This window comes from Hordeum vulgare, chromosome 7H (genome assembly GCF_904849725.1).
Source record: "Hordeum vulgare subsp. vulgare chromosome 7H, MorexV3_pseudomolecules_assembly, whole genome shotgun sequence".
Lineage (NCBI taxonomy): Eukaryota > Viridiplantae > Streptophyta > Magnoliopsida > Poales > Poaceae > Hordeum > Hordeum vulgare.
In genome coordinates this window covers 588,016,481-588,088,569 of record NC_058524.1, presented here as the reverse complement: position 1 = coordinate 588,088,569, position 72,089 = coordinate 588,016,481, and the positions used below count along the sequence as shown (strand labels likewise).

Below are 72,089 nucleotides of genomic sequence, written 5' to 3'. Positions count from 1 at the left end.
GGCCAAGGGGGGCAAACCCTAGGCGTGGGGGCTGCCTTGGGCGCCAAGCCCACCCTAGGGCGCCGCCCCTTCTCCACTTGGTCGTCGGCCCTCACCATCTAGGGGTGCGCACCCTCCTCCCTCTCCTCCTATATAAACCCAAGGTTTTGGGGATGTTGGATACACAAGTTTCACCTCTCCACGGCGCAGCCCTACCTCTCCTCCTCGTCCTCCTCCCTAGCCCTTGGTGAAGCCCTTCCGGAGTACCACGCAGCTCCACCGTCATCACGCTGTCGTGCTGCCAGAGCTCTCCCTCAACCTCTCCTCTCTCCTTGCTGGATCAAGGCGTAGGAGACGTCGTTGGGCTGCACGTGTGTTGAACGTGGAGGCACCGTTGTTCGGTGCTTAGATCAGATTCTTCCGCGATCTGAATCGCTACGAGTACGACTCCATCAACCGTTCTAGCAACGCTTCCGCTTAACGATCTTGAAAGGTATGAAGAAGCTCTACTCCTTTGCTCGTTGTTGGTTTCTTCTAGATAGATCCTTGTGTGACGTAGGAATTTTTTTGAAATTACTACTTTCCCCAACAGTGGCATCCAAGCCAGGCTCTATTTGTATATTTTATGCACGAGTAGAACATAAAAGTTGTGGGCGACGATTTTGTCAATTGCTTGTCGTTACTAGTCTTATATTTTTTCGGCGGTATTGTGGGATGAAGCGGCACGGATCGACTTTACACGTACCCTTACGTGAGACTGGTTCCACCGCTTGACATGCACTTGGTGCATAAGGTGGCTAGTGGGTGTCTGTCTCTCCCACTTTAGTCAAATCGGATTCGATGAAAAGAGTCCTTATGAAGGTTAAATAGCATTAGCATATCAATGTTGTGGCTGTCAAGTAAGTAAGAAGCATTCTTGCTAGAAACCCAAATCAGCCACGTAAAACTTGCAACAACAATTAGAGGACGTTTAACTTGTTTTTGCAGGGTATGCTATGTGATGTGATATGGCCAAAAGGATGTGATGTTACATATGTGATGTATGAGATTGATCATGTTCTTGTAATAGGATTCACGACTTGCATGTCGATGAGTATGACAACCGGCAGGAGACATAGAAGTTGGCTTAATTTATTCTATGAGATGCAACGCCATGTGGTTACTTTACTTTATTGCTAATGGTTAACTATAGTAGTAGAAGTAATAGTTGGCGAGACGACTTTGCTAAGACACAATGATGGAGATCATGATCATGGTGTCATGCCGGTGACAATGATGATCATGCGATGCCCCGAAGATGGAGATCAAAGGAGCAAGATGATAATGGCCAGGTGATAACCCACAAGTATAGGGGATTAATTGTAGCCTTTCTCGATAAGTAAGAGTGTCGAACCCAATGAGGAGCTAAAGGTGGGACAAATATTCCCTCAAGTTCTATCGACCACCGATACAACTCTAGCACACTTTACGTTCGCTTTACCTAGAACAAGTATGAAACTAGAAGTACTTTGTAGGTGCAAAAGGATAGGTTTGCAAGATAATAAAGAACACATAAATAAAAACTAGGGGCTGTTTAGAAAAAGAAACAATTACGTTAGTTTAACGAGTGTGGAAAAGTGGTTGTAGGAGTTGCAGAATTGTCCCTAAGCAATTGACTACATTACTAGACCGATAGCAAGTTTTATGTGGGAGAGGCCACTGCTAGCATGTCATCCCTTACTTGGAATTCTATGCACTTATGATTGGAACTATTAGCAAGCATCCGCAACTACTAACGTTCATTAAGGTAAAACCCAACCATAGCAATAAGATATATTGGTCCCCCGTCAATCCCGTATGCATCAATCTTTATACTAGGCTGAAGCTTCTGTCACCCTTGTCGTCCAATACATAGTCTTATCAACATACTACTAACCCAATGGTGTGATCCACGCGCGCGCTCATACGATGGGAACCAAAGTACAGCAACATAACCTAAGCAAATTAAACCAATCATAGCAATTAATCAATCACCGATAGGACAACGAAAATCTACTCAGACATCATAGGATGGCAACACATCATTGGATAATAATATGAAGCATAAAGCACCATGTTCAAGTAGAGGGTACAGCGGTTGCGGGAGAGTGGACCGCTGAATATAGATGGGGGAAGGTGATGGAGGTGTTGGTGAAGATGACGGAGGTGTTGGTGTAGATCGTCGTCACACGATGATGTCCCGGGCGGCGTTCCGGCCCCGCCGGGAGAGGGGGAGGGAGCCCCCCTTCATCTTCTTATTCTTCCTTGACCTCCTCCCTAGATGGGAGAAGGGTTTCCCCTCTGGTCCATGGTCTCCATGGAGGCGGAGGGGCGAGAGACCCTCCGAGATTGGACCTCTCTCTCTGTGTCCTTCTGTTTCTGCGTGATAACCCACAAGTGTAGGGGATCACAATAGTTTTCGAGGGTAGAGTATTCGACCCAAATTTGTTGATTTGCTCACAAGGGGAAGCTCAAGAATATTCTCAAGTATTAGCAGCTGAGTTTATCAAATTCAACCACACCTGAAAGATTAGTGTCTGCAAGCAAAGTATCAGTAGAAAAGTGGTATGATAGCAACGGTGCCAGAAAAGATCTGTTGACAAGGCAGCCTATTCCTAACTATTGTATCAATGGCACCAGTAGGTTGCACGTAGGCGAGTAACTATTCTTCCCCGACAACAGTGTCGGAAAAGATCTTGCAACAAGTAACGGCGGAGTAGCAAGGAACAGCAATAGAAATGGTAGCATCAAAGTGGCCCAATCCCTTTTGTAGCAAGGGACAAGCCTAGACAAAGTAACGTAGCAAGGACCAGTAGTCAAAGACTCGTAGGCAGTGGATCGGTGATGGATGAGTATGACGGATGTGATTCATCATGTAACAGCTATAACACGGAGAGATATGTAACTAGCTCCCGTTCGTCAATCTAATGTAGGCTTGTATTCCGTATGTAGTCATACGTGCTTAGGGAAAAGAACTTGCATGACATCTATTGTCCATCCCTCCCGTGGCAGTGGGGTCCTAATGCAAACTACGGGATATTAAGGTTCTCCTTTTAATAAAGAACCGGACCAACGCATTAACACGCGGTGAATACATGAACTCCTCATATTATGGTCATCTCCGGGAGTGGTTCCGGCTATTGTCACTCCGGGGTTGCCGGGTCATAACACATAGTAGGTGACTACAACTTGCAAGATAGGATCTAAAAGACACATATATTGGCGACAACATAATAGGTTCAGATCTGAAATCATGGCACTCGGGCCCTAGTGACAAGCATTAAGCATAGCCAAGTAGTAGCAACATCAATCTACAACATAGTGGATACTAGGGATCAATCCCCGTCAAGAACTAACTCGATTACATGATAGATCTCATCCAACTCATCACCGTCCAGCAAGCCTACGATGAGATTACTCACGAACGATTAAGAGCATCATGGAATTATCGATGGAGAAAGGTTGATGATGACGATGGCGACGATTTCCCCTCTCCGGAGCCCAAAACGGACATTCCGAGAACTTTTATTTCTGCACAAAAACAACACCATGGCAATTCTGCTGAAAACAGCGTCAGTCCAGGTTAGTTCCATTCAAATCATGCAAATTAGAGTCCAAAACAAGGGCAAAAGAGTTCGGAAAAGTAGATATGACGAAGACGTATCAACTCCCCCAAGCTTAAAGCCTTGCTTGTCCTCAAGCAATTCAGTTGACAAACTGAAAGAGATAAAAGAAAAACTTTGAAGAACTCTGTTTGATCTTGTTGTTGCAACTATGTCTAAATCATATCCAGAGTTTCAGCAAGATCACAAGCAAACCACATAAGCAAATGACATCTAGGTCTCACGGTAAATTCATATCAATGGCATAATCAACTAGCGAGCAAATAATAATAAGCCTCAAATGTCAACACTTCAATCAAAACAACATGAAGCAGTACGAATAGATGGTATCTCGCTAGCTCTTTCTGAGACCGTAAAACATAAATGCAGAGCACCTTCAAAGACCAAGGGCTGACTAAACATTGTAATTCATGGCAATGAAGATCCAGTCATAGTCATACTCAACACAGTTAAAAGCAAAGCATAAAAATGACAGAGGTGCTCTCTAATTTGTGCTTTTGTAAGAGGAGGATGACTCAACAGGAACATAAATAGACAGGCCCTTCGTACAGGGAAGCATTGATTTGCAGAGGTGCCAGAGCTCAAGCTTTGAAAACAGAGATAATAATTTTGGGTGGCATGATTTCATTGTCAACGCAATGACTAAGAGTTCTCAACATCTTCCACGCTACACATGCTATAGGCGGTTCCCAAACAGAAAAGTAAAGTTTTGACTCCCCCACCACCAATCAATCACACTCCACGGCTAGCCGAATCCTCGGGTACCGTCCATACCAACATCAATCATGGGGAAGTTTTGTTTGCAATTATCTTTTCGATTTGAGCATGGAACTGGGAATTCCAATTACCGGCCCCTTTCTCGTGAATGATAGTGAATAAACACATATCGAGGATAACACGCCTAGCATGGAAGATACCAATAGCCCCCCGTCACCACATGAGCGGTTCGGGCATGCAAAACATATTATTTCTGGAAGGTTTAGAGAGTGGCACATGCAAATTTACTTGGAACGGCAGGTAGATACCGCACATAGGTAGGTATGGTGGACTCATATGGAACAACTTTGGGTTTATGGAAGTGGATGCACAAGCAGTATTCCCGCTTAGTACAAGTGAAGGCTAGCAAAAGACTCGGAAGCGACCAACTAGAGAGTGACAACAGTCATCAAAATGCATTGAGATTAACTAACATTGAGTGCAAGCATGAGTAGGACATAAATCACCATGAACATGAACATCATAGAGGCTATGTTGATTTCGTTTCAACTACATGCATGAGCATGCGCCAAGTCAAGCCACTTGAATCATTCAAAAGAGGATACCATCATATCATACTACATCATAGTCATCTCAACATTCATGTTGGCAACCAAGACAAACCATTATAAGCTCCTAGCTAAGTAAGCATGGCATAAGCAACTATGATCTCTAAGTTGTCATTGCAAACATGTTTCTCTCACAACAAAGCTGAACTAGGAATAGTGAGCTAGTCATATTTACAAAAACAAAATAGATCGAGTTCATACCAGCTTTTCCAGGCTTAGTCACTTCATCATATATCGTCATTATTGCCTTTCACTTGCACGACCGGACAATGTGAACAATAATAAGAGTGCTCGTGCATTGGACTGAAGCTGGAATCTGTAGGCAAACACAAAGGAGAAGACAAAGTAATCTGGCTCTTTGAAAGCTAAACTGGTATGCATGCAAGAGCCACTAAACATTGTAACCAATATCTTCTACCTTGATCCAAAGAAAAAGAAAACTATCTACACGGGAAAGCTCCCAACAAACAAAAGAAGAAAAAGAAAATCTTTTTGGTTTTTGTCAAACTAGACAGACACACGAAAAGAAAACGAGAAAAAGAAAATAAACTAGCATGGATGATACAGTGGCAAAGTGTGAACACCGGCTAACAAAGTGAAAACATAAGAAAGAATGTAAAGTCGGTGAGAACACGTACTCCCCCAAGATTAGGCTTTTGGCCTAAGTTGGTCTACTCCCAAGGATGGTCCTGGCGAAACCCAAAATCATAATGGGGGTTGTACGGGAGCGCTGCAGCCACTGCCTGAATAGCTGCCTCACGGAGACGAGCAGCCTTTGCCTCCCTCTCATACTCCTCTGCCTCTCCTCTGGTTATGTAATATCTCCGTTTTACCTGAAAGTCAAAGAAGGCAGGAGCAGGAAGGGTAATATGGAAAACACGCTGCCGGTTAAATATCAAACGGTATAGGAGGGATTCATCATCCCTCTCAAGGAACTGGTAATGTGTCAAAGCGACGCGGTCAAGGAAAGTTGTATGGAGTGGGGGATCTCCTTCGCGGATGGGTACTCCAAGAAAATTTTCTATGTGAGTGGCATAGATCCCACCAAAAAATCCCCCTCAATAGCATTCTTATCCAGCCTCCTTGCTAAAATAGCTCCCATGTTGAAGCTTTTGTCACCCGTCACTGCACTCTTAAGGATACTAAGGTCGGGTGCGCAGAGGTGACAATGTTCAATCTTTCCATTAATGCATCTGCCTATGAAGAGGGCAAAGTAATGCAAGGCAGTAAAATGAATGCCCCCCATGGTAGCTTGCGTAATGTCTCTAGTTTCTCCAACCGTAATACCAGAGCAAAAATCTCTAACCGAAGATTTAGGAGGATCACTGAGGCTACCCCAAGTAGGTATTTTGCAAATTCTATTGAAATCCTCTAAATCCATGGTATACGATTTATCATAGAGATCAAACAGTACCGATGGCTCACGGCCAGTTGAAAATTTGAATCTACAAACAAAAGAGGCAGTGAGAGCAACATACTGTTCACATTTATCGGAGATGAATTCTTCGAGTCCGACGTTGCGAACAAGTGCATCAAACTCATCTTTGAAGCCTGCCCCACTCATAAATTCATCAGAAGTCCATTCACATGGTTGTACCTGCGCGTCCCTTAGTTGGTAAGGATCAAGCTCCCGAATCGCAAGACGGGGACCTCTCTTGCTTGAGGAACCACCATGAAAGTTTCTCCTGAACATCTTACTTTTCAAGGAGTAATTTCCCCAAAACAGTTCAGAGAACGGTGATTTGAGCAAACAGATCGAAAATCCCAGCAAGAGGAGCAAGAACACGGGTTTGAGCTGCGAAACAAATTTTTCTGGAGGTAGGAGAAGCGGATGAGAGCAAGAATGAGTGGAGGGGGTGCCTGTGGGCCCCACAAGCCTGGGTGGCGTGGCCAGGGGGGTGCCCGCGCCCCTAGGGCTTGTGGCCCACTTGTGTGGCCCCAGGGAAGACTCTTTGTCCCAGTATTTTTCAAAAAATCCAGAAAAAAGCATACTTGATTTTCACAGCGTTCGGAGAAATTTTATTTTCGGGGTACTTTTCTACTAGATGCTAAAACAGAAAACACGGAAAACTAAACTAAATCTACCATTTTTCTTCTAAGCAACCTAAAGTGAAAGCTTGGAACAGAGGTTTGTGACTCCTCGATTCATCCATCTCATGGTCATCGAAAGAAATCCGTCAATGGGGTTGATAAAGTCTCCTCGACAAACCTTTTCGAATCGCAAAAGAGAACGGTGAATTTTTGAATAGTCACTAGGTCACCTCAATGGGGATGTGTATCTCCCCAACAAGCAAATCATACTTCATCTTGACACGAGGAATAGGGCATTCAAAGCTCCCAATAAGAATCAATGAAGTTTTTTCAATAACATTGATGCAATGTACTCGATATTGTTTCTTCGCAAAGTGCACTCTATGCTCATTACCGTTGACATGGAAAGTGACATTGCCTTTGTTGCAATCTATAACATCCACTGCGGTGTTTAAAAAGGGTCTTCCGAGGATGACATCCATGGCATCATCCTCGGGAATATCCAAGATAACAAAGTCTGTTGAGATAGTGGTGTTAGCAACCATAACAGGCACATCCTCGCAAATGCCGATAGGGAAAGCAGTTGATTTGTCGGCCATTTGCAGAGAGATTTCAGTGGGTGTCAACTTATCCAGTTCAAGTCTACGATAAAGAGAGAGAAGCATAACACTAACACCGGCTCCAAGGTCGCACAACGCAGTTCTAACGTAGTTACCTTTAATGGAGCAAGGTATAGTGGCCACACCGGGATCACCTAGTTTCTTAGGAGTTCCACCCTTGAAGGTATAGTTATCAAGCATGGTGGAAATCTCAACCTCAGGTATCCTCCTCTTATTAGTCACAATATCTTTCATGTACTTAGCATACGGAGACATCTTGAGCATATCCGTCAAACGCATTTGTAGAAATACAGGTCTAATCATTTCAACGAAGCGCTCAAAATCCTCATCATCCTTTTTCTTGGATGGTTTGGGTGGAAAGGGCATGGATTTCTGAACTCATGGTTCCCTTTCTTTACCATGCTTCCTAGAAGTGAAGTCATTCTTATCGTATCTCTTAGTCTTAGGCTGTGGGTTATCAAGATCAACGGGTTCAAGCTCCACATCCTTATCATTGCTAGGTTGAGCATCTTCATGAACATCACTATTGATATTATCATTAGGCTCATGTTCATCACAAGATTGTGTTTCAGCATCAGAGACAAAGGCATTGTTTGGACTCTCAAGTGTAGCAGCAACAGGGTTGCTAGCGTGCACATCCCTATCATCTTTCTTCTTCTTTCTAGGATGACTAGGTGCATCAGTGCTAACTCCTTGAGAATCTTGTTCAATTCTCTTCGGAAGTCCCTCAGGATACAAAGGTTCCTGGGTCATTCTACCGCCTCTAGTGACGACTCTAACGGAATTGTCATTCAACTCATTGAGCAAGTCATTTTGAGCTTTAAGTACTTGTTCTACATGAGTAGTAACCATAGAGGCATGTTTACTCAGAAGCTTAAGATCACTGACATTTCTGTCCAGACAAGCACTTAAATGACTAAGCATACGAGCATTCTTTTCCAATTATCTGCTAACATAATCATTGAAACTCTATTGTTTGGCAACAAAGTTATCAAATTCATTCGTGCACAGGCTAGCAGGTTTATCAAAAGGAATATCACTCTCATCAAACCTACACAGAGAATTTACTTCTACTACGTGTATCGGGTTATCGAGACCATGGAACTCTTCGATAGGTTGTAGATTTTTGACATCTTCAGATTTAATGTATTTCTCTCGCATAGATTTCTTGGCTTCTTGCATATCTTTAGGACTGAGGAATAGAATACCTCTTTTCTTCGGAGTTGGCTTACGAGGTGTTTCGGGAATAGTCCAAGCATTCTCATTGCACAAGATGTTATTCAATAGAATCTCAGCTTGTTCTACAGTTCGTTCCCTAAAAACACTACCAGCACAACTATCTAGGTGGTCTTTGGAAGCATCGGTAAGTCCATTATAGAAGATATCAAGTATTTCATTCTTCTCAAGAGGGTGATCAGGTAAAGCATTCAGTAGCTGGATGAGCCTCCCCCAAGCTTGTGGGAGACTCTCTTCTTCAGCTTGAGCAAAGTTGTATATTTCCTGCAAGGCAGCTTGCTTCTTATGGGCAGGGAAATATTTTTCACAGAAGTAGTAGACCATATCCTGGGGGCTAGGCACACAACCAGGAGCAAGAGAAATAAACCAGGTCTTAGCATCATCCTTTAGCGAGAAGGGAAACAACTTGAGCATGTAGTAGTGGCGGATCTTTTCCTCACTAGTCAATAGGGTGGCTATATCATGCAGTTTAGTCAGATGGGCTACAACCGTTTCAGACTCGTAACCATGAAACGGATCAGATTTGACTAGAGTGATTAACTCAGGGTTGACAGAGAATTCATAATCCTTATCGGTCACAAAGATAGGCGAAGTGGAAAACTTCGGGTCATATTTCATCCCAGCGTCCAGAGATTTTTCTTTCCACTTGCGTAGTAGTTTCTCAACATCATAGCTATCCTTACACGCAAGAAAATCCTCAACTATCTCTCCCTCCATAACATAGCGCGTATCAGGCATAACAGGCATAGTAACAGGTTCTACTTCAATAGTATCAGTAGTTTCAGAAGTATCATCACATCTAGAAGCAACTCTAGCAATATGTGCATCAAGGAATGCACCAAGTGGCAAAGAAGCATCAAGCATAGCATCATCAGGCATAGTATCAAGCATAGCATCATGAGGCATAGTATCAAGCATAGCATCATCAGGCATAGTATCAAGCATAGCATCATCATAAGCATCATGGGCAGCAGAAGTAGGATCATCAAGCACAGGCGACATATCAAGATTTCTAGCAGGAGGTGGTGTCGCAAACTTACTCAAAACTCAAGGTGAATCAAGTGCAGAGCTAGATAGCAGTTCCTTACCTCTCCTCGTAGTGGAAGGCATGATTTTAGTTCTTGGATCTTTCGGATTCCTCATAGTGATCAGCAGACGAAAATCCCAAGTGACTCAGAGAATATAGCTGTGCTTCCCCGGCAACGGCGCTAGAAAAAGCACGTTGACACGAGAATATTCTTGACTTGGGATCCCTGGCAACGGTGCCAGAAAAAGGTCTTGATAACCCACAATTGTAGGGGATCGCAACAGTTTTCGAGGGTAGAGTATTCGACCCAAATTTGTTGATTTGCTCACAAAGGGAAGCTAAAGAATATTCTCAAGTATTAGCAGCTGAGTTTATCAAATTCAACCAGACGTGCAAGATTAGTGTGTGCAAGCAAAGTATCAGTAGCAAAGTGGTATGATAGCAACGGTGCCAGAAATGATCTGTTGACAAGGAAGACTATTCCTAACTGTTGTATCAATGGCGCCACTAGGTTGCACGTAGGCGAGTAACTATTCTTCCCCGACAACAGTGTCGGAAAATATCTTACAACAAGTAACGACGGTGTAGCAAGGAACAACAATAGCAACGGTAGCAGCAAAGTGGCCCAATCCCTTTTGTAGAAAGGGACAAGCCTAGACAAAGTAACGTAGCAAGGACCAGTAGTAAAAGACTCGCAGGCAGTGGATCGGTGATGGATGAGTATGACGGATGTGATTCATCATGTAATAGCTATAACATGGAGAGAGATGTAACTAGCTCCCGTTCGTCAATCTAATGTAGGCATGTATTCTGTATGTAGTCATACGTGCTTAGGGAAAAGAACTTTCATGACATCTATTGTCCATCCCTCCCGTGGCAGCGGGGTCCTAATGGAAACTATGGGATATTAAGGTTCTCCTTTTAATAAAGAACCGGACCAACGCATTAACACGCGGTGAATACATGAACTCCTCATACTATGGTCATCTCCAGGATTGGTTTCGGCTATTGTCACTCCGGGGTTGTCGGGTCATAACACATAGTAGGTGACTACAACTTGCAAGATAGGATCTAAAACACACATATATTGGCGACAACATAATAGGTTCAGATCTGAAATCATGTTACTCAAGCCCTAGTAACAAGCATTAAGCATAGCCAAGTAGTAGCAACATCAATCTAGAACATAGTGGATACCAGGGATCAATCCCCGTCAAGAACTAACTCGGTTACATGATAGATCTCATCCAACTCATCACCGACCAGCAAGCCTACGATGAGATTACTCACGAATGATGAAGAGCATCATGGAATTGTCGATGGAGAAAGGTTGATGATGACGATGGCGACGATTTCCCCTCTCCGGAGCCCAAAACGGACTCCAGATCTGCCCTCCAGATGAAGAACATGATGTGGCGGCGCCTCCGTATCGCAAAACGCGATGACACATTCTCTCTGATTTTTTTCTGGGCGAGACGGAAGATATAGAGCTGAGTTTGGGGGTGGTGGAGCCACGTGGGCCCCACAAGCCCTCATGGCACGGCCAGGGAGATTGCCGTGGCCTGTGGCCTTGTGGCCCACTGGTCCACCTCCTTCGGTGTATCTTTGCGCAGGTATTTTTCTTTTATTCCAAAAATAATTTCCGTAAATTTTCAGGACATTCCGAGAACTTTTATTTCTGCACAAAAACAACACCATGGCAATTCTACTGAAAACGGCGTCAGTCCGGGTTAGTTCCATTAAAATCAAGCAAATTAGAGTCCAAAACAAGGGCAAAAGAGTTCGGAAAAGTAGATACGACGGAGACGTATCACTGCGCTCCCAGATTCTGGCCTTTCACCGTTTCCTAAATTCCCGGAGATCCGTAATTTCGATTGAGGTGTCCTTTTAACACGATTTTCTTCCGGATATTAGCTTTCTTGCAGTGAAAGAAGGGCCCCAACCGCCTTAGGGGTTGGTCACGAGCCTGCGAGGCGCGCTTGGGGGGTAGGGCATGCCTCCTCGGCTCGTGACCCCCTCGGGCATCGTTTCGCGTTGATTCTTCTTCCCAAAAATCATAAATATTCCAAAACAAATCCCCGTAGGTTTTTATTGCATTTGGAATTCATTTGGTATGGATATTCTGTGAAACAAAAAGAATGCAACAAACAGGAACTGGCACTGGGCACTGGATCAATATGTTAGTCCCAAAAATAGTATAAAAAGTTGCCAAAAGTATATGAATGTTGTAGAATATTGGCATGAAACAATCAAAAATTATAGATACGACGGAGATGTATCAGCATCCCCGAGCTTAATTCATGCTCGTCCTCGAGTAGGTAAATGATAAAAAATATAATTTTTGATGTGGAATGCTACCTAGCATAATTTGATCATATAATCTAATCATGGCATGAATGCTAAAACACGAGTGATTCAAAGCAATAGTCTATCATTTGACATAAAGACAATAATATTTCAAGCATACTAACAAAGCAATCATGTCTTCTCAAAATATAATGGCCAAAGAAAGTTATCCCTACAAAATCATATAGTCTGGCTATGCTCCATCTTCCCCACAAACGTATTTAAATCATGCACAACCCCGGTTTTAGCCAAGCAATTGTTTCATACTTAAGTGTTCTCAAACTTTTTCAACTTTCACGCAATACATGAGCGTGAGCTATGGACATAGCATTATAGGTCTAATATAACATGGTGGTTGTGGAGAAGACAAAAAGGAGGAGATAGTCTCCCATCAACTAGGCGTATCAACGGGCTATGGAGATACCCATCAATAGATATCAATGTGAGTCAGTAGGGATTTCCATGCAACAGATGCACCAGAGCTATAAGTGTATGAAAGTTCAAAAAGAAACTAGTGGGTGTGCATCCAACTCGCTTGCTCATGAAGACCTAGGAAAATTTGAGGAAGCCCATCATTCGAATATACAAGCCAAGTTCTACAATGAAAATTTCCCACTAGTATATGATGTTGGGGAACGTCGCATGGGAAACAAAAAATTTCCTACGCGCACGAAGACCTATCATGGTGATATCCATCTACGAGAGGGGATTTCCGATCTACGTACCCTTGTAGATCGCACAGCAGAAGCATTAGAGAACGCGGTTGATGTAGTGGAACGTCCTCACATCCCTCGATCCGCCCCGCGAACCGTCCCACGAACCGTCCCGCGATCCGTCCCACGATCTAGTGACGAACGGACGGCACCTCCGCATTCAGCACACGTACAGCTCGACGATGATCTCGGCCTTCTTGATCCAGCAAGAGAGACGGAGAGGTAGATGAGTTCTCCGGCAGCGTGACGGCGCTCTGGAGGTTGGTGATGATCTAATCTCGGCAGGGCTCCGCCCGAGCTCCGCAGAGACGCGATCTAGAGGTAAAACCGTGGAGGTATGTGGTCGGGCTGCCTTGAAAAAGTTGTCTCAAATCAGCCCTAATTGCTCCATATATATAGGAGGAGGGAGGGGAGGCTTGCCTTGAGGCTCAAGGAGCCCCAAGGGCTGCGCCACCAAGGGGAGGAGGAGTCCTCCTCCAATCCTAGTCCAACTAGGATTGGAAGGTGGAGTCCTTCTCTCTTTTCCCACCTTTCCCTTTTTTTTCCTTTCTCTTCTTTTGGTTTTTTCTTTCTCTTGCGCGAGACAGCCTTGGTCTGACCTCACCTACTTGGTGCGCCACCCCCAAGGTCCTTGGGCCCTCCCGGGTGGGTGGTCCCCCCTCCCGGTGAAGATCCGGAACCCATTCGTCATTCCCGGTACATTACCGGTAATGCCCGAAAACCTTCCGGTAACCAAATGAAGTCATCCTATATAGCAATCTTCGTTTCCAGACCATTCCGGAAACCCTCGTGACGTCCGTGATCTCATCCAGGACTCCGAACAACATTCGGTAACCAACCATATAACTCAAATACGCATAAAGCAACGTCGAACCTTAAGTGTGCAGACCCTGCGGGTTCGAGAACTATGTAGACATGACCCGAGTGACTCCTCGGTCAATATCCAATAGCGGGACCTGGATGCCCATATTGGATCCTACATATTCTACGAAGATCTTATCGTTTGAACCTCAGTGCCAAGGATTCATATAATCCCGTATGTCATTCCCTTTGTCCTTCGGTATGTTACTTGCCCGAGATTCGATCGTCAGTATCCGCATACCTATTTCAATCTCGTTTACCGGCAAGTCTCTTTACTCGTTCCGTAATACAAGATCCCGCAACTTACACTAAGTCGCATTGCTTGCAAGGCTTGTGTGTGATGTTGTACTACCGAGTGGGCCCCGAGATACCTCTCCGTCACACGTAGTGACAAATCCCAGTCTCGATCCATACTAACTCAACGAACACCCTCGGAGATACCTGTAGAGCATCTTTATAGTCACCCAGTTACGTTGCGATGTTTGATACACGCAAAGCATTCCTCCGGTGTCAGTGAGTTATATGATCTCATGGTCATAGGAACAAATACTTGACATGCACAAAACAGTAGCAACAAAATGACACGATCAACATGCTACGTCTATTAGTTTGGGTCTAGTCCATCACATGATTCTCCTAATGATGTGATCCCGTTATCAAGTGACAACACTTGCCTATGGTCAGGAAACCTTGACCATATTTGATCAACGAGCTAGTCAACTAGAGGCTTACCAGGGACAGTGTTTTGTCTATGTATCCACACATGCACTGTGTTTCCAATCAATACAATTATAGCATGGATAATAAACGATTATCATGAACAAAGAAATATAATAATAACTAATTTATTATTGCCTCTAGGGCATATTTCCAACATATGAAAGTGACGGCATAGGAAACTCTCTATCATGAAAATCGTGGTGCTACTTTGAAGCACAAGTGTGGTAAAGGATAGTAGCACTGTCCCTTCTCTCTTTTCTCTCATTTTTTATAAATTTTTTATTATTATTTTTCTCTTTTTTTGGTGGTCTTCTTTGGCCTCTTTTTTTTATTTGGGCTTCATTGGCCTCTTTTATTACTTCCTCACATGGGACAATGCTCTAATAATGACGATCATCACACTTTTATTTACTTACAACTCGATATTTAGAACAAAATATGACTCTATATGAATGCCTCCGGCGGTGTATCGGGATGTGCAATGATATAGCGTAGCAATGACATAAAAAAACAGACAAGCCATGAAAACATCAGGCTAGCTATCTTACGATCAAGCAAAGCAATATGACAATGATGGTGCGTGTCATAATAAACGGAACGATGGAAGTTGCATGGCAATATATATCGGAATGGCTATGGAAATGCCATAATAGGTAGGTATGGTGGCTGTTTTGAGGAAGGGTATATGGTGGGTGTAATGCACCAACGAAAGTTGCGTGGTACTAGAGAGGCTAGCAATGGTGGAAGGGTGAGAGTGCGTATAATCCATGGACTCAACATTAGTCATAAAGAACTCACATACTTATTGCAAAAGTCTATTAGTCATCGAAACAAGGTACTACACGCATGCTCCTAGGGGAAGGGTTGGTAGGAGTTAACCATCGCGCGATCCCGACCTCCACACAAAGGATGACAATCAATAAATAAATCATGCTCCGACTTCGTCACATAACGGTTCACCATACGTGCATGCTACGGGAATCACAAACCTTAACACAAGTATTTCTATGAATACACAATTACTCACTAGCATGAATCTAATATCACATCTTCATGTCGTAAAACTATTGCAAGGAATCAAACATATCATATTCAGTGATCTACAAGTTTTATGTAGGATTTTATGACTAACCATGTGAATGACCAACTCCTATTAACTCTTTAAATAGGTATAAGTGAAGCATGAGAGTTTAATTCTTTCTACAAAAGATATGCCCCGCTCTAACAAATATAAGTGAAGCAAAAGAGCATTCTACAAATGGCGGTTTTCTATGTGTAGGGAAACAGGCAATCCAAACTTCAAATGATATAAGTGAAGCACATGAAGCATTCTATAAAGCCATACTCAAAAGATATAAGTGAAGTGCAAAGAGCATTCTATAAATCAACCAAGGACTATCTCATACCAGCATGGTGCATAAAATAAAAAGTAAAAATAAATACAAAAGACGCACCAAGCATTTGCACATATCATGTGACGAATAAAAATATAGCTCCGAGTAAAATTACTGATAGATTGTAGACGAAAGAGGGGATGCCTTCCGGGGCATCCCCAAGCTTAGGCGCTTGAGTCTTCCTTGAATATTACCTTGGGATGCCTCGGGCACCCCCAGGATTAGCCTCTTGCCTCTCCATATTCCTTCATCTATCGTGGTCTCACCCAAAACTTGAAAGCTTCAATCACACAAAACTCAACAAAACCTTCGTGAGATCCGTTAGTATAATAAAGTAAATCACCACTTTAAGTACTGTTGTGAGCTCATTCCAAATTCATATTAGCATTATATCTACTGTAATCCAACTTCACCATGGTTCATACCCCCCGATACTACCCATAGAATCATCAAAATAAGAGAACAATGCATAGAAAACAGAATCTGTCAAAAACAGAACAGTCTGTAGTAATCTGAACATATACCATACTTCTGGTACTCCAAAAATTCTAAAACAATTATGATAATTAATGCAATTTGTATATCAATCAGCAGCAAAAAGAATCAACTCAGTGGTGCTCTCTGTATAGAAATAAGAAATGATTTCGTGAGTGCAAAGTTTCTGTCTTTTTTAGCATGATCAAACAACTATCACCCAAACTAATCATAAAGGCTTTACTTGGCACATTATTTTTATAATACAATGGAATTGTACAAGGGATAATCATTTTTGCGAGAAACTTCCACGAAAAAATTCTACATTGTTTCCATGAGCATGAACACAAGTGTTCAAGGTCGACCCTCACTTCCGCAATGCATCACCTTTCAGTCGCTTCTCTTTTTGATAAATTTTTAAGTTCCCCTCTATATTTTTTTGTTTTTAAACTATATAAAAGCACTCAACAGAAATAAATGACTCACTAAAACTTCCGGGTTGTCTCCCAGGCAGGGCTTTCTTTAAAGCCATTAAGCTAGGCATAAAGTGCTCAAGTAATAGATCCACCCGGATCCCAAGGTATATCAAAGCCAATTTTAATTAACAATGATTTGTAATTTAGTAGTGAGCACAAGGTAACATATATCATGCAATGACAAAGTCTAACTCTCTTCCTATGCATTGGCATGTCATAAAAGAACAATTCATGCACATCAAGTAAAGGCCAATACATAGCATAAGCAGTTTCTTGCAATTTTATCGTATTGGAAACATAGAGAGGTGGAGATGTAGTTCCTCTCTCATAAGAATTGCAAGTAGGAGCATCAAGCACATGCATATTATATTCATCAAAATCATCATGTGTAATAGTAGAAGACAACCCATCTACGTAATCCCTAATAAGAGCAAACTTCTCCGATATAGTATAGTTGGGAGAGTTCAAAAAGATAATAGGACTATCATAAGTGGGTGCGATAGCAACAATTTCATGTTTAACATAAGGAACTATAGCAAGTTCATGTTCATAAGCATCATTCATATTGGCATCATGTCCACAAGCATAGCAAGCATCAAGTTCATCATAAACGAATCCAAGGGATCATAGCAATCAACATAGCATTCATCCTTCGGTAAGAATGAAGGGAAATTAAACAATGTATGAGTTGAAGAGTTACTGTCATTAGAAGGTGGGCAAGGGTAGCTAGTCCGCTCTTCCTCCTTTTGTTCTTCGCTCTCCTCGTCATCTTTTTCATCTAATGAGCTCACAGTTTCAACATTTTCTTCTTCCATAGTTTCCTGTAAAATATTAATCTCTTCTTGGGCAGCGTAGAATTTCTCCATAAATCGATAAATATGGGCATTATATTCATAATTAGTATAACAATAACGAAGCATAACCAAATTTTCAGATCGGTAAACATCATCATTATCCTCACACTTTTTAAACAAAGCTTCAATTTCATAAGCACCCATAAAAGCAACAAACTCTTCTATTTGTTCCACATCATAGTAATCACATATACCATTAGCATAAGAAGCCAAGGTTTCACTAGCATTAAATTTACAAGAAAAGGGAAGGTGTTGAGCCTTCATCCTAGAACAACAAGTAATATCATATCTCAAGCATAGTTCCCAAGCATACCATTTCAACATAGGAATTTGATCCCATAATAGTTTCCCTTTTTGAGTCAAGCGATAATCCCTAAAGTATTCACGTTGATCCAACGTGTATCCCATTGTATAATTGAATGGGGTTTTCTCAGGATTATTAAAGAAGTGCATAATATTTTCCACATACCGAGCATCGAGGGTTTTAGGAGGTTCCCCATCTCCTTGAGTAGCAAGTACACCTATTTTTTTGGTATTTCGTGCTCCATATCCATAACTAAAGATAAAGAACAACTTAGAACAGCAAATAAATCTACTTAGTGATACAGCAAACAAGCACACACGAGAATATTCACCCCACGCTATTGCTCCCCGGAAACGGCGCCAGAAAAAGGTCTTGATAACCCACAAGTATAGGGGATCAATTGTAGCCTTTCTCGATAAGAGTGTCGAACCCAACGAGGACCATCGATACAACTCTACGCACACTTTACGTTCGCTTTACCTAGAACAAGTATGAAACTAGAAGTACTTTGTAGGTGTGAAAGGATAGGTTTGCAAGATAATAAAGAACACGTAAATAAAAACTAGGGGCTGTTTAGATAAAGAAACAATTGCGTTAGTTTAACGAGTGTGGAAAAGTGGTGGTAGGAGTTGTGGAACTGTCCCTAAGCAATTGACTACATTACTAGACCGATAGCAAGTTTTATGTGGAGAGGCCACTGCTAGCATGTCATCCCTTACTTGGAATTCTATGCACTTATGATTGGAACTATTAGCAAGCATCCGCAACTACTAACGTTCATTAAGGTAAAACCCAACCATAGCAATAAGATATATTGGTCCCCCTTCAATCCCGTATGCATCAATTTCTATGCTAGGTTGAAGCTTATGTCACCCTTGCCCTCCAATACATAGTCCTATCAACATACTACTAACCCTATGGTGTGATCCACGCGCGCGCTCATATGATGGGCACCAAAGGACAGCAACATAACTACAAGCAATTTAAACCAATCATAGCAATTCATCAATCACCGATAGGACAACGAAACTCTACTCACACATCATAGGATGGCAACATATCATTGGATAATAATATGAAGTATAAAGCACCATGTTCAAGTAGAGGGTACAGCGGGTTGCGGGAGAGTGGACCGCTGAATATAGATGTGGGAAGGTGATGGAGGTGTTGGTGAAAATGACGGAGGTGTTGGTGTAGATCGTCGTCACACGATGATGTCCCGAGCGGCGTTCCGACGCTGCCGGGAGAGAGGGGGAGAGAGCCCCTCTGACAGCCCGATGCCGAATTTCCAGAAGATTCCCCCTTCTTTCCGTTTTCGTGTGTGTCTATTTTCTTTTGTCGCATCATCATCGCATCATGCACATCATCAACATTGCATCGGCATCCCGTTGCCGCCAGTTTTCAAAACTTGCATCCGTTGTTAGTTGCTGGTTCACGTCGTTGTCCGTTCTGAGCCCGACCGCACACGCACGCGCCCGCGGCATCGTCGAAACCCTGTTTTAAAAGTGTGTTGAAAACTTTCTCTGATTGGGTGGGAATTTGACGTGCGGTGTTATTTTAATATAGGTAGGCCGCTTGTCAAGTTTCGTCGCAACCGGAGTCCGTCTGGTACCCGAACGGTCGACCGTAGCGGCACTGTATTCGGTATATCGTCGGACATGTGTCGGTGTTTTAAATACGTTGTCGGGCTGCCCGTTTTCCCTCTCGTCTCCGGTAAACTACACTACACGGCCCACTAGTTCCACCTAGCCCCTTCCTCCGTTCGTGGTCATCGGATCGCGATCGGGCGGACGAGGTCCACCCCACCGAGACCAACCCCCTGGGCCGCGACCTCCCCGACAGGCCAGGCTGCCTCGCCGGCCCACCTCCAGCAGGCCCAAGGCCGAAGGTAAGATTCCCTGCCCCCCTATGTTGTGCCCGTGGCGTGATTTACTAAATTGCGCCCCCAATTCGGCCTGTTTGTTATATTTTAGATACCTGGAAATTTAATTATTTTCAGGAGGTATGCTAGATATTAAAACGTCCGTAGTTTTCAACTCGTGTGTCGGATCGCGACGTGTTGTATATGGTTTTGGTGTAGAATTTCGCGTAGAATCTGATTTTACAACTTGCAGAATTGTTTGACGTGGTTTACCGTGACAAATGCATAGATGTACGTGATGTCCCAATAGGATATAGTCCATATTATTTTCTCGTGCGTACCCGGATTTCTCGAATGCCGTAGTATAAATGCTCATGTTTTAGGAACCATTATTCCATGTATTTTAGAGCGGTCATTGGTATTTTTACATGTAGGGTTTGCCGGTAGTTTATTTTCTCGTGTATAGGATATTTTCTCGCTTTTTCGTGTGGCATTATTTTGTTGTGCAACCCCACATATTTTATATGTTTTCGGGGCAGAAAAATCTGTGCAATTAGTTTTAGCTTTTGAGTAAATTAGTTCGCGCGATATTTTTGCCATGCTGCCCTCTTGTTTATTTCGTAGGATTTAATCCGTGTCGCGTTTGATTAAGTTGTCAACCAGGGAGTTGTTCTTGGATGTTTAGACTAGCCCCTCGTATTTTTGCTTGCAATAGAAATGCATGTTTAGGTGTGGTTTGATTGCCCTCAAGTTGCTAGAAATAGTGCTGATTTGGAGGTGCTGAAATAATTCTAAGTCTGGAATCTGTTATATTTTGTTGTTGTCTTGTCTTGCTTGTATCTTGTGATCTGTAGCTCTTTTGAGGTTGTTCCAATGGAGTTAGTTGTAGCCATTGTGTTTCTCTAGCATGTTGTAAATTTTCATGCCATTTGGAGTCCTTTAGCTATAGGTTTTGCTGCTGTCAATATTGCTTCAGATCAAAAACTACACTTTCATGAGGTGTAATTTTCACTAAGTCTGAAATAGTGTGTGAGATGCCATTTTGTGTCTTCTTTCCCTAGTGTTCCATGATGCCATGCTAGTTGTTTGTAGTAGTGCTTCTTGCCCTCTTTCGTGTCATGCCTAGCTTGAGTTTATCGGAGTAGTGTAGCCCGTAGTTGTGGGGTGTAGAAAATGCTATGTGGCTGATTTTGGCAGATTGTAGTGATTTCTTGTTTAGCTCGTAGTTTTTGATCCGTAGCTCCGATTTGATCGTGTCCTACATGAAACTTGCTTAGAATCTCGTGTAGTTTCATTTTCTCTTGCTGGTTGTATGTTTTGAAGTGCTCGTGACCGCCGTTGCACACATATTGCATTCATGCCATCATACCTTGCGGTGCTTGTAACTTTTGATCCGTAACTCCGTTGGAGATGTTCTGTATGTGTAAATTGCTTGTCTTGCGTAGAATCACGTGTATCTATTTGTTTTTCTGTTTAACAACTAATTAAATGTGTTAGTTCAGATCTGGACAGAATTGTAAATTAACTTGTGAGGTCGTTTCGGAGGTGCTATATGTCATTTCCGACCTCATTTAAAATGTCTAGATAGGTAGTTTAATTTGCGCTTCACCTCTTGCCATGTTTAACCACATTTAATATTGCCGTGTATCTAATCGGGATAGAACTACATATTGGACTTCACTTAATGTGTAGTATTTGGTTGTTGTGAATTGTCATGCCGTGACTTGCATGTATTCAGCTGCTCATGCATCATATGTGTTGTGCAACGTGTGGTGAATTCCGTGTGTTGATTTGTGTTTCCGGTTTTCCCCGTCTCGATAGAGTTCCGCAAGCGTGTCAGATGTGAGGACCCGTTCGACTACGTCGGTTCGTCTGCTTCACGTAGGCATTCTTCTTCCAACCGGGATCTCAGGCAAGATGATCATTTCCCCAGATACCATTACTATCATTGCCATGCTAGTTTTATCGCTTCTATCGATTATGTCTCGTTGACTACCACATGTTAAATATCAGCCTCTCAACAATGCCATGAAACCTTCAACCTGTTCAACCTAGCAAACCACTGATTGGCTATGTTACCGCTTGCTTAACCCTGTGTTAGCGTTGCTACTTGCAGGTGCAGATGCTTCCATGTGAAAGCATGGTTTCCTTGTTATATCACCCTATTAGATGCTATTTAATTTAATGCACCTATATACTTGGTAAAAGGTGGAAGACTCGGCCTTCCTAGCCTGGTGTTTTGTTCCACCTTTGCCCCCTTAGTTTCGGCAACCGGTGTGATGTTCCATAATTGAGCGCTCCTAACACGATCGGGGTTGTTATGGGGACCCCCTTGATAATTCGTTTTAGATTAAAGCTGGTCTGGCAAGGCCCAACATTGGTACTACATTTGCCCAACATAATAACTTGATAATACTGAAATGCATAGGGAGTTAGCGCTACCCGAGGAGTAATTATACGTAATACAGGGGGGGCCAGTGCTGTTGGTGCTGGTCCAAAACTAGAGCCGTCTGCGGGGCCAACCCAGGGCAACTCGGGAGATTTCTATCAGGCCACCGTACGATGTGCTTATCCGTCGTGTCCTGAGAATGAGATACGCGGCTCCTATCGGGATCGTCGACACGTCGGGCGGCCTTGCTGGATTAGTTTTACCTTTGACGAGATATCTTGTGCATCGGGATTCCGGTGATGCTTTGGGTAATCTCAGAGGTGAGGTTTTCCACTAGGGAATCCGACGAGATCGCGAGCTTCGTGATTGAGGATTTCTATGCGGCTTGTGGTAATTTGTGATGGACTAGTTGGAGCACCCCTGCAGGGTTAAATCTTTTCAGAAAGCCGTGCCCGCGGTTATGTGGCAACGTGGAAACTTTGTTTAACACTCGTTCTATATAACTTGAAGTTAACTTAATTAAAATATGCCAACTGTGTGTGTAACCGTGACTGTCTCTTTCGTGAGTTCTTTCTCCGATCGAGGACACGGTGCGGTTATGTCAGACGTAGGTAGGTGTTCAGGATCATTCATTTGATCAACAGTAGTTCACGTCCGTTATGCGTAGATCTTCCCCCTCTTACTTCTTGTACTCGTAAGTTTAGCCACCAAATATATGCTTAGCCGTGGCTGCAACCTCACCACTTAACCATACCTTACCCATTAAGCTTTGCTAGTCTTGATACCTTTGGAAATGAGATTGCTGAGTCCCCTGTGGCTCACAGATTACTACAACACCAGTTGCAGGTACAATTAAAGGTTACTTAATGCGAGCACGTTGATTGTTCATTTGGAGTTGCTTCTTCTTCTTCTTCTTCATCGATCTAGGATGGGTTCCAGGCCGGCAGCCTGGGATAGCAAGGATGGATGTCGTTCTTATTTTTCTCGTTTGTTTTTTGTCCGTAGTCGGACCCTGCTCTTACTCTTGATGATCATGTAATGTACTGATGTGACTCTGATGTAGCTTGTGGCAGTGTAAGCCAATTCTGTATATCTCTCTCTTCTTTTCAGTACATGTACTTGTAACGATATCCATTCTTGCGACATGACGAGATGCGCTTCTATCCCTGACGAGGCCTTCGTGCCAAATTGAGGATAGGGTCGCATCTTGGGCGTGACAAGTTGGTATCAGAGCAGTACCGACCTAGGAGCCCCCTTGATTGATCGAACATGGCCGAGTCGAGTCTAGTAAAAAACTATTTGAGTCTAGTTATATATCGGAGAGTAGGATTATTATTTTCTCCTCTTCTATGCTCTGGTGAGGAATCTTGACGTAATAATTTACTCTACTCCTCTTCCCACTCAAAAAAAAATTAGGATCACGCGGATATTCTTGGGATCTATATGATGCCGATGTGACGGAGTTCTGTCTTGGTGCCTCCAATCTGCTTTAAGTTTCAGGGGAGTTGAGCTCCAGGGGATTCTTGAGCACATCGTTATCATTCAGATTTCTTAATATCTCAGAACGAAGGATGTTCGTAATTGCTTCAATACTAGTAGTGGCGAGATAACCCCAATGTCCCCAGTACTGGTGCAGATTGTTCGGGAGTACTGCCATACTTTGTATCGTTGTGATCACGAGGGTATGTAGTAGATGAAGGTCCGAGATTCTGGTCGTGTGTTGAGGATGTGATACAGGTGACGGGTTAGTATAGGAGTTGTGTGATATTACTCCTTGTATCCGTGTACCAGATTGCATGACCAGATATTTCGTGAATTCTTAGGTGGGAATTCAAGTAGCTACTTATAGGACGATCTTCCAACAAATTTGTGTTGCTTCTATGTCAAGTGGTGATTTCAGATCTTTCCTAAGAGGTGTTCTCATATTTTTATGTGAGAATGCAAATTCTTTTGCTCTATCAATTATCATGTCAATTCCTTTTCAACCGGAGTCATCGTATCAATTCTTTTCCAACCGGTGTGTTTCTCTCCAAGTGGATTCAATCCTCTCCAATTTTTTGCAAGATTATTCTCTCATCTTATTCCGGAGTCCATCTCATCTAGCTCAAGTTGTCTTTGTTTTTCCCCGCCCTCCCGCCCTTTTCTTGAGTGTTTGGATTTCATCCAAGTGCTTTTCCTTTCATCAATGCCTCCACTCTCTTGTCTTTCATTTTGTTTCCGGTGATTCATTGTGAAGATTCTCAGAAGGTTCATGTCATATTTGTTCATTCTTGTCATCCTTACTGGTGAATTTAATTCAGTTGTCCGTGTTCATCATATCCTTTTCGTGCTTGTAATTCTTTCCTATGTTGGAGATTCATTTCAGCCTATCTTGTTTATTCAGTTATCTCTATTCCATTCGGAGCGTTGAAGATTTCTCAGAAGTTTCGTGTTTTCAATTCGTTAATTATTTTGGGGTGCTAACCTCATCTAGTTTTCTTATTCCGACGCAATATCTCTCGTTCTAGCAATTGTTTCAACGGTGGTTTCTTTGAGTGGGCCCATAACCCAAAGGTTCTTCCCAGGATCTTTCCTGGCGCTTTTAATCTTTTCCCAGAGATCTTTAATTCTTTCAACTACGACGTAAGTATGAATTTCATCAGTCATATCCCTTCTTCAAGTTCTATTTGAATTAATTCTCATATTTGGCTCAACCTTCCATTCTTCTTTATTCCGGAGTGTCTCATTATCCTTGGTGCTGTTTCTCGTCATCATTCTCAGCTTGCAAATTCGACGGAGTGTTTCTCTCGAATCTTGGTCCATTCTCTTGCATATTCTTCATTTCAGCTTGGTGGCACTATCTTATTTGTTCCAATCATGAGTAATCCCTTTCGTGCTATCCGGTGCTTCTCTGAGTTGTTTTTATTTCTCGTTCCTTTGAAGGCCATCATTTGAGAAGATTCTTCGTTCTCAGCTTTCAGCTTTCATCCTCAATTCTTCTCAATTGTTGTCTCTTCGTTCGTCTCTCAATTATACCGGTGCCTTGTTCTAGTTTTTCCCTCAACTGGCTCATGATCTCTTCATTCTCATGTATCTCCATTCATTCATGGTTGCCTCATTATTTCAATTATCATCGGTGTCTCCTTCAAGAATTCTTCTAGTTTGTGCTCATATCTTTCCTCAATCTTTTCAGAAGAATAAGTTGTATGCTAGATTCGTTGCTTGTCATCAATTTAATTTGATGAAGGATGAGAATAACATAATTCTTATTCTTGTTCTTCCTTCTTCCAACAGATTTCAATTCTTCTTCCGGAGTGGCTCTTGATATCAATTCCTTTTCTCTAGTGTTCTTATCTTTATTTTCCGGAGTTCCAAGTTTTCTCAAGTATCTTTTCGTGTTGCTTCATCTAAATCTTGGCAAGGTCATAATCTTATTCTTTTCTTCCTTGATATCTTTGCATCATTCATTCGTTTACGGTGGTCCTTCATGGTGGTTCATCAAGGTTTCAATCCATTCTCAAGTGTTCTTCAAGATTCTTGTTGGAGAACCTCAAGTATTCTTTCTCTTGCATCTCCAGTGCATTTGTTCTTCCTTCATCCTTTGAGGTGGTATTATAGCATTCTTGTTAGTGTAGGAGCCTCGAAGAGATTTCCTTTCAAGAATGAGATAATTAAACCCACCGATTCTATGATCATGAGATATTTGCAACCCATGATTTCTTCATTGAGCTATTTTGGATTGGATTTCACCTAAAGCTTTTCCTATGGATTGTTACTATTATGGTGCTTGTCATTAATCCAAGTTCTCAACGTATCCTCTTGGTGTAAGAAATTGTTCATATCTTGTTTCTCCCAATCAATCCTTGTTTCTGTTAGTGGATGGTTGTCACTTCATTAGTTTGAAAAGGTTTCCATAAGCCCACTACTATCTTGTTCTTTTCGTTGTTGTTTTTCCAACAACTTCATTCAATTCTTCTTGCAAGGATGCTTGCCAAGTTCATTTGAGGTAGTAGTTGTCATTCTCTCTTCATTCTCTTCTTTCGTATGAGCTAGTTCCTATTCTATTGTTCCGGAGGCATTGTGATGTTGCTCTCTTGGGTCTATTATGTTCTACCAAGATCATGGTGTTCCCTTGTTCTATTTACTTGTTTGTTATGAATATTGTCTAATTCTTCCATCTTATCGGAAAAAAATTGTCCAATTTTCCTACCGAAGTGCTGCCGAAGTTTTCCGTGAATTCTTGCTTCTTTCTCATATCATTTCTCATCTCTTTGCAACCTTCAAGGATCGTTGGTTTCACTTGCTTGTCAAAGAAGTGACTAAATTTTTACCTCTTGTTCTTTCTCATCCTCTCCCCCTTTCATTCTTGGATCTCGGGGCGAGATCCTCTTGTAGTGTAGGAGAGTTGTGATAGCCCGATGCCAACGTTCCAGAAGATTCCCCCTTCTTTCCGTTTTCGTCGTGTGTCTATTTTATTTTGTCGCATCATCATCGCATCATGCGCATCATCAGCATTGCATCGGCATCCCGTTGCCGCCAGTTTTCAAAACTTGCATCCGTTGTTAGTTGCTGGTTCACGTCGTTGTCCGTTCTGAGCCCGACCGCACACGCACACGCCCGCGGCATCGTCAAACCCCTGTTTTAAAAGTGTGTTGAAAACTTTCTCTGATTGGGTGGGAATTTGACGTGCGGTGTTATTTTAATATAGGTAGGCCGCCTGTCAAGTTTCGTCGAAACCGGAGTCCGTCTGGTACCCGAACGTTCGACCGTAGTGGCACCGTATTCGGTATATCGTCGGACGTGTGTCGGTTTTTTAAATATGTTGCCGGGCCTCCCGTTTTCCCTCTCGTCTCCGGTAAACTACACTACACGTCCCACTAGTTCCACCTAGCCCCTTCCTTCGTTCGTGCTCATCAGATCGCGATCGGACGGACGAGGTCCACCCCACCAGAGACCAACCCCCTGGGCCGCGACCTCCCCGACAGGCCAGGCTGCCTCGCCGGCCCACCTCCAGCCGGCCCAAGCGCCCGTGGCGTGATTTACTAAATTGCGCCCCCAATTCGGCCCGTTTGTTATATTTTAGATTCCTGAAAATTTAATTATTTTCACGAGGTATGCTAGATATTAAAACGTCCGTAGGTTTCAACTCGTGTGTCGGATCGCGACGTGTTGTATATGGTTTTGGTGTAGAATTTCACGTAGAATCCGATTTTACAACTTGCATAATTGTTTGACGTGGTTTGCCATGCCAAATGCATAGATGTACGTGATGTCCCAATAGGATATAGTCCATATTATTTTCTCGTGCGTACCCGGATTGCTCGAATGCCGTAGTATAAATGTTCATGTTTTAGGAACCATTATTCCATGTATTTTAGAGCGGTCATTGGTATTTTTACGTGTAGGGTTTGCCGGTAGTTTATTTTCTCGTGTATAGGATATTTTCTCGCTTTTTCGTGTGGCATTATTTTGTTGTGCAACCCCACATATTTTATATGTTTTCGGGACAGAAAAATCCATGGGATTCTGTGCAAGTAGTTTTAGCTTTTGAGTAAATTAGTTCGCGCGATATTTTTGTCATGTTGCCCTCTTGATTATTTCGTAGGATTTAATCCGTGCCGCGTTTGATTAAGTTGTCAACCAGGGAGTTGTTCTTGGATGTTTAGACTAGCCCCTCGTATTTTTGCTTGCAATAGAAATGCATGTTTACGTATGGTTTGATTGCCCTCAAGTTGCTAGAAATAGTGCTGATTTGGAGGTGCTGAAATATTTCTAAGTCTGGAATCTGTTATATTTTGTTGTTGTCTTGTCTTGCTTGTATCTTGTGATCTGTAGCTCTTTTGAGGTTGTTCCAATGGAGTTAGTTGTAGCCATTGTGTTTCTCTAGCATGCTGTAAATTTTCATGCCATTTGGAGTCCTTTAGTTATAGGTTTTGCTCCTGTCAATATTGCTTCAGATCAAAAACTGCACTTCCATGAGGTGTAATTTTCACTAAGTCTGAAATAGTGTGTGAGATACCATTTTGTGTCTTCTTTCCCTAGTGTTCCATGATGCCATGCTAGTTGTTGTTAGTTGTTTGTAGTAGTGCTTCTTGCCCTATTTCGTGTCATGCCTTGCTTGAGTTTATCGGAGTAGTGTAGCCCGTAGTTTTGGGTGTAGAAAATGCTATGTGGCTGATTTTGGCAGATTCTAGTGATTTCTTGTTTTGCTCGTAGTTTTTGATCCGTAGCTCCGATTTGATCGTGTCCTACATGAAACTTGCTTAGAATCTCGTGTAGTTCCATTTTGTCTTGCTGGTTGTATGTTTTGAAGTGCTCATGACCGCTGTTGCACACATATTGCATTCATGCCATCATACCTTGCGATGCTTGTAACTTTTGATCCGTAACTCCGTTGGATATGTTCTCTATGTGTAAATTGCTTGTCTTGACGCGTAGAATCACGTGAACCTATTTGTTTTGCTGTTTAACAACTAATTAAATGCGTTAGTTCAGATCTGGACAGAATTGTAAATTAACTTGTGAGGTCGTTTCGTAGGTGCTATATGTCATTTCCGACCTCATTTAAAATGTCTAGATAGGTAATTTAATTTGCGCTTCACCTCTTGCCATGTTTAACCACATTGAATATTGTCGTGTATCTAATCGGGATAGAACTAAATAACTCGTATGTGGAGTTTCGTCAATATGCAACTCGTTGCATATTGAAGTTCACTTAATGTGTAGTATTTGGTTGTTGTGAATTGTCATGCCGTGACTTGCATGTATTCAGCTGCTCATGCATAATATATGTTGTGCAACGTGTGGTGAATTCCGTGTGTTGATTTGTGTTTCCGGTTTTCCCCGTCTCGATAGATTTCCGCAAGCGTGTCGGATGTGAGGACCCGTTCGACTACGTCGGTTCGTCTGCTTCACGGAGGCATTCTTCTTCCAAGCGGGATCTCAGGCAAGATGATCATTTTCTCAGATACCATTGCTATCATTGCCATGCTAGTTTTATCGCTTCTATCGATTATGTCTCGTTGACTACCACACGTTAAATATCAGCCTCTCAACAAGGCCATGAAACCTTCAACCTATTCAACCTCGAAAACCACTGATTAGCTATGTTACCGCTTGCTTAACCCTGTGTTAGCGTTGCTAGTTGCAGGTGCAGATGCTTCCATGTGAAAGCATGGGTTCCTTGTTATATCACCCTATTAAATGCTATTTCATTTAATGCACCTATACTTGGTAAAAGGTGGAAGGCTCGGCCTTTCTAGCCTGGTGTTTTGTTGCACCTTTGCCCCCTTAGTTTCGGCTACCGATGTTATGTTCCATAATTGAGCGCTCCTAACACGATCGGGGTTGTTATGGGGACCCCCTTGATAATTCGTTTTAGATTAAAGCTGGTCTGGCAAGGCCCAACAATGGTACTACATTTGCCCAACATAATAACTTGATAATACTGAAATGCATAGGGAGTTAGCGCTACCCGAGGAGTAATTCTACATAATACAGGGGGACAGTGTTGTTGGTGTTGGTCCAAAACTAGAGCCATTTGCGGGGCCAACCCGGGGCAACTCGGGAGATTTCTATCAGGCCACCGTACGCTGTGCTTATCCATCGTGTCCTGAGAACGTGATACGCGGCTCCTATCGGGATCGTCGACACGCCGGGCGGCCTTGCTGGATTAGTTTTACCTTTGACGAGATATCTTGTTCATCGGGATTCCGGTGATGCTTTGGGTAATCTAAGAGTTGAGGTTTTCCGCTAGGGAATCCGACAAGATCGCGAGCTTCCTAATTGAGGATTTCTGTGCGGCTTGTGGTAATTTGTGATGGACTAGTTGGAGCACCCCTGCAGGGTTAAATCTTTTCAGGAAGCCGTGCCCGCGGTTATGTGGCAATGTAGAAACTTTGTTTAACACTGATTCTAGATAACTTGAAGTTAACTTAATTGAAATATGCCAACTGTGTGCGTAACCGTGACTGTCTCTTTCGTGAGTTCTTTCTCCGATCGAGGATACGGTGGGCTTATGTCAGACGTAGGTACGTGTTTAGGATCATTCATTTGATCAACTTTAGTTCACGTCCGGTATGCGTACATCTTCCCCCTCTTACTTCTTGTACTCGTAAGTTTAGCCACCAAATATATGCTTAGCCGCTGCTGCAACCTCACCACTTAACCATACCTTACCCATTAAGCTTTGCTAGTCTTGATACCTTTGGAAATGAGATTGCTGAGTCCCCTGTGGCTCACAGATTACCACAACACCAGTTGCAGGTACAGGTAAAGGTTACTTAACGCGAGCGCGTTGATTGTTCTTTTGGAGTTGCTTCTTCTTCTTCTTCTTCATCGATCTAGGATGGGTTCCAGGCCGGCAGCCTGGGATAGCAAGGATGGACGTCGTTCTTATTTTTCTCGTTTGTTTTTTGTCCGTAGTCGGACCCTGCTCTTACTCTTGATGATCATGTAATGTACTGATGTGACTCTCATGTAGCTTGTGGCAGTGTAAGACAATTCTATATATATCTCTCTTCTTTTCAGTACATGTATTTGTAACGATATCCATTCTTGCGACACGACGAGATGCGCTTCTATGCCTAACGAGGCCTTCGTGCCAAATTGAGGATAGGGTCGCATCTTGGGCGTGACAGCCCCCCTTCTTCTTCTTCTTCCTTGACCTCCTCCCTAGATGGGAGAAGGGTTTCCCCTCTGGTCCATGGTCTCCATGGAGGTGGAGGGGCGAGAGCCCCTCCGAGATTGGATCTCTCTCTCTGTGTCCTTCTGTTTCTGCGCTCCCAGATTCTGGCCTTTCACCGTTTCTTAAATTCCCGGAGATCCGTAACTCCGATTGAGGTGTCCTTTTAACACGATTTTCTTTTGGATATTCTTTCTTGCGGCAAAAGAAGGGCCCCAACCGCCTTAAGGGTTGGTCACGAGCCTGCCAGGCGCGCCTGGGGGGTAGGGCATGCCTCCTGGGCTCATGACCCCCTCGGGCATCGTTTCGTGTTGATTCTTCTTCCCAAAAATCATAAATATTCCAAAAAAATCACTGTAGGTTTTTATTGCGTTTGGACTTCGTTTCGTATGGATATTCTGCGAAACAAAAAATATGCAACAAACAGGAACTGGCACTGGGCACTGGATCAATATGTTAGTCCCAAAAATAGTATAAAAGTTGCCAAAAGTATACGAAACTTGTAGAATGTTGGCATGAAACAATCAAAAATTATAGATACAACGGAGACGTATCACCATATCATGTCATTATATGATTGCATGTGATGTTTATCATGTTTTTTCATCTTATTGCTTAGAACGACGGTAGCAAAAATAAGATGACCCCTCATCAAATTTCGAGATACGTATTCCCTAAGTGTGCACCATTGCGAAGGATCATTGTCTCGAAGCACCACGTGATGATCAGGTGTGATAGATTCTAATGTTTGAATACAACGCCTGTAACCCAGATTTACACACGCAATACAATTAGGTTGACTCGACGCGCCTAGCATGTACAGACATGGCCTCGGAATATGGGAGACCGAAAGGTCGAACATGAGTCGTATGGATGATACGATAAGCATGGAGATGCTCACCATCGATGACTAGTTCATTTCACGTGATGATCGGACACGGGCTAGTCGACGTGGATCATGTAACACTTGGATGACTAGAGGGATGTCGATCTAAGTGGGAGTTCATTAAATAATTTGATTAGATGAACTTAATTATCATGAACATAGTCTAAAATTGTCTTTACCAATATTGTCGATCCAATGGCCAACGCAAATGTCAACCTCAATTTCAATGCGTTCCTAGAGAAAACCAAGCTGAAAGATGATGGAAGCAACTATGCGGATTGGGTCTGTAACTTAAAGTTCATCCTCATTGCCTCCAAGAAGACATATGTCCTTGATGCGCCGCTAGGTGAACCTCCCGTTCCCGCGGCAGCTCAGGACGTTCTTAACGCCTGGCAGTCGGGCAGTGTTGACTACTCCCTGGTTCAGTGCGGCATGCTTTACAGTTTAGAACCGGGGCTTCAAAGGAGTTTTGAGCTAACTGGAGCATATGAGATGTTCCAAGAGCCGAAGCTAGTTTTCCAAGCTCATGTCCGGATCGAGAGATATGAGGTCTCCGAAAGTTCTTTAGCTATAAGATGGAGGAGAATAGTTATGTGAGTGAGAACATACTCAGAATGTCTGGGTTGTAAGGCCGTCTGACTCGGCTGGGAGTTGAACTTCCGGATACACGGTCATTGACAGAATCCTCCAGTCGCTTCCACCAAGCTATAAGAGCTTTGTGATGAACTACAACATGCAATGGATGGAAAAGAACATTTCCGAGTTGTATTCGATGCTTAAATCAGCGGAGGTAGAAATCAAGAAAGAACATCAAGTGTTGATGGTGAATAAGACCACCAGTTTCAAGAAACGCAAGGGTAAAAAGAACTTCAAGAAGGACGGCAAAGCAGTTGCCGTGCCCGGTAAACCAGTTGTCGGGAAGATGAAAAAGAATGGACCCAAGCCTGAGACTGAGTGTTATTTTTGCAAGGGAACGGGTCACTAGAAGAGAAACTGCCCCAAGTACTTAGCGGATAAGAAGGCCGGCAACATCAAAGGTATATATGATATACATGTTATTGATGTGTACCTTACGAGCGCTCGTAGTAGCTCCTGGGTATTTAATACCGGTGTTGTTGCTCACATTTGCAACTCAAAACGGGAACTGTGGAATAATAGGAGGCTCGCTAAGGACGAGGTGACGATGCGCGTCGGGAATGGTTCCAAGGTCGATGTGATCGCCGTCGGCACGCTACCTCTACATCTACCTTCGGGATTAGTTTTAAACCTTAATAATTGTTATTTAGTACCAGGTTTGAGCACGAACATTGTGTCGGGATCTTTCTTGATGCGAGATGGCTACTCATTTAAATCTAAGAATAATGGTTGTTCTATTTATATGAGTGATATGTTTTATGGTCATGCCCCGCTGGTCAATGGTTTATTCTTAATGAATCTGGAACGTGATGTTACACATATTCATAGTGTGAGTACCAAAAGATGTAAGGTTGATAATGATAGTGCCATATACTTGTGGCATTGCCGCATTGGTCATATCGGTATCAATCGCATGAAAAAAACTCCATACAAATGGACTTCTGGAGTCTCTAGATTTTGAATCATTTGACACATGCGAACTGTGCCTCATGGGCAAGATGACCAAGACTCCATTCTCCGGAGCAATGGAGCGAGCAACCAACTAATTGCAAATAATACATACTGATGTATGCGGTCCAATGAGCGTTGAGGCTCGCGGTGGCTATCGTTATGTTCTCACCCTCACTTGTGATTTAAGCAGATATGGGTATGTCTACTTAATGGAACACAAGTCTGAAACCTTTGAAAGGTTCAAGGAATTTTAGAGTGAGGTTGAGAATCAACGTGACAAGAAAATAAAGTTCTTACGATCTAATCGTGTAGGAGAATATTTGAGTCATGTGTTTGGCGCGCACCTAAGGAAACGTGGAATTATTTCACAACTCACACCGCCTGGCACACCGCAGCGTAACGGTGTGTCTGAACGCCGTAATCGCACTCTATTGGATATGGTGCAATCTATGATATCTTTTACTGATTTACCGCTATCATTTTGGGGATGTGCATTGGAAAGTGACACATTCATTTTAAATAGGGCACCATCTAAGTCCATTGAGACGACAACGTATGAATTATGGTTTGTCAAGAAACCTAAGCTGTCGTTTCCGAAAGTTTGGGGTTGCGATGCTTATGTGAAGAAACTTCAACCTGACAAGCTCGAACCCAAAACGGAAAAATGCATCTTCATAGGATACCCTAAGGGAACTATTGGGTACACCTTTATCTTAGATCTGAAGGCAAAATCTTTGTTGCCAAGAACGGATCCTTTCTGGAGAAAGAAGTTCTCTTGAAAGAAGTAAGTGGGAGGAAAATAGAACTTGATGAGGTAATTGTACCTCCTCTCGAATCGGAGAGTAGCGCAGCACAAGAAAATGTTTCTGAGGTGCCTGCACCTGCTAGAGAAGAAGTTAATGATGATGATCATGATACTCCAGATCAAGTTGCTACTGAACCTCGAAGGTCCACAAGTACAAGTTTCGCACCAGAGTGGTACGGCCACCCTATCATGGAAATCATGTTGTTGGACAACAGTGAACCTTAGAACTATGAAGAAGCGATGGCGGGCCCGGATTCCAACAAATGGCTTGAAGCCATGAAATCCGAGATAGGATCCATGTATGAGAACAAAGTATGGACTTTGGTGGACTTGCTCGATGATCGGCGATCCATAGAAAATAAATGGATCTTTAAGAAGAATAGTGATGCGGATGGTAATGTGACCATCTATAAGGCTCGCCTTGTCGCTAAGGGTTACCGATAAGTTCAAGGATTGACTACGATGAGACCTTCTCACCCGTAGTCGGTCCGAAACATGTTAGTAGTTGCCACATTTTATGATTATGAAATCTGGCAAATGGACGTCAAAGCGGCATTCCTGAACGGCTTTCTTAAGGCAGAATTGTATATGATACAGCCGGAAGGTTTTGTCGATCCTAATAATGCTAACAAGGTATGCAATCTCTAGCGCTCCATCTATGGGCTAGGGCAAGCATCTCGGAGTTGGAACATTCGCTTTGATGAGGTGATCAAAGCGTTTGGGTTTGTGCAGACTTATGGAGAAGCCTGTATTTATAAGAAAGTGAGTGGGAGTTCTGTACCATTTCTCATATTATATGTGGATGACATATTGTTGATGGGAAATGATATAAAACTTTTGGAGAGCATAAAGGCCTATTTGAATAAGAGTTCTTCAATGAAGGACCTTGGAGAAGTTGCTTACATATTAGGCATCAAGATCTATAGAGATAGATCGAGACGCCTCATTGGTCTTTCGCAAAGCACATACCTTGACAAGATATTTAAGAAGTTCAATATGGATAAGGCTAAGAAGGGGTTCTTGCCTGTATTACAAGGTGTGAGGTTGAGTACGACTCAACGCCCAACCATGGCAGAAGATAGAGAAAAGATGAGTACCGTCCCCTATGCTTCAGCCATAGGCTCTATTATGTATGCCATGTTGTATACCAGACCTGATGTGAACCTTGCCATAAGTTTAGTAGGAGGTACCAAAGTGATCCAGGAGTGGATCACTAGACATCGGTCAAGAATATCCTTAAGTACCTGAAAAGGACTAAAGATATGTTTCTCGTTTATGAAACTGCCGAAGAGCTCACCGTAAGGGGTTACGTCGATGCTAGCTTCGACACAGAATTCGGATGACTCCAAGTCACAAACCGGATATGTGTATATTTTTAACGGTGGGGCAGTCAGCTGGTGCAGTTGCAAGCAAAGCGTCGTGGCGGCATCTACATGTGAAGCGGATTACATAGCTGCTTCGGAAGCAGCACAAGAAGGAGTATGGATGAAGGAGTTCATCACCGACCTTCGAGTGATTCCCAGTGCGTCGGGCCTGATGACTCTCTTTTGTGACAACACTGGTGCTATTGCCATCGCCAAGGAGCCCAGGTTTCACAAGACCAAGCACATCAAGCGCCGGTTCAACTCCATTCGTGGATACATCCAGGATGAAGATATGGATATTCGTAAAGTACATACGGATCTGAATGTCGCAGATCTGTTGACTAAACCTCTTCCACGAGCAAAACATGATCAGCACCAAAACTCTATGGGTGTTCGATTCATCACAATGTAACTAGATTATTAACTCTAGTGCAAGTGGGAGATTGTTGGAAATATGCCCTAGAGGCAATAATAAAGTGGTTATTATTATATTTCCTTTTTCATGATAATTATCTATTATCCATGTTATAATTTTATTAACCGGAAACCGTAATACATGTGTGAATATATAGATCACAGTGTCTCCCAAGTGAGCCTCTAGTTGGCTAGCTCGTTGATCAATAGATGATCATGGTTTCCAGATCATGGACATTGGATGTCATTGATAACGAGATCACATCATTCGGAGAATGATGTGATGAACATGACCCAATCCTAAGCATAGCACTAGATCGTATTGCTCCTCTCGTGCGGCTCCAGTGCTTCCGCCCTTGGCTCTGGGCGCTCCTTGCTTCTGTTCTCTCGATCTCGTGGTGGTATTCGCAGCGGGGCAGCGTTGATGTGTCCAAGACCGTGTTGGCATGTGCCTGCGGGTGGAAAGATGGTTCATTGGCTTTGGTTCGAGTGGGTGATGGTGCTTGGGGTGCAGGAGAAATCCATGACGATTCCTACGGCTTCAACACGGTGCCGCTTGGGGGCGCCGCCATTCCTTCCTGAAGGGCGTCGGTGCTACCCATCCCTCGATCCCCTCCGTGTACCGGGGGAAGCCCTAGGACATGTCCGGGCAGCAGCGTCGTTGGCGTCCCTTTCCTTCTTGCAGGTGCTTTTTGGCATGCGGCGGTCCGGTGCCATAACGTGTGGTGGGACGCAGATGAAGAGCGCAGCGGTGACGGATCATCCGTACTTGACGAGTTGCCGTTGTTGGCATTTATTTCTTCTTTTTTTGGCTTGATGTGGTGTCCGTCCCAATAGTTGTGATCCCTGTTTATTGCTTTATAATATAAAGCAAGAGAATACCCTATTTTTTAATCTCTTCTCAGCACTCTGACGATCCAATGTTACCTCCCCTTGTTGTCTTTTCTCCCCTCAAGCAACGCACTACCTTTCTTCTTTGTGCCCGTCACAACTACCCCGACACCTCCCTGGTCGATGTCCTCAGCCCCACCTCCACACCTCCCCCAACAGTGTCTTCACTGGACCTCTTTTGTGCCACATGGTGGTTGAGATGTATGGGTCAGGATAGGTCAGTGTGGGTTGGTCCGATGTGAGGGACGCACCCAAACACGTGTGAGCCTAATCATATCCGCATTAAATTTAGGCTGAATATGAGAGATGTTGGTCAGTCTATGCATTTGAGATCTGGACGAGTCTATGTGGGCCATGTGCATGGATGGGTTTAGGGAGGCTATATTACATATGTATGTCCCTTGGCTGAGCTATACGTAACCTAACATTACGTGCTTATCCAGAGGGTCAGACGTTAGGTACACTCCAAAACCATACATGCGTCAGGTCCTGACTTCTGACTTTCTGAGTAATTCCCACCATTTTTACAGCAGTATTTTCACTCTTTCAGACATCAAGACATGGCCGTGCTGAGCGAAGAAGCAGATGATGATCTGATCTCTGTGTCGCCCTGTTGGAGCAGAGGAAGAAGTTGCGAGAGCCCAGGTCCAGCACCTTGGTCTCCGGGTCAAGAGCTGACCCAATGCCCAACACAGTATCTCATCGTCAGTGATCAATGCAGCTCGAAGTTGGACCGGAGAACCAATCCATCGATCGGTAGAATAGATGACAGACGGCTTGTTTCCTATACGTACCATCGAGGACGTACTTGGAGAGGTGCAGCTCGAACCGCGCGGCCGCGTCGGTGGCGCCGTCATCGGTGCAGAGCGGCGGCCTGCGGCCCTCGGCGGCATATGTGGCAAAGGCGACACGCGCGAGGTCGGCCACGGTGGCGTCGGCGCCCAGCAACACATGCACTGGCCACAGGCTCCGCTCCACCGTGACGTTCACCAGCAGCCGCGCCAGCCGCGGCGCCGACCTCTCCGACAGTGCCGCCACCGGGTGGCCCAGCAGCGCCTCTACCGCGGTTGGCACATGCATGGAGCTCCTCATGGCCGGTCGGGACGGAGAGAGAAATCAATCAAGAATTCAAGATCGATATCGACGGCGCGTTCGTACTACGTGGCTTCTAAAGGCGCGAGAGACGAACTGTTGTCCCACTGAGAAACTGACTGATCGATATATATATAGGCTTTGTGTGCGTGTTCGGTGCCGAGTGGTGATAGTGAGCAAATTCGAGATGGTGCAGGGTGGAAGACGACGACTGAATTGGTGTTGGGTAGTGATGGGTGGAGGGGGCGAAGAGGCACGTACGAACGATACGAGGTCACGGGGCCAGGAGGTGGCCACTGACGGCATGGGCGACGGTGCCGATGGAGCTCAACCGGGGGAGGCGCTAGCTGACTGCTATGCCGTGACTGTGCGTTGTTATGTGCTACGATGGGGGGTACGTGCTGGATGGCAGGGGGCACTGCGGCCGGGGCAACGAAATATGTCCACGTCTTCCCGAAGACTGAACTGAATCTAGTGTCAAAGTGAAACGGCCCATGATCGATCGCCCAACTGACAAAATGGGCAGGGCAGGCTACCGTGTCTCGGACTTTCATTGAACTAAATTCTGAGCGGGTTGTTTTCTTTCCCTTCGGCACGTCCTTTTGGTCATGCAAAAACAATGAGCCACGAACATTAAAACTGCTCACACGTTCAGGCGTAGCTATTTCGTGCACACGCCCAACAATAACTACTCATCATCACTCTGCACATGTGGCACGAAGCAATTCTTTCCTAATATTTTTCGGTGGCAACTTTAGTTACCCCACGATGACAACTCTACTTATAAAGCATGACAACTTTATTGTTTTCGTTAACTATTGTTGTCATGTCTAATTAATGGTATTTATGACATATGATCAAACCATAGTTGTCTTGTCTGGTCAATCATAGTTGACATTTATGATTAACTAGTTGACACATGTAGTCAAATCATAGTTATCATGTATGGTCAACCGTAGTTGTCGTACGTGATTAACTAGTCGTCACGTGTGCTCCAACCATAGTTGTCATGCATGGGCAACCATAGTTGTCATGCATGCAAGCAAACGATCTTAACAAGATCGACAATGGAAGAAGAACTAACAGGATTAGCCACATCTGGTGTCGAAGCAGAATTTTTTCGAGATCTTTTGATGGACTTACCTGTGGTTGAGAAGCCGGTTCCGGCTATCCTTATGAACTGCGATAATCAGACAGTTATTGTCAAAGTGAAGAGTTCAAAGGATAATATGAAGTCCAACAAACATTTAAGAATGAGATTAAAGTCTGACAGACGTTTGAGAAACTCCAGAGTGATAGCGTTGGGTTACATCCAAACGGCTAAGAATCTAGCAGATCCCTTTACTAAAGGGTTATCACGTGTTGTGATAGATAGTGCATCGAGGAAGATGGGTATGAGACCCACATGAGCTGCCATGACAGTAACCCAACCTATATGATCGGAGATCCCGTGAAGTAGGACATGGGAAAACAAGCCAGTGGTGAACTGAGGAGAGTAACTTTACTAACCCACCCCATTGGAGATGCAGTGCTCTCGGATGATGTATGGTAGGATGACTACTGTCTTAATGTGTTCTAAAGCTTATGTGTAAGCAAGATGTTGTCCCACAGAGCGATCTTTGGAGGAACACACCTATATGAGCCTGACTGCTGGTCACAATCTACGAGATTGGGATGATCTCTAGTAAACTCATGAATAGGCCAGGAGTGTGACTTATATGCTCCACCCGAGGGGTCAGCCTTCGGTAGCCTAGTACTAGTAAGACTTGTGGTGAAGCTTCTTTACGCTAAACTGAAAATTCAAGGCATAGTCCATGGTTTAGTTGTAAAGGGGTGTAGCTACTTGTTCTAGGTGAAGCTCAATCTTAATAGGTCTTCACTGAAATGCTGGTATATTAAAACAGTGATTGGAACAAGGGAACACGATGTGCCCTTGAGATCTGGTGGGGGATTGTTAAAATTAGTAGTGGGCCTTAGGCCCATAAGAGAATTTCAGAAATCTCCAAGGGCCCATGTAGGTGGTGGCATGACAAAGTGGTGGTGGGAAGTTTAGTCCCACCCCGTTAGTGGAGGAGAAGTTGGACCCCTTTATAAGGGTCTCTCTTCTACATGCTATTGGAGAGTGAGAACAGAAGAGGCCCTCGCTGTTGGAATTATGCCCTAGAGGAAATAATAAATATAGTTATTATTATAATTCCTGTATCAAGATAATCGTTTATTATCCATGCTATAATTGTATTGAATGAAGACTTATATACATGTGTGGATACATAGGCAAAACACTGTCCCTAGAAAGCCTCTAGTTGGCTGGCCAGTTGATCAACGATAGTCAGTGTCTTCTGATTATGAACAAGGTGTTGTTGCTTGATAACTCGATCACGTCATTAGGAGAATCATGTGATGGACTAGACCCAAACTAATAGACGTAGCATGTTGATCGTGTCATTTTATTGCTACTATTTTCTGCGTGTCAAGTATTTGTTCCTGTGACCATGAGATCATATAACTCACTAACACCAGAGGAATACTTTGTGTGCATCAAACGTCTCAACGTAACTGGGTGACTATAAAGATGCTCTACAGGTATCTCCGAAGGTGTTCGTTGAATTAGTATGGATCGAGACCGGGATTTGTCACTCCGTGTGACGGAGAGGTATCTCGGGGCCCACTCGGTAATACAACATCACACACAAGCCTTGCAAGCAATGTGACTTAGTGTAAGTTGCGGGATCTTGTATTACGGAACGAGTAAAGAGACTTGCCGGTAAACGAGATTGAAATAGGTATGCGGATACTGACGATCGAATCTCGGCCAAGTAACATACCGAAGGACAAAGGGAATGACATACGGGATTATATGAATCCTTGGCACTGAGGTTCAAACGATAAGATCTTCGTAGAATATGTAGGATCCAATATGGGCATCCAGGTCCCGCTATTGGATATTGACCGAGGAGTCTCTCGGGTCATGTCTGCATAGTTCTCGAACCCGCAGGGTCTGCACACTTAAGGTTCGACGTTGTTTTATGCGTATTTGAGTTATATGGTTGGTTACCGAATGTTGTTCGGAGTCCCGGATGAGATCACGGACGTCACGAGGGTTTCCGGAATGGTCCGGAAACGAAGATTGATATATAGGATGACCTCATTTGATTACCGGAAGGTTTTCGGAGTTACCGGGAATGTACCGGGAATGACGAATGGGTTCCGGGAGTTCACCGGGGGGGCAACCCACCCCGGGGAAGCCCATAGGAATTGAGGGTGTCGCACCAGCCCTTAGTGGGCTGGTGGGACAGCCCAAAAGAGCCCTATGCGCATTGGAAGAAAAATCAAAGAGAAAAGAAAAAAAAGGAGGAGGTGGAAAAGGGAAGAAGGACTCCACCTTCCAAACCAAGTAGGACTCGGTTTGGGGGGGGAGACCTTCCCCCTTGGCTCGGCCGAAGCCCTTAGGGGTCCTTGGACCCCAAGGCAAGGCTCCCCCTCTTCCCCCTATATATACGGAGGTTTTAGGACTGATTTGAGACAACTTTGCCACGGCAGCCCGACCACATATCTCCACGGTTTTACCTCTAGATCGTGTTTTTGCAGAGCTCGGGCGGAGCCCTGTTGAGACGAGATCATCACCAACCTCCGGAGCGCCGTCACGCTGACGGAGAACTCTTCTACCTCTCCGTCTCTCTTGCTAGATCAAGAAGGCCGAGATCATCGTCGAGCTGTACGTGTGCTGAACGCGGAGGTGCCGTCCGTTCGGCACTAGATCGTGGGACTGATCGCGGGATAGTTCGCGGGGCGGATCGAGGGACGTGAGGACGTTCCACTACATCAACCGCGTTCACTAATGCTTCTGCTGTACGGTCTACAAGGGTACGTAGATCACACATCCCCTCTCGTAGATGGACATCACCATGATAGGTCTTCGTGCGCGTAGGAAAATTTTTGTTTCCCATGCGACGTTCCCCAACAGTGGCATCATGAGTTAGGTTCATGCGTAGATGTCTTCTCGAGTAGAACACAAAAGTTTTTGTGGGCGGTGATGTAAGTTTTGCGGCCCTCCTTAGTCTTTTCTTGATTCCACGGTATTGTTGGATCGAAGCGGCTCGGACCGACATTACTCGTACGCTTACGAGAGACTGGGTTCATCGCTACGAGTAACAACGTTGCTCAAAGATGACGGGCGGGTGTCAGTTTCTCCAACTTTAGTTGAATCGGATTTGACCAAGGAGGTCCTTGGATGAGGTTAAATAGCAACTCATATATCTCCGTTGTGGTGTTTGCGTAAGTAAGATGCGATCCTACTAGATACCCATGGTCACCACGTAAAACATGCAACAACAAAATTAGAGGACGTCTAACTTGTTTTTGCAGGGTATGCTTGTGATGTGATATGGCCAAAGATGTGATGTGATATATTGGATGTATGAGATGATCATGTTGTAATAGATAATATCGACTTCCACGTCGATGGTACGGCAACCGGCAGGAGCCATAGGGTTGTCTTTATAACTAACGTTTGTGCTTGCAGATGCGTTTACTATTTTGCTAGGATGTAGCTTTAGTAGTAATAGCATGAGTAGCACGACAACCCCGATGGCGACACGTTGATGGAGATCATGGTGTGACGCCGGTGACAAGAAGATCGTGCCGGTGCTTTGGTGATGGAGATCAAGAAGCACGTGATGATGGCCATATCATGTCACTTATGAATTGCATGTGATGTTAATCCTTTTATGCACCTTATTTTGCTTAGAACGACGGTAGCATTATGAGGTGATCTCTCACTAAAATTTCAAGACGAAATTGTGTTCTCCCCGACTGTGCACCGTTGCTACAGTTCGTCGTTTCGAGACACCACGTGATGATCGGGTGTGATAGACTCAACGTTCACATACAACGGGTGCAAAACAGTTGCACACGCGGAACACTCGGGTTAAGCTTGACGAGCCTAGCATGTGCAGACATGGCCTCGGAACACATGAGACCGAAAGGTCGATCATGAATCATATAGATGATATGATTAGCATGGGGATGCTTACCACTGAAACTATGCTCAACTCACGTGATGATCGGACTTGAGCTAGTGTAAGTGGATCATGAAGCACTCAAATGACTAGAGAGATGTACTTTTTGAGTGGGAGTTTAGCGAGTAATTTGATTAAGTTAAACTCTAATTATCTTGAACATAGTCTAAGTTCACTTTGAATATATTTGTGTTGTAGATCATGGCTCACGCGACAGTCACCCTGAATTTTAATACGTTCCTAGAGAAAGCTAAGTTGAAAGATGATGGAAGCAACTTTGTAGACTGGGCTGGTAATCTTAAGCTAATCTTACAAGCTGGGAAGAAGGATTATGTCCTTAATGCTGCGCTAGGAGATGAACCACCCGCTACGGTTGATCATGATGTTAAGAACGCTTGGTTAGCACGTAAGGAGGACTACTCAGTAGTTCAATGTGCAGTCTTGTATGGCTTAGAACCGGGACTTCAACGTCGCTTTGAGCGTCATGGAGCATTTGAGATGTTCCAAGAGTTGAAGTTTATCTTTCAGAAGAACGCCCGGATCGAGAGGTATGAGACCTCCGATAAATTCTATGCTTGCAAGATGGAGGAGAACTCGTCTGTCAGTGAACATGTGCTCAAAATGTCTGGGTACTCAAACCGTCTAGCTGAGCTGGGGATTGAACTCCCGCAAGAAGCTATCACTGACAGAATCCTTCAATCACTGCCGCCAAGCTATAAAGGCTTTGTGTTGAACTACAACATGCAAGGGATGAACAAGTCTCTCGGCGAGTTGTTTGCGATGCTGAAAGTCGCAGAGTCTGAACTCCGTAAAGAGCATCAAGTGTTGATGGTGAATAAGACCACTAGTTTCAAGAGAAACGGCAAAGGCAAGAAGGGTAATTAAAAGAAGAGCGGCAAGCCTCTTGCCAATCCGACGAAGAAACCCAAAGCTGGACCTAAGCCTGAAACAGAGTGTTACTATTGCAAGGGTATGGGTCACTGGAAGCGCAATTGCCCCAAGTATCTGGCTGATAAGAAGGCGGCCAAAGAAAAATCAGGTATATTTGATATACATGTTATTGATGTGTACTTAACCGGCTCTCGTAGTAGTGCCTGGGTATTCGATACCGGTTCTGTTGCTCATATTTGCAACTCGAAACAGGAACTGCGGAATAGACGAAGGTTGGCGAAAGATGAAGTGACGATGCGCGTAGGAAATGGTTCCAAGGTTGATGCAATCGCCGTCGGCACAATTTCACTTCAGTTACCATCAGGATTAGTTATGAACTTGAATTATTGTTATTTACTGCCTGCGTTGAGCATGAACATTATATCTGGATCTTGTTTATTGCGAGACGGTTACTCTTTTAAGTCAGAGAATAATGGTTGTTCTATTTCTATGAGTAACATCTTTTATGGTCATGCACCCAATGTGAGAGGATTGTTCATATTGAATCTTGATAGTGATACACACATACATAACATTGAGACCAAAAGAGTTAGAGTTAACAATGATAGCGCCATATTTTTATGGCACTGCCGCTTAGGTCATATTGGTGTAAAGCGCATGAAGAAACTCCATACCGATGGACTTTTGGAGTCACTTGACTTTGATTCACTTGACACGTGCGAACCATGCCTCATGGGCAAGATGACTAAAACTCCGTTCTCCGGAACAATGGAGCGTGCAAGTGACTTGTTGGAAATCGTACATACCGATGTGTGTGGGTCGATGAGCGTAGAGGCATGCGGCGGATATCGTTATTTTCTCACCTTCACTGACGATTTGAGTAGATATGGTTATGTCTACTTAATGAAGCACAAGTCTGAAACATTTGAAAAGTTCAAGCAATTTCAGAGTGAAGTTGAAAATCATCGTAACAAGAAGATCAAGTTCCTACGGTCTGATCGTAGGGGTGAATATCTGAGTTTCGAGTTTGGTGCTCACTTAAGACAATGTGGAATTGTTTCATAGTTGACACCGCCTGGAACACCACAGCGTAATGGTGTGTCTGAATCTCGTAATCGTACTTTATTAGAGATGGTGCAATCTATGATGTCTCTTACCGATTTGCCATTTTCATTTTGGCGTTATGCATTAGAAACAGCTGCATTCACTTTAAATAGGGCACCATCAAAATCCGTTGAGACGACACCATACGAACTGTGGTATGGCAAAAGGCCAAAGTTGTCGTTTCTTAAAGTTTGGGGATGTGATGCTTATGTCAAAAAGCTTCAGCCTGAAAAGCTAGAACCCAAAGCGGAAAAGTGCATCTTCATAGGTTACCCAAAAGAGACAGTTGGGTACACCTTCTATCTCAAATCCGAGGGCAAAGTGTTTGTTGCTAAAAACGGAGCTTTTCTCGGGAAGGAGTTTCTCTCGAGAGAATTGAGTGGGAGGAAGATAGAACTTGACGAGGTTGTCGAACCTCTCATCCCTCTGGATGGTGGCGCGGGGCAAGGGGAAACCTCTGTCGTTGCGACGCTAGTTGAGGAGGAAGTTAATGATGATGATCATGAAACTCCGGTTCAAGTTCCTGTCGACCACGCAGGTCGACGAGACCACGTACTGCTCCAGAGTGGTACGGTAATCCCGTCTTATCAATCATGTTGTTAGACAACAATGAACCTGCAAATTATGAAGAAGAAATGGTGGGCCCAGATTCCAACAAATGGCTAGAAGCCATGAAGTCCGAGATAGGATCCATGTATGAGAACAAAGTGTGGACTTTGGAAGTACTGCCTGAGGGCCGCAAGGCTATTCAGAACAAATGGATCTTTAAGAGGAAGACGGGCGCTGACGGCAATGTGACCGTTTATAAAGCTCGACTTGTGGCAAAGGGTTTTTCACAAGTTCAAGGAGTTGACTACGATGAGACATTCTCACCCGTAGCGATGCTTAAGTCCGTCAGAATCTTGTTAGCAATAGCTGCATTTTTCGATTATGAAATCTGGCCGATGGATGTCAAAACGGCGTTCCTTAACGGTTTCCTTAAGGAAGAGTTGTATATGATGCTGTTGGGTAACGTCGCATGGGAAACAAAAAATTTCCTACGCGCACGAAGACCTATCATGGTGATGTCCATCTACGAGAGGGGATGTGTGATCTACGTACCCTTGTAGACCGTACAGCAGAAGCGTTAGTGAACAAGTTTGCCACGGCAGCCCGACCACATATCTCCACAGTTTTACCTCTAGATCGCGTTTCTACGGAGCTCGGGCGGAGCCCTGCTGAGACGAGATCATCACCAACTTCCGGAGCGCCGTCACACTGCCGGAGAACTTTTCTACCTCTCTGTCTCTCTTGCTGGATCAAGAAGGCCGAGATCATCGTCGAGCTGTACGTGTGCTGAACGCGGAGGTGCCGTCCGTTTGGCACTAGATCGTGGGACTGATCGCGGGATAGTTCGCGGGGCGGATCGAGGGACGTGAGGACGTTCCACTACATCCTAAGGGGGAAGGTCTCCCCCCCCCAACCGAGTCCTACTTGGTTTGGAAGGTGGAGTCCTTCTTCCCTTTCCCACCTCCTCCTTTTTTTTCTTTTCTCTTTGATTTTTCTTCCAATGCGCATAGGGCTCTTTTGGGCTGTCCCACCAACCCACTAAGGGCTGGTGCGCCACCCTCAATGCCTATGGGCTTCCCCGGGGTGGGTTGCCCCCCCCCCCCCCCCGGTGAACTCCCGGAACCCATTCATCATTCCCGGTAACTCCGAAAACCTTCCGGTAATCAAATGAGGTCATCCTATATACCAATCTTCGTTTCCGGACCATTCCGGAAACCCTCGTGATGTGTGTTCCCATCCGGGACTCCGAACAACATTCGGTAACCAACCATATAACTCAAATACGCATAAAACAACGTCGAACCTTAAGTGTGCAGACCCTGCGGGTTCGAGAACTATGTAGACATGACCCGAGAGACTTCTCGATCAATATACAATAGCAGGACCTGGATGCCCATATTGGATCCTACATATTCTACAAAGATCTTATCGTTTGAACCTCAGTGCCAAGGATTCAGATAATCCCGTATGTCATTCCCTTTGTCCTTCGGTATGTTACTTGCCCGAGATTCGATCGTCAGTATCCGCATACCAATTTCAATCTCGTTTACCGGAAAGTCTCTTTACTCGTTCCGTAATACAAGATCCCATAACTTACACTAAGTCACATTGCTTGCAAGGCTTGTGTGTGATGTTGTATTACCGAGTGGGCCCCGAGATACCTCTCCGTCACACGGAGTGACAAATCCCAGTCTCGATCCATACTAACTCAACGAACACCTTCGAACATACCTGTAGAGCATCTTTATAGTCACCCAGTTACGTTGCGACGTTTGATACACACAAAGCATTCCTCCGGTGTCCGTGAGTTATATGATCTCATGGTCATACGAACAAATACTTGACACGCAGAAAACAGTAGCAACAAAATGACACGATCAACATGCTACGTCTATTAGTTTGGGTCTAGTCCATCACATGATTCTCCTAATGATGTGATCCCGTTATCAAGTGACAACACTTTCCTATGGCCAGGAAACCTTGACCATCTTTGATCAACGAGCTAGTAAACTAGAGGCTTACTAGGGACAGTGTTTTGTCTATGTATCCACACAAGTATTGTGTTTCCAATCAATACAATTATAGCATGGATAATAAACGATTATCATGAACTAAGAAATATAATAATAACTAATTTATTATTGCCTCTAGGGCATATTTCCAACAGTCTCCCACTTGCACTAGAGTCAATAATCTAGTTCACAGCACCATGTGATTTCAACGAATCCAACACCCATATAGTTCTGGGGTCTGATCACGTCTTGCTCGTGAGAGAGGTTTTAGTCAACGGTTCTGAAATTTTCAGATCCGTGCGTTCTTTACAAATATTTATGTCATCTTATAGATGCTGCTACTACGTGCTATTCAGAAATGCTCCAAATATCTACTCTACTATACGAATCCGTTTCACTACTCATAGTTATTCGGATTAGTGTCAAAGCTTGCATCGACGTAACCCTTTACGACGAACTCTTTAACCACCTCCATAATCGAGAAAAATTCCTTAGTCTATTCAGTTACTAAGGATAACTTTGACCGCTGATCAGTGATTCAATCCTGGATCACTCTGTGTACCTTTCAACAGACTTGCTGCAATGCACACATCAGGTGCGGTACTCAGCATGGCATACTTTAGATTCTACGACTAAGGCATAGAAGACGACCTTCATCTATTCTCTTTATTCTGCCGTGGTCGGGTTTTGAGTCTTACTCAAATTCACACCTTACAACGCAACCAAGAACTCCTTCGTTGCTGATCTACTTTGAACTCCTTCAAAAACTTGTCAAGGCATGCATTTTATTTAAACTTTCATTAAGCGCTTTTGATCTATCTTCATAGATCTTTGATGCTCAACGTTCAAGTAGCGCAATCCAGGTATTCCTTTGAAAACTCCTTTCAAACAACCTTATATGCTTTACAGAAATTCTACATTACTTCTGATCAACAATATGTCTACCACATATACTTATCATAAATTCTACAGTGCTCCCACTCACTTCTTTGGAAATACAAGTTTCTCATAAACCTTGTACAAACCCAAAAACTTTGATCATCTCATCAAAGTGTATATTCCAACTCCGAGATGCTTGCACCAGTCCATTGAAGGATCACTGAAGCTTGCATACTTGCTAGTATCTTTAGAATCGACAAAACCTCCTGGTTGTATCACATACAATGTTTGCTCAAGGAACCGTCGAGGAAACAATGTTTTGACATCCTACGTGCAATATTTCATAAATAATGCAACAACTACTAACATAATTCTAACAGAATTTTAGCATCTCTACGAGTGAGAAAGTCTCATCATAGTCAACTGTTTGATCTTGTCGAAAACATCTTTGCGACAAGTTCATCTTTTCTTAATAGTGACTTATCACCATCATCGTCTGTCTTCCTTTTAAAGATCCATTTTTACTCAACAGTCCTATGACCATCAAGTAGTTCTTCCAAAGTCTACACTTTGTTTGCATACATGGATCCTCTCTAGGATTTCATGGCCTCCAGCCATTTGTCGGAATCCGGGCCCACCATTGCTTTCTCCATAACTCGTAGGTTCATTGTTGCTCAACAACATGACCTCCAAGACAGGGTTACCGTACTACTCTGTAGTAGTACGCGACCTTGTCGACCTACGAGGTTTGTAGTAACTTGATTCGAAGCTCAATGATCACCATAATCAGCTTCCACTTCAATTGGTGTAGGCGCCACAGAAACAACTTCTTGCGCCCTTCTACACACTGGTTGAAGTGATGGTTCATTAACCTCATCAAGTTCTACCACTCTCCCACTCAATTCTTTCGAGAGAAACCTTTCCTCGAGAAAGGATCAGTTTCTAGAAACAAACACTTTGCTTTTGGATCTGAGATAGGAGATGTACCCAATTGTTTTGGATATCCTATGAAGATGCATTTATCCGCTTTGGGTTCGAGCTTATCAGACTGAAACTTTTTCACATAAGTGTCGAAGCCCCAAACTTTCAAGAAACGACAGTTTATATTTCTCTAAACCTCACTCCATACTGTGTCATCTCAACGGAAATACGCGGTGCCCTATTTAAAGTGAATGCGGTTGTCTCTAATGCATAACCCATAAACGATAGTGGTAATTCGATAAGAGACATCATAGCATGCACCATACCAAATAGTGCGTGGCTATGACGTTCAGACACATCATCACATTATGATGTTCCAGGTGGCATGAACTGTGAAACAATTTCCACATTGTCTTAACTGCGTACCAAAACTCGTAACTCAGATATTCATTTCTATGATCATATCGTAGACAGTTTATCCTCTTGTTACGACGAACTTCACTCTGAAACAGAATTGAACTTTTCAATATTTCAGACTTGTGATTCATTAAGTAAATACTCTTGCATCTACTTAAATCGTCATTGAAGTAAGAACATAATGATATCCACTGCGTGCCTCAGCACCCATTGGACTGCATACATCAAAATGTATCACTTCCAACAAGTTACTATCTTGTTTCATCTCAATGAATAACAAGGCCCTGCTCATGTGGTATGATTAGCATGTCACTAGTGATTCAAAATCAAGTGAATATAAAGATCCATCAGCATGGAGCCTCTTCATGCAATTTATACTAACATGACTCAAGCGGCAGTGCCACAAGTAGTGGTACTAACTTCATTACCTCGTATCTTTTGGCACCAATATTATGAACATGTGTAACACTACGATCGAGATTCAATAAACCATTGAAGGTGATTATTCAAGCAAATAGAGTAACCATTATTCTCCTTAATTGAATAATCGTATTGCAATAAACACGATCCAATCATGTTCATGCTTAACGCAAGCACCAAATAACAATTATTTAGGTTTAACACCAATCCCGATGGTAGAGGGAGCGTGCGATGTTTGATCATATCAACCTTGGAAACACTTCCAACACGTATCGTCACCTCGCCTTTAGCTAGTCTCCATTTATGCCGTAGCTTTCATTTCATGTTACTAATCACTTAGCAACCGAACCGGTATCCAATACCCTCATGCTACTAGGAGTACTAGTAAAGTATACATCAACATCATGTATATCAAATATACTTCTTTCGACTTTTGCCAGCCTTCTTATCTACCAAGTATCTAGAGTTGCTCCACCTCAGTGACTGTTCCCCTCATTACAGAAGCACTTAGTCTCGGGTTTGGGTTTAATCTTGGGTCTCTTCATTAGTGCAGCAACTGTTTTGCCGTTTCACGAAGTGTCCCTTCTAGCCCTTTGAAACTTAGTGGTTTTACTAACCATCAACTATTGATGCTCCTTCTTGATTTCTACTCCCGCAGTGTCAAACATCGCGAATCACTCAAAGATCATTGTATCTATCCTTGATATGTTATATTTCATCACGAAGCTCTCACAGCTTGGTGGCAGTGACTTTGGAGAACTATCACTATCTCATCCGGAAGATTAACTCCCACTTGATTCAAGCGATTGTCGTACTCAGACAATCTGAGCACACGCTCAACGATTGAGCTTTTCTCCTTTACTTTGTGGACAAAGAATCTTGTTGGAGGTCTCGTACCTCTTAACAAGGGCACAAGCATGAAATCACAATTTCATCTCTTTAGAACATCACTTATGTTTCGTGACGTTTTAAAACGTCTTCGGCGCCTTGCTTCTAAGCCATTAAGTATTTTGCACTGAACTATCGTGTAGTCATCAGAAACGTGTATGTCGGATGTTCACAGCATCCACAGATGACGCTCGAGGTGCAGCACACCGAGTGGTGCATTAAGGACATAAGCCTTTGCTTAGCAACGAGGAAAATCCTCGGTTTTACAGACTTAGTCTGCAAAGTTTGCTACTATTAATTTTCAACTAAATTTTCTCTAGGAACATATAAAAACAGTAGAGCTATAGCGCAAGCTACATCGTAATTCGCAAAGACCATTAGACTATGTTCATGACAATTAGTTCAATTAATCATATTACTTAAGAACTCCCACTCAAAAAGTACATCTCTCTAGTCATTTGAGTGGTACATGATCCAAATCCACTATCTCAAGTCCGATCATCACGTGAGTCGAGACTAGTTTCAGTGGTAAGCATCTCTATGCTAATCATATCAACTATACGATTCATGCTCGACCTTTCGGTCTCATGTGTTCCGAGGCCATGTTTGCACATGCTAGGCTCGTCAAGCTTAACCCGAGTGTTCCGCGTGCGCAACTTTTTTGCACCCGTTGTATGTGAACGTTGAGTCTATCACACCCGATCATCACGTGGTGTCTCGAAATGACGAACTGTAGCAACGGTGCACAGTCGGGGAGAACACAATTTCGTCTTGAAATTTTAGTGAGAGATCACCTCATAATGCTACCGTCGTTCTAAGGAAAATAAGGTGCATAAAAGGATTAACATCACATGCAATTCATAAGTGACATGATATGGCCATCATCACGTGCTTCTTGATCTCCATCACCAAAGCACCGGCACGATCTTCTTGTCACCGGCGTCACACCATGATCTCCATCATCATGATCTCCATCAACGTGTCGCCATCGGGGTTGTCGTGCTACTCATGCTATTACTACTAAAACTACATCCTAGCAAAATAGTAAACGCATCTGCAAGCACAAACGTTAGTTTAAAGACAACCCTATGGCTCCTGCCGGTTGTCGTACCATCAACGTGCAAGTCGATATTAACTATTACAACATGATCATCTCATACATCCAATATATCACATCACATCGTTGGCCATATCACATCACAAGCATACCCTGCAAAAACAAGTTAGACGTCCTCTAATTTTGTTGTTGCATGTTTTACGTGGTGACCATGGGTATCTAGTAGGATCGCATCTTACTTACGCAAACACCACAACGGAGATATATGAGTTGCTATTTAACCTCATCCAAGGACCTCCTCGGTCAAATCCGATTCAACTAAAGTTGGAGAAACTGACAACCGCCAGTCATCTTTGAGCAATGGAGTTACTCGTAGCGATGAAACCAGTCTCTCGTAAGCGTACGAGTAATGTCGGTCCGAGCCGCTTCGATCCAACAATACCGCGGAATCAAGAAAAGACTAAGGAGGGCAGCCAAACGCACATCACCGCCCACAAAAACTTTTGTGTTCTACTCGAGAAGACATCTACGCATGAACCTGGCTCATGATGCTACTGTTGGGTAACGTCGCATGGGAAACAAAAAATTTCCTACGCGCACGAAGACCTATCATGGTGATGTCCATCTACGAGAGTGGATGTGTGATCTACGTACCCTTGTAGACCGTACAGCAGAAGCGTTAGTGAACATGGTTGATGTAGTGGAACGTCCTCACGTCCCTCGATCCGCCCCGCGAACTATCCCACGATCAGTCCCACGATCTAGTGCCGAACGGACGGCACCTCCGCGTTCAGCACACGTACAGCTCGACGATGATCTCGTCCTTCTTGATCCAGCAAGAGAGACGGAGAGGTAGAAGAGTTCTCCGGCAGCGTGATGGCGCTCCGGAGGTTGGTGATGATCTCGTCTCAGTAGGGCTCTGCCCGAGCTCCGCAAAAGCGCGATCTAGAGGTAAAACCGTGGAGATATGTGGTCGGGCTGTCGTGGCAAACTTGTCTCAAATCAGCCCTAAAACCCCACTATATATAGGAGGAGGAGGGGGAGCCTTGCCTTGGGGTCCAAGGACTCCCAAGGGGGTCGGCCGAACTTAAGGGGGAAGGTCTCCCCCCCCCAAACCGAGTCCTACTTGGTTTGGAAGGTGGAGTCCTTCTTCCCTTTCCCACCTCCTCCTTTTTTTCTCTTTGATTTTTCTTGTAATGCGCATAGGGCTCTTTTGGGCTGTCCCACCAACCCACTAAGGGCTGGTGCGCCACCCTCAATGCCTATGGGCTTCCCCGGGGTGGGTTGCCCCCCCCCCCGGTGAACTCCTGGAACCCATTCGTCATTCCCGGTACATTCCCGGTAACTCCGAAAACCTTCCGGTAATCAAATGAGGTCATGGTCATCCTATATATCAATCTTCGTTTCCGGACCATTCCGGAAACCCTCGTGACGTCCGTGATCTCATCCGGGACTCCGAACAACATTTGGTAACCAACCATATAACTCAAATACGCATAAAACAACGTCGAACCTTAAGTGTGCAGACCCTGCGGGTTCGAGAACTATGTAGACATGACCCAAGAGACTTCTCGGTCAATATCCAATAGCGGGACCTGGATGCCCATATTGGATCCTACATATTCTATGAAGATCTTATCGTTTGAACCTCAGTGCCAAGGATTCAGATAATCCCGTATGTCATTCCCTTTGTCCTTCGGTATGTTACTTGCCCGAGATTCGATCGTCAGTATCCGCATACCTATTTTAATCTCGTTTACCGGCAAGTCTGCTTACTCATTCCGTAATACAAGATCCCGTAACTTACACTAAGTCACATTGCTTGCAAGGCTTGTGTGTGATGTTGTATTACCGAGTGGGCCCCGAGATACCTCTCCGTCACACGGAGTGACAAATCCCAGTCTCGATCCATACTAACTCAACGAACACCTTCGGGGATTCCTGTAGAGCATCTTTATAGTCACCCAGTTACGTTGCGATGTTTGATACACACAAAGCATTCCTCCGGTGTCCGTGAGTTATATGATCTCATGGTCATAGGAACAAATACTTGACACGCAGAAAACAGTAGCAACAAAATGACACGATCAACATGCTACGTCTATTAGTTTGGGTCTAGTCCATCACATGATTCTCCTAATGATGTGATCCCGTTATCAAGTGACAACACTTGCCTATGGCCAGGAAACCTTGACCATCTTTGATCAACGAGCTAGTCAACTAGAGGCTTACTAGGGATAGTGTTTTGTCTATGTATCCACACAAGTATTGTGTTTCCAATCAATACAATTATAGCATGCATAATAAACGATTATCATGAACTAAGAAATATAATAATAACTAATTTATTATTGCCTCTAGGGCATATTTCCAACAGATGCAACCTGAAGGTTTTGTCGATCCTAAGAATGCTAACAAGGTGTGCAAGCTCCAGCGATCCATTTATGGACTGGTGCAAGCATCTCGGAGTTGGAACAAACGCTTTGATGAGGTGATCAAAGCATTTGGGTTTATACAAGTGGTTGGAGAATCTTGTATTTACAAGAAAGTGAGTGGGAGCTCTGTGGCGTTTCTAATATTATATGTGGATGACATATTGCTGATTGGAAACAACGTAGAGTTTTTGGAGAGCATAAAGGATTACTTGAATAAAAGTTTCTCTATGAAGGACCTAGGAGAAGCTGCTTACATTCTAGGCATTAAGATCTACAGGGATAGATCAAAACGCCTGATAGGACTTTCACAATGCACATACCTTGATAAAGTTTTGAAGAGGTTCAAAATGGAACAGTCCAAGAAAGGGTTCTTGCCAGTTTTACAAGGTACGAGATTGAGTAAAGACTCAGTGCCCAGCAACTGATGAAGATAGAGAGCATATGTGCTCCGTCCCCTATGCTTCAGCTATAGGTTCTATAATGTATGCAATGCTGTGCACTAGACCGGACGTTAGCCTGGCCATAAGTATGGCAGGTAGGTTCCAGAGTAATCCAGGAGTGGATCACTGGACGGCGGTCAAGAATATCCTGAAGTACCTGAAAAGGACTAAGGAGATGTTTCTCGTGTATGGAGGTGACGAAGAGCTCGCCGTAAAAGGTTACGTCGATGCAAGCTTTGACACAGCTCCGGACGACTCTAAGTCGCAAACCGGATACGTATTTATTCTTAATGGGGGTGCGGTAAGCTGGTGCAGTTCCAAGTAGAGCGTCGTAGCAGATTCTACATGTGAAGCGGAGTACATGGTTGCCTCGGAGGCGGCTAAGGAGGGTGTCTGGATGAAGCAGTTCATGACGGATCTTGGAGTGGTGCCAAGCGCACTGAATCCAATAACCTTGTTCTGTGACAACACAGGTGCCATTGCCCTAGCAAAGGAACCACGGTTTCACAAGAAGTCCAGACACATCAAACGACGCTTCAACCTCATCCGCGACTACGTCAAAGGGGAGGACGTAAATATATGCAAAGTGCACACGGATCTGAATGTAGCAGACCTGCTGACTAAAGCTCTTCCACGGGCAAAGCATGATCAACACCAGAACTGTATGGGTGTTAGATTTATTACAATGTAATTCGCATGATCATGTGAGGGCTAGATTATTGACTCTAGTGCAAGTGGGAGACTGTTGGAATTATGCCCTAGAGGCAATAATAAATACAGTTATTATTATAATTCCTGTATCAAGATAATCGTTTATTATCCATGCTATAATTGTATTGAATGAAGACTTATATACATGTGTGGATACATAGACAAAACACTGTCCCTAGCAAGCCTCTAGTTGGATGGCCAGTTGATCAACGATAGTCAGTGTCTTCTGATTATGAACAAGGTGTTGTTGCTTGATAACTGGATCACGTCATTAGGAGAATCACGTGATGGACTAGACCCAAACTAATAGACGTAGCATGTTGATCGTGTCATTTTATTGCTACTGTTTTCTGCGTGTCAAGTATTTGTTCCTGTGACCATGAGATCATATAACTCACTAACACCGGAGGAATACTTTGTGTGCATCAAACATCGCAAGTAACTGGGTGACTATAAATATGCTCTACAGGTATCTCCGAAGGTGTTCGTTGAATTAGTATGGATCGAGACTGAGATTTGTCACTCCGTGTGACGGAGAGGTATCTCGGGGCCCACTCGGTAATACAACATCACACACAAGCCTGCAAGCAATGTGACTTAGTGTAAGTTGCAGGATCTTGTATTACGGAACGAGTAACGAGACTTGCCGGTAAACGAGATTGAAATAGGTATGCGGATACTGACGATCGAATCTCGGGCAAGTAACATACCGAAGGAAAAAGGGAATGACATACGGGATTATATGAATCCTTGGCACTGAGGTTCAAACGATAAGATCTTCATAGAATATGTAGGATCCAATATGGGCATCCAGGTCCTGCTATTGGATATTGACCGAGGAGTCTCTCGGGTCATGTCTGCATAGTTCTCGAACCCGCAAGGTATGCACACTTAAGGTTCGACGTTGTTTTATGCGTATTTGAGTTATATGGTTGGTTACCGAATGTTGTTCGGAGTCCCGGATGAGATCATGGACGTCACGAGGGTTTCCGGATTGGTCCAGAAACGAAGATTGATATATAGGATGACCTCATTTGATTACCGGAAGGTTTTCGGAGTTACCGGGAATGTACCGGGAATGACGAATGGGTTCCGGGAGTTCACCGGGGGGGCAACCCACCCCGGGGAAGCCCATAGGCATTGAGGGTGGCGCACCAGCCCTTAGTGGGCTGGTGGGACAGACCAAAAGAGCCCTATGCGCATTGGAAGAAAAATCAAAGAGAAAAGAAAAAAAAGACGAGGTGGAAAAGGGAAGGACTCCACCTTCCAAACCAAGTAGGACTCGGTTTGGGGGGGAGACCTTCCCCCTTGGCTCGGCCGAAGCCCTTAGGGGTCCTTGGACCCCAAGGCAAGGCTCCCCCTCTTCCCCCTATATATATGGAGGTTTTAGGGCTGATTTGAGACAACTTTGCCACGGCAGCCCGACCACATATCTCCACGGTTTTACCTCTAGATCGCGTTTTTGCGGAGCTCGGGCGGAGCCCTGCTGAGACGAGATCCTCACCAACCTCCGGAGCGCCGTCACGCTGCCGGAGAACTCTTCTACCTCTCCGTCTCTCTTGCTGGATCAAGAAGGCCGAGATCAACGTCGAGTTGTACGTGTGCTGAACGCGGAGGTGTCGTCCGTTCGGCACTAGATCATGGGACTGATCGCGGGATAGTTCACGAGGCGGATCGAGGGACATGAGGAAATTCCACTACATCAACCGCGTTCACTAACGCTTCTGCTGTACGGTCTACAAGGGTACGTAGATCACACATCCCCTCTCGTAGATGGACATCACCATGATAGGTCTTCGTGCGCGTAGGAAAATTTTTGTTTCCCATGCGATGTTCCCCAACACTCGCGCACTCCTCCGCCTCCGCCCGCCTCGCCACGATGCGTCGCGGGTTGCGGCAATGAGCCGATCCGAGCTCATACCTACGCGCTTATTTTTGCCGGTTGATGACCAACAAGTGTAGGGGATCTATCGTAGTCCTTTCGATAAGTAAGAGTGTCGAACCCAACGAGGAGCAGAAGGAACTGACAAGTGGTTTTCACCAAGGTATTCTCTGCAAGCACTGAAATTACCGGTAAAATATAGTTGTGTGATAAGATGACCCATCTCACATAAACCATCATAAAAATGATCTCCTATCTTAACAGAAACAACAGACGTGCCAACAACAGGCCTATGTTTGTCTCTAGCATGAGGTTTAGCAATTCTAGCAGCATCTTCACAGAAGTGAATATCATGGCCATCAACATTGTCGGACAGGAGATCTTTGATAATAGCAATGCTAGGTTCAACTCTAATTTGCTCAAAGGGTGTAGGTGTTCTAATGTAGCCTCTACGTATCATAGTTGAAGCTCTAGAATGATCCTTTATTCTAACAGGGAAAGGTGGTTTCTCAATGTAAGCACTACGAACAATAGGATCATTATAAGCAATGACTTTCTCTTCAACTGGATTGGGTTTAACTACATTGACTTCTAAGGGAGGATGATATTTAAACCACTTATCTTTAGGGAGATTAATATGAGCAGCAAATGATTCACATAATGAAGCTACTATCTCACAGTCAAGTCCATGTTTAGCGCTAAAATCACAAAAAGTATTTGTTTCAACAAAGGATTTAACGCAATCGAACTTAAGATTCATACCTGACTCCTTACCTTCATCAAACTCCCAATCTTCAGAGTTGCGTTTAATTCTTTCCAATAAATTACATTTGAAGTCAATATCTCTCTCCATAAAAGAACCGGTACAAGAAGTGTCAAGCATGGTGTGATTATCATGAGAAAGCCGAGCATAAAAGTTCTGAATAATAATTTCTCTCAGAGCTCATGGTTGGGGCATGAATATAACATTGACTTAAGCCTCCCCCAAGCTTGAGCGAAACTTTCTCTACCAGGAGGCCAAAAATTATAGATATAATTCCGATCACGATGTACAAAATGCATAGGATAAAACTTTTGATGAAATTCCAATTTCAATCGGTTGTAGTTCCATGATCCTCTATCATCACATAGCCTATACCATGTCAAAACTTTATCCCCCAAAGATAAGGGAAAGACCTTCTTCTTGACCTCATCTTCGGGCAAACCTGCAAGCTTAAATAAACCACAAACTTCATCTACATAGATTAGATGCAAGTCGGGATGTGATGTTCCATCTCCTGTAAAAGGATTAGCCAACAGTTTCTCTAGCATACCCGAAGGAATCAATCAAAACAACATGAAGCAGTACGAATAGATGGTACCTCGCTAGCTCTTTCTGAGACCGCAAAACATAAATGCAGAGCACCTTCAAAGACCAAGGGATGACTAAACATTGTAATTCAAGGCAATGAAGATCCAGTCACAGTCATACTCAGCACAGTTAAAAGCAAAGCATAAAAATGATAGAGGTGCTCTATAATTGGTGCTTTTGTAAGAGGAGGATGACTCAATAGGAACATAAATAGACAGGCCCTTCGCAGAGGGAAGCATTGATTTGCAGAGGTGCTAGAGCTCAAGCTTTTAAAACAGAGATAATAATTTTGGGTGGCATGCTTTCATTGTCAACGCAATGACTAAGAGTTTTCAACATCTTCCACGCTACACATGCTATAGGCGGTTCCCAAACAGAAAAGTAAAGTTTTGACACCCCACCACCAATCAATCACACTCCACGGCTAGTCGAGTCCTCGGGTACCGTCCATACCAACATCAATCCTGGGGGAGTTTTGTTTGCAATTATCTTTTCGATTTGAGTATGGAACTGGGAATTCCAATTACCGGCCCCTTTCTCGTGAATGATAGTGAATAAACACATATCAAGGATAACACGCCTAGCATGGAAGATACCAATAGCCCCCTATCACCACATGAGCGGTTCGGGCATGCAAAACAGATTATTTCTTGAAGGTTTAGAGAGTGGCACATGCAAATTTACTTGGAACGGCAGGTAGATACCGCACATAGGTAGGTATGGTGGACTCATATGGCACAACTTTGGGTTTATGGAAGTGAATGCACAAGCAGTATTCCTGCTTAGTACAAGTGAAGGCTAGCAAAAGACTAGGAAGCGACCAACTAGAGAGCGACAACAGTCATCAAAATATGCATTGAGATTAACCAACATTGAGTGCAAGCATGAGTAGGACATAAATCACCATCAACATGAATATCATAGAGGCTATGTTGATTTTGTTTCAACTACATGCGTGAACATGCGCCAAGTCAAGCCACTTGAATCATTCAAAGGAGGATACCATCCTATCATACTACATCATAGTCATCTCAACATTCATGTGGGCATCCAAGACAAACCATTATAAGCTCCTAGCTAAATAAGCATGACATAAGCAACTATGATCTCTAAGTTGTCATTGGAAACATGTTTCTCTCACAACAAAGCTGAATCAGGCATGATGAGCTAGTCATATTTACAAACTAGATCGAGTTCATACCAGCTTTTCCAGGCTTAGTCACTTCATCATATATCGTCATTATTGCCTTTCACTTGCACGACCGAACGATGTGAACAATAATGAGAGTGCTCGTGCATTGGACTAAAGCTGGAATATGCAGGCAAACATAAAGGAGAAGACAAAGTAATATGGCTCTTTGAAAGCTAAACAGGTATGCATGCAAGAGTCATTAAACATTGTAACCAATATCTTCTACCTTGACCCAAAGAAAAAGAAAACTATCTACACGGGAAAGATCCCAACAAGCAAAAGAAGAAAAAGAAAATCTTTTTGGTTTTTCTCAAACTAGACAGACACATGAAAAGAAAGCGAGAAAAAGAAATAAACTAGCATGGATGATACAGTGGCAAAGTGTGAACACCGACGAACAAAATGAAAGCATAAGCAAGAATGTGAAGTCGGTGAGAAACACGTACTCCCCCAAGCTTAGGCTTTTGGCCTAAGTTGGTCTACTCCCAAGAGGGAAATAACCAGCTCCGGGGTACTCCGGCGTGGACTGAGGATGCCACTGCCGTGGGAGCTCCTCTGGCTCCCACTGATAAACTGGCGTCTAGTACTCGATGATACGTCTCAAATGTATCTATAAATTTTGATGGTTTCATGTTGTTATCTTGTCAACTTTGGATGTTTTATATACCTTTTATATCTTTTATTGGGACTAACTTATTAATTCAGCGCCAAGTGTCAGTTCCTGTTTTTTCTGTGTTTTTGACTCTTTTCAGATCTGATTTTGGAGTGGAGTCCAAACGGAATAAAATCCCCGAAATAAATTTTTCCAGAACAGAAGAAGATCGGGGGACTTGAGGGCCAAGGGAGGAGAGCCACAGGGGGCCCACAAGCCCTGTAGCCTCCACCAGGCGGGGCCGGCGGCTACCAGGCTTGTGGCCCCCCTGGAGCTCCCCTGCCCTAGCTCTTTCGCCTATATATTCCCTAAAATCCCAGAAAAAATCAGGGCATCCACGAAAACACTTTTCCGCCGCCGCAAGCTTCTGTTTTCGCGAGATCTCATCTGGAGACCCTTCCCGGTGCTCTGCCGGAGGGGACTTTGGAGTTGGAGGGCTTCTACATCAATGACTCGTGAGTAGTCCACTTCAGACCTAGGGGTTCGTAGTTAGTAGCTAGATGGCTTCTTCTCTCTCTTGGATCTTCAATACAAAGTTCTCCATGATCTTCATGGAGATCTATCCGATGTAATCCTCTTTGGCGGTGTGTTTGTCGAGATCCGATGAATTGTGGAATTGTGATCAGATTATCTATGAATTATATTTGAGTCTTTGCTGATTTCTTATATGCATGATTTGATATCCTTGTAAGTCTCTCCGAGTCTTGGGTTTTGTTTGGCCAACTAGATCTATGATTCTTGCAATGGGAGAAGTGCTTGGTTTTGGGTTCATACCGTGCGGTGACCTTTCCCAGTGATAGAAGGGGCAACAAGGCACGCATCATGTTGTTGCCATCAAGGGTAACAAGATGGGCTTTCATCATAGATTTGAGATTGTCCATCTACATCATGTCATCTTGCTTAAGGCGTTACTCTGTTCTTGTGAACTTAATACACTAGATGCATGTTGGATAGCGGTCGACGTGTGGATTAATAATAGTAGATGCAGAAAGTATCGGTCTACTTGTTCTGGACGTGATGCCTATAGATATAATCATTGCCATAGATAACGCCATGACTTTGCGCGGTTATATCAATTGCTCGACGGTAATTCGTTCACCCACCGTCTACTTGCTTTCATGAGAGAAGCCACTAGTGAACACTACGGCCCCCGGGTCTATTCGCAACTATCGTCTCCACTTTTACTTTTACTTTGCTTTGTTTACTTTTTGCTTTCAGTTCTCACTTTGCAAACAATCTATAAGGGATTGACAACCCCTTCATAGCGTTGGGTGCAAGCTCTTTGTGTTTGTGCATGTACTTGTGACTTGACGCGATCCTCCTACTGGATCGATACCTTGGTTCTCAAACTGAGGGAAATACTTACCGCCGTTGTGCTACATCACCCTTTCCTCTTCAAGGGAACACCAATGCAAGGCTCCAAGGCCGCGGGGAAATCCTTTGCATATTTGCCAAGGAAGTCCCTATAGGCATAGCCCGTAGCAGAAGGATTTCTGGCGCCGTTGCCACGGAAGGTCTGTTGATGCAGTAGCACTCGACTGGCGGCTTGGGCACGTGCACCTGTGGTCGGGCCAAGCCCCAATATGCATAGATGTCCGAGGGCATAATAATGTACCTGCCTGCATGAAGATTGAACAAAGAAGGAGCAGGCAAAGTAATAGTCTCACGAGTACCCTGACTAAATACCAGGTTATAGATCATCCTTCTATTTATATCTCTATCAAGAAAGTCATGGCGAACTATGCTATCGTAATCTAGATATCTCTCGGGAAGAAGAATCTCTTCTTCCTTGTCCAATCTAATAGGTATGTCAAAGTGTCTAGCAAGACGAGTAGCATAGATACCTCCATAGACAACACCTTTAGAACGGTTCAGGTTCAACCGTTCAGCTACTATAGCGCCCAAGCTATAAGTTTTATCGTTATAAAGGGCTTCGTGCAAGACCGCAAGATCTGGGGAACTAAGTGACCCAACTTTCCCACGGCCAATCAAACATTTTCCCACAAATAGTGAGAAGTACCGAAGCACGGGAAAATGAATGCTAGCAGCTCTAGCGCAAGACACTCCTCTCTCTTCTCCTACGGCAATTGTACCGATGAAAGCTTCTAAGTCCCGTGGATGAGGTTCATGAATATCCCCAACGTAAGGTAATTTGCAAACATTGCAAAAATCCTGGAGTGACATGCGCTGGGGGATATCATAAAGTTTAAACTCAACCATAGGAGGATTCTTCCTTGGATAGAAGTTAAAGCTTTGTACGAAGATATTAGTGAGGACGAGGTATTGCGGACACTTATCTTCAACGAAGGCGGTAAGACCTGCGTTTTCCACCAAGTGATAAAAGTCCTCATAAATTCCAGCGGCGCGTAAGAACACGTCGCTTGGCCACTCGCACGCTCGAACTTCCGCGACTTGAGGAACCAGATACTTGGGCTTCTTCTCACTCCCATCATCCTTGGGGTCACGGCTTGACGAGCCTCTTAAGAACCTCCTCATCTTTTCCATTTTCTATCTCTAATTTTTTTTGAAATTTTTAGTGATTCTAAGGAAAAGTGAATAAGGCTCAACTAAACTCATAGCAACTACTCCAACTAGTGCCTAGAGGCCATATTGCGCATCAAAACTACTTGGGACTAGCTAAAATCAGCATGCAAAGCTCAAGAACATGGTCACCAAGGCAGCAAAAATACGCGGAGTATAAGGCACTAGAGCAAAAACTAATTGGACCAATGGAGGAGTCACTTACCAAGGAGAAATTTCCCCAAAACAGTTCGGAGAATGGTGATTTGAGCAAAGAGATCGAAAATCCCAGCAAGAGGAGCAAGAACACGGGTTTGAGCTGTGAAACGATTTTTTCTGGAAGTAGGAGAACCAGATGAGAGCAAGAATGAGTGGAGGGGGTGCCTGTGGGCCCCACAAGCCTGGGTGGCGTGGCTAGGGGGTGCCCACGCCCCTAGGGCTTGTGGCCCACTGGTGTGGCCCCGATACAAGCTCTTTGTCTCAGAATTTTTCAAAAATTCCAGAAAAAAAATCATACTTGATTTTCACGGCGTTCAGAGAACTTTTATTTTCGGGGTACTTGTCTACCGAACACTAAAACAGAAAACAGGGAAAACTAAACTAAATCTATCATTTTTCTTCTAAGCAACCGAAGGTGAAAGCTTGGAACAGAGGTTTGTGACTCCTCGATTCATCCATCTCATGGTCATCGAAAGAAATCCGTCAATGGGGTTGATCAAATCCCCTTGACAAAACTTTCTCGAATCGCAAAAGAAGACGGAGAATTTTCGAATAGTCACTAAGTCACCTCAATGGGGATGTGTATCTCCCCAACAAGCAAATCATACTTCACCTTGACACGAGGAATAAGGCATTCAAAGCTCCCAATAAGAATCGATGAAGTTTTTTCGATAGCATTGATGTAATGTACTTGATATTGTTTCTTCGGAAAGTGCACCGTATGCTCACTACCCTTGACATGGAAAGTTACATTGCCTTTGTTGCAATCTATAACAGCCCCTGCAGTGTTTAAAAAGGGTCTTCCGAGGATGACCGCCATGGCATCATCCTCAGGAATATCCAGAATAACAAAGTCTGTTAAGATAGTGACATTAGCAACCACAACATGCACATCCTCGCAAATGCCGATAGGGAAAGTAGTTGATTTGTCGGCCATTTGCAGAGAGATTTCAGTGGGTGTCAACTTATCCAGTTCAAGTCTACGATAAAGAGAGAGAGGCATAACACTAACACCGGCTCCAAGATCGCATAACACAGTTCTAAGGTAGTTGCCTTTAATGGAGCAAGGTATAGTGGGCACTCCAGGATCACCTAGTTTCTTAGGAGTTCCACCCTTGAAGGTATAGTTAGCGAGCATGTTAGAAATCTCAACCTCAGGTATCCTCCTCTTATTAGTCACAATATCTTTCATGTACTTAGCATACGGAGACATCTTGAGCATATCCGTCAAACGCATTTGCAGAAAGACGGGTCTGATCATCTCAACGAATCGCTCAAAATCCTCATCATCCCTTTTCTTGGATGCTTTGCGAGGAAAGGGCATAGGTTTATGAACCCATGGTTCCCTTTCTTTGTCGTGCTTCTTAGTAGCAAAGTCATTCTTATCGTATCTCTTATTCTTAGGCTGTGGGTTATCAAGATCAGGTTCAATCTCCACATCCTTTTCATTGCTAGGTTGAGCATCTTCATGCACATCACTATTGATATTATCATTAGGCTGATGTTCATCACCAGATTGTGTTTCAGCATCAGAGACAGAGGCATCATTTGGACTCTCAGGGGTAGCAGGGTTGCTAGCGTGTAGGTTCCTATCATCTTTCTTCTTCTTTCTAGGATGACTAGGTGCATCAGTGCTAACTCCCTGAGAATCTTGTTCAATTCTCTTAGGATGACCCTCAGGATACAAAGGTTCCTGGGTCATTCTACCGCCTCTAGTGACGACTCTGGCGGAATTGTCATTCAACTCATTGAGCAAGTCATTCTGAGCTTTAAGTACTTGTTCTACCTGAGTAGTAACCATAGAGGCATGCTTACTCATAAGCTTAAGACCATTGACATTTCTGTCCACACAAGCACTTAAATGACTAAGCATACGAGCATTCTTTTCCAATTGTCTGCTAACATAATCATTGAAACTCTGTTGTTTGGCAACAAAGTTATCAAATTCATCCAAGCATAGGCTAGCAGGTTTATCAAAAGGAATATCACTCTCATCAAACCTACCCAGAGAATTTACTTCTACTACCTGTATCAGGTTATCGAGACCATGGATCTCTTCGATAGGTGGTAGATTTTTGACATCTTCAGATTTAATGCCTTTCTCTCGCATAGATTTCTTAGCTTCTTGCATATCTTCAGGACTGAGGAATAGAATACCTCCTTTCTTCGGAGTTGGCTTAGGAGGTGGTTCGGGAATAGTCCAAGCATTCTCATTGCACAAGATGTTATTCAATAGAATCTCAACTTGTTCTACAGTTCGTTCCCTAAAAACACTACCGACACAACTATCTAGGTGGTCTTTGGAAGCATCGGTAAGTCCATTATAGAAGATATCAAGTATTTCATTCTTCTCAAGAGGGTGATCAGGCAAAGCATTCAGTAGCTGGACGAGCCTCCCCCAAGCTTGTGGGAGACTCTCTTCTTCAGCTTGAGCAAAGTTGTATGTTTCCTGCAAGGCAGCTTGCTTCTTATGGGCAGGGAAATGTTTTTCACAGAAGTAGTAGACCATATCCTGGGGGCTACACACACAACCAGGAGCAAGAGAAGTGAACGAAGTCTTAGCATCCTCCTTTAGCGAGAAAGGAAACAGCTTGAGGATATAGTAGTGGCGGATCTTTTCCTCACTAGTGAATAGGGTGGCTATATCGTGTAGTTTGGTAAGATGGGCTACAATCGTTTCAGACTCATAACCGTGAAAAGGATCAGATTCGACCAGAGTGATTAGCTCAGGGTCGACAGAGAATTCATAATCCTTATCGGTCACAAAGATAGGCGAAGTGGCAAACTTCGGGTCGTATTTCATCCTAGCGTTTAGAGATTTTTCTTTCCACTTGCACAATAGTTTCTCAACATCGTAGCTATCCTTACATGCAAGAAAATCCTCAGCTATCTCTCCCTCCATAACATAGCGCGTATCAGGCATAACACGCAATTCAGGCATAGTAGCAGGTTCTACTTCAATAGTATCAGCAGTTTCAGAAGTATCTGTTGGAATTATGCCCTATAGGCAATAATAAATAAAGTTATTATTATAATTCCTGTATCAAGATAATCGTTTATTATCCATGCTATAATTGTATTGAATGAAGACTCATTTACATGTGTGAATACATAGACAAAACACTGTCCCTAGCAAGCCTCTAGTTGGCTAGCCAGTTGATCAACGATAGTCCGTGTCTTCTGATTATGAACAAGGTGTTGTTGCTTGATAACTGGATCACGTCATTAGGAGAATCACGTGATGGACTAGACCCAAACTAATAGACGTAGCATGTTGATCGTGTCATTTTATTGCTATTGTTTTCTGCGTGTCAAGTATTTATTCCTATGACCATGAGATCATATAACTTACTAACACCAGAGGAATACTTTGTGTGTATCAAACGTCGCAACGTAACTGGGTGACTATAAAGATGCTCTACAGGTATCTTCGAAGGTGTTCGTTAAGTTAGTATGGATCAAGACTGGGATTTGTCACTCCGTGTGACGGAGAGGTATCTCGGGGCCCACTCGGTAATACAACATCACACACAAGCCTTGCAAGCAATGTGACTTAGTGTAAGTTGCGGGATCTTGTATTACGGAACGAGTAAAGAGACTTGCCGGTAAACGAGATTGAAATAAGTATACGGATACTGACGATCGAATCTCGGGCAAGTAACATACCGAAGGACAAAGGGAATAATATACGGGATTATATGAATCCTTGGCACAGAGGTTCAAACGATAAGATCTTCGTAGAATATGTAGGATCCAATATGGGCATCCAGGTCCCGCTATTGGATATTGACCGAGGAGTCTCTCGGGTCATGTCTACATAGTTCTCGAACCCGCAGGGTCTGCACACTTAAGGTTCGGCGTTGTTTTATGCGTATTTGAGTTATATGGTTGGTTACCGAATGTTGTTCGAAGTCCCGGATGAGATCACGGACGTCACGAGGGTTTCCGGAATGGTCCGGAAATGAAGATTGATATATAGGATGGCCTCATTTGATTACCGGAAGGTTTTCGGAGTTACCGGGAATGTACCGGGAATGACGAATGGGTTCCGGGAGTTCACCGGGGGGGCCCACCCACCCCGGGGAAGCCCATAGGTGTTTGGGGTGCCGCACCAGCCCTTAGTGGGCTGGTGGGACAGCCCAAGAGAGGCCTATGCGCATTGGGAAGAAAATCAAAGAGGAAAGGAAAAAAAAGGGAGGAGGTGGGAAAGGGAAGAAGGACTCCACCTTCCAAACCAAGTAGGACTCGGTTTGGGAGGGGAATCCTTCCCCCTTGACTCGGCCGACCCCTTGGGGATTCCTGGACCCCAAGGCAAGGCTCCCCCCTCCCTCTCCTATATATAGTGGGGTTTTAGGGCTGATTTGAGACAACTTTGCCACGGCAGCCCGACCACATATCTCCACGGTTTTACCTCTAGATCGCGTTTCTGCGGAGCTCGGGCGGAGCCCTGCCGAGACAAGATCATCACCAACCTCCGGAGCACCGTCATGCTGTCGGAGAACTCTTCTACCTCTTCGTCTCTCTTGTTGGATCAAGAAGGCCGAGATCATCGTCGAGCTGTACGTGTGCTGAACGCGGAGGTGTCATCCGTTCGGCACTAGATCGTGGGACTGATCGTGGGACGGTTCGCGGGGCGGATCGAGGGACGTGAGGACGTTCCACTACATCAACCGTGTTCACTAACGCTTCTGTTGTACGGTCTACAAGGGTACGTAGATCACACATCCCCTCTCGTAGATGGACATCACCATGATAGGTCTTCGTGCACGTAGGAAAATTTTTGTTTGACATGCGACGTTCTCCAATAGTGGCATCATGAGCTAGGTTCATGCGTAGATGTCTTCTCGAGTAGAACACAAAAGTTTTTGTGGGCGGAGATGTGCGTTTTGCTACCCTCCGTAGTATTTTCTTGATTCCGCGGTATTGTTGGATCGAAGCGGCTCGGACCGACATTACTCGTACGCTTACGAGAGACTGGTTTCATCGCTACGAGTAACTCCGTTGCTCAAAGATGACTGGCGGGTGTCAGTTTCTCCAACTTTAGTTGAATCGGATTTGACCGAGGAGGTCCTTGGATGAGGTTAAATAGCAACTCATATATCTCTGTTGTGGTGTTTACGGATGAGCCATAGGGTTGTCTTTATAACTAACGTTTGTGCTTGCAGATGCGTTTACTATTTTGCTAGGATGTAGCTTTAGTAGTAATAGCATGAGTAGCACGACAACCCCGATGGCGACACGTTGATGGAGATCATGGTGTGGCGCCGGTGACAAGAAGATCGTGCCGGTGCTTTGGTGATGGAGATCAAGGAGCACGTGATGATGGCCATATCATGTCACTTATGAATTGCATGTGATGTTAATCCTTTTATGCACCTTATTTTGCTTAGAACGACGGTAGCATTATGAGGTGATCTCTCACTAAAATTTCAAGACGAAATTGTGTTCTCCCCGACTGTGCACCGTTGCTACAGTTCGTCGTTTCGAGACACCATGTGATGATCGGGTGTGATAGACTCAACGTTCACATACAACGGGTGCAAAATAGTTCCAGGAGTTGAAGTTTATCTTTCAGAAGAACGCCCGAATCGAGAGGTATGAGACCTCCAATAAATTCTATGCTTGCAAGATGGAGGAGAACTCGTCTGTCAGTGAACATGTGCTCAAAATGTCTGGGTACTCAAACCGTCTAGCTGAGCTGGGGATTGAACTCCCGCAAGAAGCTATCACTGACAGAATCCTTCAATCACTGCTGCCAAGCTATAAAGGCTTTGTGTTGAACTACAACATGCAAGGGATGAACAAGTCTCCCGGCGAGTTGTTTGCGATGCTGAAAGTCGCAGAGTCTGAACTCCGTAAAGAGCATCAAGTGTTGATGGTGAATAAGACCACTAGATTCAAGAGAAATGGCAAAGGCAAGAAGGGTAATTCGAAGAAGAGCGGCAAGCCTGTTGCCAATCCGACGAAGAAACCCAAAGTTGGACCTAAGCCTGAAACAGAGTGTTACTATTACAAGGGTATGGGTCACTGGAAGCGCAATTGCCCCAAGTATCTGGCTGATAAGAAGGCGGCCAAAGAAAAATCAGGTATATTTGATATACATGTTATTGATGTGTACTTAACCGGCTCTCATAGTAGTGCGTGGGTATTCGATACCGGTTCTGTTGCTCATATTTGCAACTCGAAACAGGAACTGTGGAATAGACGAAGGCTGGCGAAAGATGAAGTGACGATGCGCGTGGGAAATGGTTCCAAGGTTGATGCAATCGCCGTCGGCACAGTCTCACTTCAGTTACCGTCAGGATTAGTTATGAACTTAAATCATTGTTATTTAGTGCCTACGTTGAGCATGAACAATATATCTGGATCTTGTTTATTGCGAGACGGTTACTCTTTTAAGTCAGAGAATAATGGTTGTTCTATTTCTATGAGTAACATCTTTTATGGTCATGCACCCAATGTGAGAGGACTGTTCATATTGAATCTTGATAGTGATACACACATACATAACATTGAGACCAAAAGAGTTAGAGTTAACAATGATAGCGCCATATTTTTGTGGCACTGCCGCTTAGGTCATATTGGTGTAAAGCGCATGAAGAAACTCCATGCCGATGGACTTTTGGAGTCACTTGACACGTGCTAACCATGCCTCATGGGCAAGATGACTAAAACTCCGTTCTCCGGAACAATGGAGCGTGCAAGTGACTTGTTGGAAATCATACATACCGATGTGTGTGGTCCGATGAGCGTAGAAGCACGCGGCAGATATCGTTATTTTCTCACCTTCACTGACGATTTGAGTAGATATGGTTATGTCTACTTAATGAAGCAAAAGTCTGAAACATTTGAAAAGGTCAAGCAATTTCAGAGTGAAGTTGAAAACCATCGTAACAAGAAGATCAAGTTCCTACGGTCTGATCGTGGGGGTGAATATCTGAATTTCGAGTTTGGTGCTCACTTAAGACAATGTGGAATTGTTTCACAGTTGACACCGCCTGGAACACCACAGCGTAATGGTGTGTCCGAACGTCGTAATCGTACTTTATTAGAGATGGTGCGATCTATGATGTCTCTTACTGATTTGCCATTATCATTTTGGGGTTATGCATTAGAAACTGTTGCATTCACTTTAAATAGGGCACCATCAAAATCCGTTGAGACGACACCATACGAACTGTGGTTTGGCAAAAGGCCAAAGTTCTCGTTTCTTTAAGTTTGGGGATATGATGCTTATGTCAAAAAGCTTCAGCCTGAAAAGCTGGAACCCAAAGCGGAAAAGTGCATCTTCATAGGTTACCCAAAAGAGACAGTTGGGTACACCTTCTATCTCAAATCCGAGGGCAAAGTGTTTGTTGCTAAAAACGGAGCTTTTCTCGAGAAGGAGTTTCTCTCGAGAGAATTGAGTGGGAGGAAGATAGAACTTGACAAGGTTGTCGAACCTCTCATCCCTCTGGATGGTGGCGCAGGGCAAGGGGAAACCTCTGTCATCGCGATGCCGGTTGAGGAGGAAGTTAATGATGATGATCATGAAACTCCGGTTCAAGTTTCTGTCGAACCACGCAGGTCGACGAGACCACGTGCTGCTCCAGAGTGGTATGGCAATCCCGTCTTATCGATCATGTTGTTAGACAACAATGAACCTGCAAATTACGAAGAAGCAATGGTGGGCCCAGATTCCAACAAATGGCTAGAAGCCATGAAGTCCGAGATAGGATCCATGTATGAGAACAAAGTGTGGACTTTGGAAGTACTGCCTGAGGGCCGCAAAGCTATTCAGAACAAATGGATCTTTAAGAGGAAGACGGACGCTGACGGCAATGTGACCGTTTATAAAGCTTGACTTGTGGCAAAGGGTTTTTCACAAGTTCAAGGAGTTGACTACGATGAGACATTATCACCCGTAGCGATGCTTAAGTCCGTCAGAATCATGTTAGCAATAGCTGCATTTTTCGATTATGAAATCTGGCAGATGGATGTCAAAACGGCGTTCCTTAACGGTTTCCTTAAGGAAGAGTTGTATATGATGCAACCCGAAGGTTTTGTCGATCCTAAGAATGCTAACAAGGTGTGCAAGCTCCAGCGATCCATTTATGGACTGGTGCAAGCATCTCGGAGTTGGAACAAACGCTTTGATGAAGTGATCAAAGCATTTGGGTTTATACAAGTGGTTGGAGAATCTTGTATTTACAAGAAAGTGAGTGGGAGCTCTGTGGCGTTTCTAATATTATATGTGGATGACATATTGCTGATTGGAAACAACGTAGAGTTTTTGGAGAGCATAAAGGATTACTTGAATAAAAGTTTCTCTATGAAGGACCTAGGAGAAGCTGCTTACATTCTAGGCGTTAAGATCTACAAGGATAGATCAAAACGCCTGATAGGACTTTAACAAAGCACGTACCTTGATAAAGTTTTGAAGAGGTTCAAAATGGAACAGTCCAAGAAAGGGTTCTAGCCAGTTTTACAAGGTACGAGATTGAGTAAGACTCACTGCCCAGCAACTGATAAGGATAGAGAGCATATGAGCACCGTCCCCTATGCTTCAGCCATAGGTTCTATCATGTATGCAATGCAGT

The 72,089-nt window shown here is 43.9% G+C and overlaps 1 pseudogene; it reads right to left on the bottom strand.

The window, feature by feature from the left end:
• Positions 1-37,266: 37,266 nt before the first annotated feature.
• LOC123407440 lies at positions 37,267-37,952 on the bottom strand (annotated as a pseudogene).
• Positions 37,953-72,089: the final 34,137 nt, after the last annotated feature.